General features: G+C 35.1%; 4 protein-coding genes and 2 long non-coding RNA genes across 14 annotated transcripts in view; 3 read left to right on the forward strand and 3 right to left on the reverse strand.

Moving 5' to 3' along the window:
* Window positions 1–18,772: 18,772 nt before the first annotated feature.
* Window positions 18,773–26,048, reverse strand: LOC110939180. Its single transcript, XR_002592042.2, has 3 exons — window positions 25,911–26,048; window positions 25,364–25,429; window positions 18,773–18,839 (listed from the first exon to the last, which is right to left on the reverse strand). It is a non-coding gene; the product is annotated as an uncharacterized LOC110939180 (long non-coding RNA).
* A 1,409-nt stretch (window positions 26,049–27,457) lies between these two features.
* Window positions 27,458–31,505, forward strand: LOC110941341 (putative receptor protein kinase ZmPK1). The gene is made up of 3 exons (XM_022182966.2): window positions 27,458–28,390; window positions 28,583–28,730; window positions 30,067–31,505. Exons 1-3 carry the CDS (start codon window positions 27,484–27,486, stop codon window positions 31,394–31,396), a joined length of 2,385 nt encoding a protein of 794 aa, XP_022038658.1. The 5' UTR covers window positions 27,458–27,483; the 3' UTR covers window positions 31,397–31,505.
* A 4,074-nt stretch (window positions 31,506–35,579) lies between these two features.
* LOC110941340 lies at window positions 35,580–43,060 on the reverse strand. Of its 8 annotated transcripts, none has more exons than XR_002594019.2 (15): window positions 42,831–43,060; window positions 42,631–42,752; window positions 42,093–42,267; window positions 41,466–41,526; window positions 41,253–41,345; window positions 41,081–41,149; window positions 40,692–40,783; window positions 40,512–40,578; window positions 38,168–39,563; window positions 37,996–38,091; window positions 37,685–37,778; window positions 37,203–37,291; window positions 36,229–36,886; window positions 36,052–36,128; window positions 35,580–35,815 (listed from the first exon to the last, which is right to left on the reverse strand). It is a non-coding gene; the product is annotated as an uncharacterized LOC110941340 (long non-coding RNA). The 8 variants fall into 8 exon arrangements; XR_002594023.2 differs by having other exon boundaries at window positions 37,977–38,091; XR_002594022.2 differs by lacking the exon at window positions 37,203–37,291 and having other exon boundaries at window positions 37,996–38,040; window positions 42,831–43,059.
* Window positions 43,061–66,366: 23,306 nt separating this feature from the next.
* LOC118492164 (putative receptor protein kinase ZmPK1) lies at window positions 66,367–68,632 on the forward strand. The gene is made up of 2 exons (XM_035989977.1): window positions 66,367–67,271; window positions 68,604–68,632. Exons 1-2 carry the CDS (start codon window positions 66,593–66,595, stop codon window positions 68,630–68,632), a joined length of 708 nt encoding a protein of 235 aa, XP_035845870.1. The 5' UTR covers window positions 66,367–66,592.
* A 64-nt stretch (window positions 68,633–68,696) lies between these two features.
* On the forward strand, window positions 68,697–70,304 carry LOC110941337 (putative receptor protein kinase ZmPK1). Its single transcript, XM_022182961.2, has one exon. It carries the CDS (start codon window positions 68,729–68,731, stop codon window positions 70,184–70,186), a length of 1,458 nt encoding a protein of 485 aa, XP_022038653.2. The 5' UTR covers window positions 68,697–68,728; the 3' UTR covers window positions 70,187–70,304.
* Window positions 70,305–70,366: 62 nt separating this feature from the next.
* LOC110941338 (subtilisin-like protease SBT3.17) overlaps window positions 70,367–72,089 on the reverse strand; it is a 3,011-nt gene continuing 1,288 nt past the window's right edge. The window contains exons 2-4 of one of the 2 annotated variants that reach the window (XM_022182964.2): window positions 71,886–71,983; window positions 70,596–70,707; window positions 70,367–70,505 (exon numbers count right to left, since the gene is read on the reverse strand). In XM_022182964.2, coding sequence (XP_022038656.1) covers window positions 70,628–70,707; window positions 71,886–71,983 — 178 coding nt within the window. In that variant the 3' untranslated portion in view covers window positions 70,367–70,505; window positions 70,596–70,627. Of the gene's footprint in view, window positions 70,708–71,885; window positions 71,984–72,089 lie in introns of both variants that reach the window. The other variant, XM_022182962.2, reaches the window with a different exon arrangement.

The raw sequence follows: 72,089 nt of genomic DNA on the forward strand, positions 1-72,089 counted from the left end.
TTCATCTATCATGTATCGTATTAGTTCGTTCATTGTTCATGTATAGTATTGGTTTCCATCGCGGGCCCTTTTGGCATGTATGCGAAGATTTGGGTTAATACTCCCAAATATCCTAGACTATGTATATTTGTATCGCTGGCCACCCTGGCATGTGTGCGAAGTTCTAATATGTATAGTTCGCAGCCTTCCCGAGGCATGTGTGCGAAGATCAGTCATAATTATCGCAGCCAACCCTTGGCGTGTGTGCGAAGATCAGTTCAAGTAGGTATACTAGTCTAGCCGTAATCTCATCATTTACCATCCTCACCCTGAGGACCATGTCATTAGGTTCCATTAACTAAGTATGCACAAAATAATCATCCAATCCCATTCCCACCCTGGGAACCCCATGCCTTGGCTGTGTGAACTCACCTGGGGTTGCTCGGCAGATACACAAAAGGTTCTTGAACTAAGGGTGGTCAACCACGTCCTAACAGGGTTACCACACAGGTCAGGTTCTGACTTCAAATAATGCACGTATAAATCATAGCAACACATATAGCACGTAAACAGTCAAAGCATATCATAATCACACTTGTGCGGTTCGGATGGTTGGGTCATTGAGCTTGTGCGAGCCCAACCATCTTGTGCGATGTAAATGTCTAAGCCCAAATACTACCCGGCCCAACATACAAGCAACAGTCATATAAATTCGGCCCAAATAACACGTTAACAAATATCTTGTGCGATACAGAATAACCCGGCCCAGCTATCATAATAGTTCAAAACATATTGGCCCAAACAAACAAAATAGAATTAACTAGTGCGGCCCAGTTAACCTTGTGCGGTCCGGCTTGTATTGTGCGATCGGTTCTATTACTCGGCACATGTCTACAGCCCACCAAATAACATACGGCCCAACAGTTAACACTATTGTGCGATCCAAAGGATCTTGTGCGAGTCAAATGGGCTTGGACGGTCCAACAACAATAATAATAACTATCTAACATAACCACGGCCCAATCCGAATAGACCAGGGTCAACTTGTGCGATCAGGTCAATCTTGTACGACCGAGAGCTTGTGCGCTTCCCTTGTGCGTATGGTCTTGTGCGATTGGACTTCTTGTTCAACCAAGAAGTCTTGTGCGATCGATTAACAAACTTTCCGTGAAACATGCCACCAGTTACAAATTTCCATTAATTCTTTTGGCTAAATCAATAGTTTCCATATCTATGATTATCAATCAATAATATTAACAGTTTTCTAGCATGCCAATACTCGATCAAACAAGGTAGTTATCATCCGATTCCTAAGAACCCTAATCAAGATCATAATACGAACAACAACTAAGAACATTCAAACTATTCGATTTACATGAGCATGTGGCCGGTCAACATAGCCTGATTTACTAGCACAACAACAAACTAACAAATCTGAATCATATATCGTAACAGCAATTTAACAAGCATCATCGAATCAGTTTATGGTTATTCTCATGCAAATCCGATTATAAGAGCATCAATATTAGTTTACATCATTAACACTCATGTATTTCCTAAGACATGTGAAGTCACATAACATAAACCAATCAAATAATCAAGCACTAACCGATTGAAAAGAGGATGGGTTTGATCCGAGCACAAAGATCTTCGGTGAAGGAGGGATTCTTGGCTGCCTTCGGTTTGCGAAAAAAGAGAGAGAATAGCTAGGGTTTCTTGTGTGTGTTGTGATTTTGTAAAAAGTGGGGAATGGTTACAACACCCCCATATGTAAATCGGCTAAGGTAGGATGGGCCGAACCCATCACTTGGGCTGCCATCTAACCGGATACAAGTGATACGGCCCAAAGGCTTGTGCGGTCGAGTGTGTAGGTGTTGTGCGGTTCGAATTTTATGTAACTTATATACATACACATATTACACAATGCACACAATAATATAATCACATAATCATTCTATTAATAACGTTCTCATAACCACGTATCGTTACACAAAGTAGGTCTAAAGTTCGAGTTGTCACAGCTGCACCGGCGTATGAAGGAATCGGGTTATCATAACCCATCGGTGGTGGTGCGACTGGCATAGAGTCCACCTCAGAAATGGAGTTTGAAGGCCCACCCATCTGTGGGTCTTCATAAAGTGGCGGATAGTGACTGCCACTGGAAGGTTGAGGGGTGCTGATACGAATTCCCCCTCACACGGACATCCGTGCGTTTGATCTTCTCCGCCTCGGTGGCTCCGGAGGCGGCTGCTGCTCTGGCGGCGGTGGCGGTGGAGTGACCGCTACAAAACGTGAATCCTTTGAGGGATCATGTTGTTGCTGCTGCTGAGGTGCTGAGTGGTAGGAGGGAGTAAACACCCAGTCGTATTGGGAAAATCTTGCCTCATAGCTGTCTGGACCACGATAAGTTGATCCATGAAAAGACGACCCATTCGAAATCTCGATGGGGTGAGTAGGTGTCCCTGATGGTGGTTCGGCGGGATCCGGGTCATCATCCATTTCCATGTCCTGAGTTTCAGGGAAACGGTCTTCTGGGCCCAATGGGTTATGACCCATTGGTTCTTTAATCAGGTTTGTCGGGTTAAACCGGCTCTGGAAAAATGGGGTCGGGTCTTGAAACGCGTGGTACGACCCCGACCGCTGCAGTGGTAGGTATGAATGGTGCGAATCATTGGGCTCGTTCTCCGATTGTGGCCCAAAAGAATGATGGTAAGAAGGTGATGAACTTAGCGAGACAGATCGCCTCGCGGGCTCCAAATAGGTCCTCCAATCCTCTTGAGGACTTGTGCTCATGGTAATAGACGGAGTTCGCCGGTGAGAAGGTCCGGCTTCATGATCGTGGCTGGTGAATGGCGCCTCCTCGTCCTCCTCTTCTGAACCTTGGTGGCATTTTGTTGAACCTGTCAAAATAAACAAAAGGACAACAAAGGAAAAACAATAAAGGACAAAATAAAAAGAATTAGGATTCGTCTTAAGTTCTTTGCCTAGACTCGGAAGTCGAGGAATGTGCAAACTGTGTCATTGAGATTAAACACAAAAGGCTAGTGTTTAATTCACTCAATGTTGGCTCTGATACCAACCTGTCACACCCCGATATTTCCACGTATTACCGGTGGGCCCGGTGGGGAGTATCGTGACGTAGTTGATATCATCATAGACAATTTATCACAGTTTAATACACAGCGGAAGTCGAAAGATAAAAATATTACAAACCGAATGAAAGTAATATCAGTTATTACAAAAAAACGGTTGTAAGGGATACACAGGCGGATCAAAGTTAAAAGGAACATTGTTCAACAGATTTGTAAACATCTAAGCTTGCAAGACTCTTTATTGATGCTAGGAGTAGCCAGCCTATTCCGTCTAGTACCTGCACTTAGCATTTTTGGAAAATACGTCAGTTTACACTAGTAAATACAATTAACCGACTCATTTTGAAAATGTTTAAGAAAATTGATTTGAATGCACAAGGCACAAAACATCTTTTATAACTTGGGACAATTATTTTAAAAATAATCTTGTATACAGATTTATATGTTTTCCGTCTGTCAGTGTAACACCCCATGTTTCGAAAGACAAAGTCAAAGTCAAAGTCAAGATTGAAGTCAAAGGGAGGAAAGGTTGCTAATTGCAAATCTGTCTCTCCTTGACCAAACACTGTTTTGACTTCTTTGACTGTAGTTAGTCTAATTTATGTATTACGTTAGTTGTATTATGTGGAGTAATCAGTTAAGTCGCAGTAATCGAAGTATATTTATCAATACGAACCGCATTACGACTTTGAATACTAGGAAGTAACAATGCGATAAAGTTAATTAAACGATAATCGAACTACTCTAATCATCATCGAACTCGAAACTCGAATATCGAAATGATTGGTTATTGTTATACGTGTGTGTGTGTGTGCCTTATGTGTTACTTGTGCATGTTTACTTTATGTTATGTGTGGTAATCAATCGAATCGCAAACGCAAATCGAATACGAAACAACGATGATTATATGTAGATATAGTATGATAATTAGCGGAGAAGAGACAGTGCAAGATATGAAATAGTTGGGATCAAAAGTAATTTGAATAGGAAACTCTATCGTATCCTTATCGGTCGCAATCGTAATTGAAATCTCAAAAATCATCGCACCAAACACTCAAATCAGGCAGCTGAATGATCAGGCTACCACCCGATCGAGCAGCCAGCTGATCGGACTGCTTTCCGATTGGACAGGCTGTCTGATCGAGCTGCCTGGCCGATCGGTCAGCCATTACCTCTTTTGGCATCCTATAAATACCCCCTGTCATTGTCAAACTTTCTACTTTTGGAAACCTCTGTCCGACCAGCACGCTCAGCTCACCTTTACTTCGATTTCTCTCAATCCCGGTAATATTTCGTCGTAAATCTTGTACTTTCTTGATCTACACGCACTCCTACACCTTTCTATCTTTCAAATCTTAACTTTTAACCGTGAAATCATCAAGATTCAAGTGTTCTAGGATGATGTCATCATGGTGTTCTTGAATAACTTCATGTTTTGGCTTCAATTCACCAAGAATAACTTGGATCTAACCGATTTCCACATAAACAAACAAAGATCTTTCATAGATCTAAACATATACACGGTAGAAAGGATTGAAAGATGGTTTTTCTAACTTTCTTTCAACTCTTCTACACATAACGCCTTCAAAACCGATAGAGACGAAGCTTGTGCCGACTTACTAACCATTTCGGTGGTTGTGTGACTCAAGATCCGGATTCTATCCATGAGGTTCACCGATTTCAGGTTAAACATTAAACAGTGTCTCGAACTCGAACCGTTCACTGACCGGATTTGGGTGATTCCTATACGATTAGGAGAATCAAGTAAAGACTAGGGTTCTATGGTTTGACTCGTTGTCAAAATACCTCTATAAAACGACAAAAATCAGAACAACCAAGTGTTAGACGAACAGGTTGATCAGGTCATGGTGCTGACCGATCGGACTGCTGTCCAAACGGACAGCCAGCCGATCAGATAGTCAGCCGATCGACTAGCACATGGTTCCACACTTAATCAATTTATTTGAAGATTGGGTATTGAACGAACTGCTATTCGATCGGACTGCCGTCCGATTGGATTACTCTTCGGATTATAAGATACTTGACTTCAACACTTAATCGATTTTCAACATGTTCGATGCATAGGAGTGCCACCCGATCGAACAGCCGTCCGATCGGATGACACCCTGCTGAGAACTTGTTTGAGGTACCTAGCCGATCGGGTTGCCGGCCGATCGAACGACCGTCCGATCGACCTGAAAGGAAAGGATACTTCCATGTTTTGAAATACTACAACAAAAACTTCAAAAGGTCAAACCATCGTACACAAGCACATCCTACTCAAAGGAAGAAACAATCCACTCGAACAGCCATCCGATCGGACTCCCGTCCGACCAGACAGCTGTCCGAACGGAATGTTAACCGAACGGTCAGCCGTCCGATCGACCAGCTGTCCGATCTTTCAACACATGTTTCCGTTTTATGCGTTGCTTATCTTTATGCTATCGAACTATTCAGGCTAACCCTACTCTCAAGCGCTCCCTTCAATCCATTCAATTGTTGTGAGTATACTCGAACCCTTTTTGCTTTCGCACTTTTGGGTGTTACATACGTTACTTATTCTAAATCACAAACGAACACACTACGCAATATATAAACGCTAACCGTTACCGCATGTATTACGTGACTAAATGAATGCTTGTTGTTATATTTACACGTGGAATGTTGTCTACCTGCCTTAACGACGATAGTACTATAGTTTGGACTCAGCACCCGTTCACATGGGGGTTGTTATGGACAATTACTTGCATGGATTACGGTGGTAATCATGTATTGCGAACTACCTCGGGCAGTCAACCCGCCGTCATTGGTATCGATAGATCCATGTCGATAATTAACATGCTTCGTTTTCCTCTGTGTACGTGCTGGTTATGCGTAAACTATTTCGACTCTATATGCTATTATTAAACTTGTATGCTCACCTTTACACTATGTGTATTGACTTTTATTTTAACGTATGTGACAGGCAATTAGGATGCTTAGCTGCTAGGAAGGCGAGGCTAGAATAAGCGTCTAGAGCATAGTTGTCTGTAGATCTTGCAGCAAGAGTCTCTAGAAGAAGATAAATAATATTCATATTTAAATCTGAGTTGTCGGAACGGAAATATTTGCCTGGATTTGTGTCTGTAATAATTTATTTACTGTTTGAGATACGGTATGGGACGTATTATTTAAATTGAATAGTAATGATAATTGTTATGGAAACTTCTGGACAATCTGTTTCGCTCAGTGCCATGCCCTGATGATTCCGCCATCAGTTGGGGTGTGACAGTCAGGGCCAGTTAGAAGAGCCGGACAAGATTAATTGACACACCACAGGTATAATACCCACAAGGAATTTTCCTTATTGTGGATTACCTTTATACATACGCAACTGTCAGGTGTATGCCTACACCCCGTGCTTAAGTCGTGGCCATTTCAATGAATGAGCCGAGGATATCCAGGACACGGTCATTAACCCCCCAAAAGCCATATACCAAACAAAACAGATTTAACGAGTTATGCAATTATATTAATCACAATCCGATTTAAACAATTACACACCCGACCAAGCGGTATTATTATAATACCGTATCCCAAGCCCGTATAACGGAAAATAAGTTAAAAGTATTTACCTGAGCAAATTATGCAAATTTATCCTAGTCGTACAAATCAGGGAATGCAAGTATCTTTTACTGGTCTCCTAAATCTGGAACGAAGGTTTTAATAACCTATTAGATTCCTAACGGGTCTTAATTAAGTCTAACTTAGACCGGTTAGTTTTAAAGGAAGATATACGGTTCAAAATGCACGTTTAAGGGAAGACCGAATTAGAATGTGGTTTAGACCCGAAAAGTTTGAAGACTTGTATAATATGGGTAAACTAAACACATTCTGGATTTTGAGATAAAAATGATAAGGTTTGACCCGTTTCGGTCAATTTATGCAAACTAGTCACATAAACCGTACCGAACGCGAAAATGCATAACGGGTAACCAAATGAGTCATGTATAGGTTTCCTAAGTTAATATGCCTTAAATATGTTGTGATATCAGTAGGATACCTTCCATTATGCCCAAAACGAATTTAAATTTAATTTAAGCCCCGTAGGGGTATTTTGGTCATTTTAAGGGTTATAAAAGAGGTTAAACATTAACCTGAGATTCTGGACTGAAAATATCAGTAAAAATATTTATTTTTGTAAGTCATAACAGTAGGGTATTGCATATATGTGAAATTTATCTTTTATAACCAAATTATGCACCGTAGGGGCATTTTGGTAATTTCACATAAGCTTTAAAGGTCAAAATTAGAAATCTGAGTTCAAAACTTTTGCTTACTGTTAAAGTATAAAAATTTACTTAAAACATCAGTAGGTATTAAGTTTTATATGCCAAAAATAGTTTTAACTCATACTATGCGCTTAAAACGCGTAAAAGTCGGTTTTAAGCAATTTTTGGGTTATAATAGGAAATCTGAGTTTTTGATCAGTTTATAAAGTTCAAAATATTTTATTTATTATATAAAATCAGTAGCAAAAGGTTTGGTATCAATATGTTATGTAAAACTTATTTTATTCAAGAAAAGGGTATAACCGACAATTACCTGATCAAAGCTAGAATCCTATGTTATGCTCAGTTTAAAAATAAATAAAAATCTTCAAAAATTCCAAAATATTATTTTACATCAGTGGGTAAAAAGTTTGGTGTCAAAATTTGGGTTTAGATAGATTTTATGCTAATTATGCCGTTTAATTAATAAAAAGTTTCTAAATTACGATATTGAGCATAACTCTTAATCTAGACCTCAAACTGAGGTCAAATTTTTAGGACATGTTTATAATTCAGTAATAAAGGTTTTTGTCCTCTCACGTTTCCAAAAATCTCGTTTTAAGGTCAAAAGGGCATAATGGTCAACATTTAGGCATATAACGGAAACATGCAAATGAATAGGATAAATTAGGAACCAGGTTGTATAATCTCAGAGGGTTATACTAACCTATAAACTGGTCCTAATGGAACTTCAAGGCATGTTTAAACTAAGCTAAATCGGGTCAGAACTGAAAGTCAAAGCAAAAGTCTACTTTTGCGATTTTCGGTTCCGAACCGAGCCTAAACTCAAAATTGTTGGGTTGAACATGCTTAGACATGTTCTTGCTATAATTACCAAGTTATACAATTGATAAAACAGGTTTCATGGCTTCTACATCGTTAATTATGTGTTTATTTGAAAAATAGCTTTCTGTTGACTTTTTATAATTACGTTTGACCCGACATTTGACCAAGTTAGGGTGGAAATCAGAGGGTGGCCTTTTAAGGGTTTATTACCCACATAATTACCAACTCATAGCCACTTTCAATTCGAAAAATGACTGGACCATTAGTGATTAATCACTAAGTCAAACCTTAATTACGATAAGTTTGACTTTTGGTTACTAAACTAATCAAAACTGAAATTAGGAGGTTAAGGACACTTATAATGGTCCTAAGCACGATTTTAGAACTTAAGGGAACTTGTGTGAAGATCAGAAAGCTCCAGAGAAGGTCTTGAAGTGAGTTGCAATGAGCAAGTGAAATGTTGGAACATGAAGCTCTTTATATAGGATTTTTAATCTTCGAAGATCATTCCACCTTAGTCTACAAGTGTTTCTTGATCAATTCCAGGTAGGGGTGTAAACAAGCCCAGAGGCTCGAGAGCTACTCGTGATCGGCTCGGTTAAAAGCTCTAACGAGCCGAGCCTTAACGAGCCCGAGCCTAAGCTCGAGCCTGAAATAGAGCTCGTTTTGTTATCGAGCCCGAGCTCGAGCCTGAAATACAAAGCTTGTTTAGGCTCGCAAGCCTAAACGAGCCCATACAAAATTTTAATTTTTTATATATAATATATTAATAATGATGATAACATTGATGAGTCGCGCTAGAGCCGAGCTTTGGCTCGTTTAAACGATGTTGAAGTGAGCTCGAGCCGAGCTTAGAAACATTTCAAGAAACACTTGTAGACTAAGGTGGAATGATCTTGGAAGATTAAAAATCCTATATAAAGAGCTTCATGTTGCAACATTTCACTTGCTCATTGCAACTCACTTCAAGACCTTCTCTGGAGCTTTCTGATCTTCACACAAGATCCCTTAAGTTCTAAAATCGTGCTTAGGACCATTTTTTTTAATTTTTTTATATTAATAATGATGATAACATTGATGAGCCACGCCAGAGCCGAGCTTTGGCTCGTTTAAACGATGTTGAAGTGAGCTCGAGCCGAGCTTTTAGCTCATTTAAGGTTGTTCTCAAAATAATTCGAGCCGAGTCGAGCTGAGCTCGAGCTTTGAGTTTTACTCGCGAGCCGAGCACGAGCTCAAAGAAGTAGGCTCGAACCGAGCCGAGCTCGAGCTCGAGCTTTATAAAAACCTAACGAGCTGAGCTTGAGCCTGGTCGAGCTCGGGCTTGGCCCGGCTCGTTTACACCACTAATTCCAGGTGTCCCTATGCATGAAAAACTGTTGGCTGTGCTCCTGATTTCGAAAACAAGTTTGCAAGATTCTCCAAAGATTGCAGGTTGCAGGCTGGGCAGCTGGCAGTTGCTGCTGAAAACCGTCCTCCGTCGCGCCACGCGCCAGGGGAAGAAGACCCCAGTGCGCCACGCGGGGCAACACTTTTCAGAATTGTTTTGTTGTGTTGCATGTTCAGTCCCTGCACTTTAATTACTCGATAATCTGACATTTTCAGCATGCATGGTCAGCGTAAACAGGTCAGGGGTGTCCTAGGGAGTGTGGCCATGCATTTACAAGTCTTGGATCTATAGAAAAAGTCTCCCGATACAAGAATATTGATATTTACACTTTAACCCCTATCCTTGAAAACTGCAATTTACATTAAGGTTTTGAATCGGAATTTCATGAAACCTTTATCAGATATTCTTGAGGGTGTAATAATGCATTACAAAACTTTTGGGAACGTAAAAAGGCCTCTCAGAGGTAAAATTAACATGTTGACACTTTTAACCCCTGTGTTTTGTAACTTTTGACATTTAAGCGCAAACGGCTTTTAGTGTCTGACAATTTATTCAGTAATGAATACGGACATCATACAGAGTCATTCAGAGGCACAAGTTTGGCATGTTGACGCTTTTGGTCCTTCTATTAATATCTTTGCATTGTTTGACAGTTTTAGTCCCTCAAGATATTCTTAATTGCAATAAGGGTTTATGACACGTGACATCATTGAATTGGACGCGATTTTACGAGGTGTTACATAACCACCACTACCCCCCCCCCCCTTATCACTTTTTTTTTTGGAAACTTGAGGCTCTGTAGATTTTGGGGCCTAAAACCCTAGCCTTATTTGGCTTGGACTTGGGCCGGCCCTGATCCTACATCGTAAACATGGATTTAGCATAGAAAATCAAAGAATTCTTATTATAAAAAGTTAAAAGTTTAGGGTTTAAAACCCGTGAGAGACGTTTATTTTGGTAGTTGACCATTCATGGTTGAAATGGTCGTGTGAACTCTGATTCCACAAACTCAACTTTTGACATACGGAGGAGCTTATGCGATCCCACCATGCACGAAAATTAAAGTCAAAGAAGCACTCCACTTGTCTCTTAAGTAGAGCTCACAATGCACTTGCAGCCACATAAATATATAACGGGTACCACTATGTTACGATCTTCACATATTATGGTTTTCTTTTGTTTCCAATATATCAAACTGTACACTTTATATTCGAGAGTTGCAAACAATTATATTCATCGTTGGTTTCATTAGTCAATTCTTGAATTCTCCTTGTGTCTCTTATTGGGAGCACGAATTTTAAATACATCAAATGGGCCTGAAAAATGGTTAATGTGTAATAATCAATGTCACAAAGAGGTTCAACTTCATTCACATGCAAATTATAATGAATGTCAACTATCAAATTCAAAATTCCCTGTCTTACTTGGAGTTGGTTTGGTAATTTATTGGAAAAGTAAGAAACAAAATGTGTCTTACTTGAAGTTGGTTTGGTAATTTATTGGAAAAGTAAGAAACAAAATGTGTAGAAAGGTCAAACGTAGCTGCCAAGTAACATGAAAACTTGTATGGCTCAACCAACTTTTCAAATATTATTTTTTTATAAGATTTCCTCACAGAAGCTCATATTTGTTCACCGCCTTGTATATTTCCTCTAACCCTTGTATGTTGGTTCACGCCCCTCTCTACACTTTCACAACACACACTTGTGAAAGTAAATATGCAGAAGAGAAGATAGATAAAAAATGACAGAAACCTTTCATTATTATAAAATGAGAAGTGGTAGGTTGAGATCCTGTACAAACAGTGCTAATTATAAGAACCGTAAGAACAGATCTGAACCATTGTTAATTTAAATCAAGGGTTGATATTGATTATAAATAAAACTCTTATAATTAAAAATTACTACTAACAAATTAGGGGTAATTTTGTAAAATTGCTAGTCATTTGACCATTTTCTATTAAATACAAATTCCACCAAGGTTTTTTAAACTAAAATAACTTTTATATACTTCATTATTTTTTTTAAAAATATATACCATAAAATCAAGTATTTTTTTATCTTTAATATGAGTACCATATTGCTATACCTTTTTGTATTTATAAAAGTGTTTTTTAAAAAAAGTTAACAAAAGGTGTTTTATATTTGTGCTAATAAGGTGCTGATTATGTGTTAATTACAAAATAATACAAACAAACACCAAAAGTAGATATAATCAGCACATCTGGTGTGCTGATAATGGAGAACGATTGAAGATGTTGTGCTAATGTCGTTTATGTTGATAATGGAGAACGATTCGAGGACGATGTGCTGATAATGAAGAACGATTAATGATGTTGTGCTAATTATATAGTGTTGTGCTCATTATATTTTTTGTAATTATTTTTAATTAGTTATAAATAAATATGGTCAAAAAGTCTAAATTACCCCTAAACTAATTTTTTATTGATGGACACTTGTCAATTATGTATTGGTTCTTATGGTTCTTACAAACTTAAGTGTTTGTATTTGATCTCATTCCCATAAGTCATAACGAAACAATTTACACTACTATTTATAATAAACAAATACATGCACATGCAAAATAACTTAGTCCACTTGTGCTTCCTGATTTAAAGCAACACTCCAACTTATTCTACACCACGTTGCCAGTGAAACTCGGTCAAGTCTGACCCTTTCGTTACTCATTATCTGGTTTGCTACATTGACTTCAAGACCCATCATATGTGACCGGATAACCTACTAACCCATTTAAATAAACCGGGTAACTGACTTGACCCGTACTCGATCTGAACTTCACCCGTAATCAAGATTAAACCCAACATTGTATTCCATATGAGAATAAAAGACACTGAAATTGATTATCACTTTGTAAGATAAAGCTTACTGATAAGGGAAAAAATCTAAACTATCTTTTATAATTATTATAGTTATGATGCAATTAGAAATAAGACTAGAATTAATGATGGTCAGATTAGAAAAACAGGTCAATAAGTTATTATATCATATTGTCAATATGAGATAGTCCATTTGGTAGAGATACTTACCTCTTAAAAAGAAGGTAAACCTAAGCAAGGGAGAAATAATATTATTGATGTAAAGTAGAAGAATAAAATTTTTTATTTAAATAAAAAATTATACCATCAACATTCATTTCTTAATTTACGGATAAGTAGGTTCAAGATTTCTACATATACACTCACATGTAGATATTCGATTACGTTGTTGATTATTTGATTCAATATAAATACTTTCTTTTGATTCCCACTTCCTGCATATTATCTTTATATATATATATATATATATATATATATATATATATATATATATATATATATATATATATATATATATATATATATATATGGGAAGATTCATTTGAGAAGAAAATTTAATTGAGAAGAAAAAGAACAAATGGTAATTTTGTCAAACATTAAATAGTTTTTCACTTATCTCATTTATTATCATTTTTTACTAATTACTTAGTCATAAAGACTATTATCCTTCACACTAACTTTTTTTGCCTACACACATCAAAAGTTATCCTACATATTTCGAATTCATCCTACACGTTGAAATTTATCCTGCACAACTCGGAATTTATCCTACACAACTCGTAATTTATCTTACACTTTAAATTATTTTATTTTATTTTTTTGAAAAAATATATATTTTGAAGATAAGTTATAAAAAAATTAAGAGTTAATTACATAGTTAGTCCCTGTGGTTTGCACAAAATAACATACTTAGGTACTAGTAGTTTAAAATCACCGTCTAGGGTATTAACTTTTCATTTTGTAACGTTTGGGGGTATTAACTTCTAGGGTACTAACATAGTTAGTCCCTGTGGTTTGCACAAAATAACATAGTTAGGTACTAATAAAATGTGATTTTAAACCTACAAATAACGTTAATACCTCCAAACGTTACAAAATGAAAAGTTAATACCCTAGAATATGATTTTAAACTATTAGTACCTAAGTACGTTAATTGGTGCAAACCACAGGGACTAACTATGTAATTAACGTATTAGTTATTAAAGAGGAAGACTACAAATTAATGAACCAATGTACATTTACCATTGTTCCCTTATAGTAACATTAAATACTTATATTAAATGAAGTAAAATAAAGCATTATTATTGGTTGAAATTTGTTCATTTTTATTCCTAAAAAAAAAAATTCTTCTCACTTGAACTCTCCAATATATATATATATAGGGTAGGGATATGGTAAAAAGTGTCTAAAATGTAAGAAGGGTAAGAAGTGTTTTAAACCATTGGATATTTGATCTAATGGTTGAGATCAATAGGGTATAAAAATGTAAATTGTGTTTTAATTAGAGGGACCTTATGTAAAATTGAAGGGCAATAGTGTCTTTTTCAATGTTTCAAATATGGTAACCGTATTCTACACAACCAAAAACACCTACATTCACTCATTTTCCTTAATTATAGGAATTAATTACCAAGATCTAAATCGGAAGCCTCTTTGTTTTATATAAGATTCAATGCGTGGTGTTTTACGTTAAGAAGAACTGTAATCAGATTCATGGCGTAGTGTTTTATCTGGAGACATTGTTCATGGTGTGGTGTTTTATCTGGAGACATTGTTCATGGCGTGGTGTTTTATCTGGAGACATTGTTCATGGCGTGGTGTTTTATCTGGAGACATTGTTCATGGTGTGGTGTTTTATCTGGAGACACTGTTCATGGCGTGGTGTTTTAAACATCTGGAGACATTGTTCATAGCGTGGTGTTTTATCTGGAGACATTGTTCATGGTGTGGTGTTTTATCTGGAGACATTATTCATGGCGTGGTGTTTTATCTGGAGACATTGTTCATGGCGTGGTGTTTTGTCTAGACAAAACACCACGCCATGAACAAGACAAAACACCACGCCATGAACAATGTCTCCAGATAAAACACCACGCCATGATTCAAGTCATGGTGTTTTATCTGGAATCCCAATCAACCTTCTATGAATATAACACCACACAACTTGATAGAACCCGTTTCATACCAAACATTATATAAAACAAACTTTATCAAATAACTCATGTTTTTTCATGAAAAAAAATATAGATGAAATCCATGAAAACACAGTAAGTTTTATTGTATATTTTTCCTCAACGCAATCTGTATATAAACGACACCATACAAACAATTGTTTTATGCAATAAAACACCACACATGAACCTGTATCGCTTTCTTCCATTTGTGATTTTCGTAATGAAAAAATTGCTCCAAAATTGCAGAGAAAACAAATACTTTTGAACCTGAATTAATGAACGAAGATGATATAATACTAGTTAATGATTGATTCTGATGATATAATCTCCTAAATTAACTCCAAAACAGTTACACACAATTAATTGATAAGAAAAGGTAAATTACTAATGTACCCTTTTGAATTAATTAAGAAGAGGGACACTTGTCATTCTAAGATTATTTCTCACACTTCTTACAAAAGTCTCACTTTTTACAGGATCCTCTACCTATATATATATATATATATATATATATATATATATATATATATATATATATATATATATATATATATATATATATAGTGTGAGGTTCATTGGGGAACACTAAAAAAGTGGGGAACCGGGGAACACTCTTAAAAATTTAACTTAACATGTTAAAAATTAATTTTTTAAACATCTTTTTCGGCGCTTCTCCTTATATATACTTGTAGAAGCATTTTTAATAAAAAAATCAAAAACTAAAAATATTAAAAAAAAAACAATTAAAAAAAGGCTAAAAAATGTTTTTTTTATAAAAAATATTTTTTTATTCGACTAGTTTCTCCACTTTTTTATAAAGAAAAGCGCTGAAAAATTAAAAAAAAAATTATTTTTAACATGATAAGTTAATTCTATAAGATATAACTGTTTTTTAAACATTTTTTTATATTTTTAGTTTTTGATTTTTTTATCAAAAATGTTTCTACTTGTATTTATAAGAAAAAGCGCCGAAAAAAATTTAGAAAAACATTTTTTTAACATGTTAAGTATAATTTTTAAGAGTGTTCCCCCGTTCCCCACTTTTTTAGTGTTACCCAATGAACCCTCCCGTATATATATATATATATATATATATATATATATATATATATATATACACACACAGGAATGTGTTAAAATGAAAACAATCTTATGTTCTGAGAACCGTGAGAACTATCTCATCCAAAAGGTTTTTCTGATTTTTTTTTCTCAAAAGACATAAAAATCACTTGTTTCACAAAAAAATTAAAAAAAATGTCGCATACCCATATTTACATGAGGCGTAAAAATATATTTATCTTCGTACAAAATTTACTCAAACGCATAAAAAAACTTGCATTCGTCAAAACTATCGACTGTGTTTATAATATTTTTATCTACAAAAAAATTTTGATTAAACTTGGGCGGAAAGAAAAAGTTCTCACGATTCTCACAACTCGTGGTGGTTCTTACTTGAACCGAGCCCTATATATATATATATAAAAGATATATATGCTCCATCTTGAGGTTGTCTGACGCCAACAACCACACCATGCCTTTAACGCCCAGACACTGCCCAAAGGCACCAAAGATGGGCGCTAAGACCGAGTGTAGTGGGGCGCTATGTGGGGCTTTTTTTTGGCCAGTCGCGCCCCATAGTGCCTAGCACACCACGACGGGCGGCGTTATGGGGCAAAAAAGGGAGCAGCTCTATCTACATAGCGGCGGTATGGGGGGTTGTTTTCAAAAATGGACCAGTAAAAAAAGTTAAGTGTTTTTTTAGTTAATTAATAAAAATGAAAATTAATAATTAGGTAATAATTGGTAGGGGTTTTATGACTACGGGCTCTAGTGATTACGTCCCGTAAAGCCCCTGTATGACGTGCCACGACAAGTGTTGCATAACGGCCACAAAAGGGCTTTATGAATACGGATCGCAAAGGGTGAGTTGGTGAAGCCCTTAATGGACGTTGAGGGAAAAAGAGGCTCGGGCAGTGTAGTCTTGCAGCAATCATTAATTTTTTTTTCTGTGATTTCTTTTATTCAATTACTAGGTTATAACCCCGTGTAATACACGGGGTTGAATAAATAAATTTTATATACTAAATAATAAAATAATATATCTTTATAACCTCATTTATTGTACGGGTTAAATAAATATAATTGTATATATATTAAATAATAAAAAATTATATATATAAGAACCTTATTGTACAGGTTGAATAAATGTAATTTTATATACAAAATAAAAAGTTATATCTTTAAAACCACGTGTATTACACGGGTTAAATAAATGTAATATTGTTTATCAAATAATAAAATAATACATCTTTAAAAACCCCCATTTATTACACGGGTTGAATAAATGTAATTTTATATACCAAACAATAAAAAAAATTACATCTTTAAAAATATGCGCATTACACGGTTTGAATAAATGTAATTTTCTGTACTAAATAATAAAAAAAATATATATATCCTTAAAAATCCCATGTATTGTACGAATTGAGTAAATCTAATTTTATATATCAAATAATAAAAAGTTATATCTTAAAAAACCTCATGTGTTACATGGATCGAGTAAATGTAATTTTATACAGTGAAAATAAAAATATTTATATATTAATACAAAGTTTGGTTTTCGTGATAAAAATAGATTATTCTGTTGTTGTAAAATTTGTTAACGAAGTCTCAATCAATTTAACCCTTTATTTAAAACTTCATAAATGTATAAATGATAAATAATATTAGTTAATTTTATTTTAAGTTTTGTAAAATTTATTTTATACCAAACTAAACAAAACGTTCAAATATAATTAATTCAAACAAATAATATTATAAATGAGAAGGAGATTAAACTAAATAATAATTATTCATAAGATATTAAACTAATAATATTTAGTAGGAGAGTTATCTATAATATAAGATATTAAATTAAATAATATTTTGTAGGAGGATTATCTATAATTAATTAGAAGAGATTAAATTAAAATAATAATTATCTATAAGAGATGACCTAATATGATGAAAAGTGTCCCTAAAGTGATTTCTTTTGAGTAAAAGAAAACATAAAGTACACTTAATGCCTTGTTTCCCACTTCCACATGTAAAGAGTAGGGTAAATGGTTACATGACCGTCCTTACTCATAGTTAAAACAAAAGATAGAGTTGTTTATGTATTATCATAGTTTCTACTTAGACCATGTGTAGTGGTGAACAAACATAATGCCCCCACCATGGGGCATTATCTGACATGTGGCATCCTAGTCAGCGTTGGGGCATTGTAGCAAAAGTGGCGTAGTGGGGCATTATGCCAATAACCCCCATTCAATCATTTCTCAATAATTTTTTGTAACACTCTACTTAAAATAAGTCATATTTTAAGCAACTAGATAAGAAAGACCATAGTCATTTAAAACGTTTAATACATAAGTATTTGAAAACTACCACTAAACTTTAAGGACACATAAGTAATTCTTTCATTACAAAAGTTTTCACAAAATGAACTCCTAAAACAAAAGTGAAGATCATCTTCTTAAAAGTGTTCGGTTCTTAAGCCTTGTGTTGATCACCATCCGCTTGATTTACTTACTTGGAATCTGGAAATTTAACAAAATACCAAGGTTAGAATCCCTCAATTTTCATATAATTAAAAGTGCGTTTAAATCGGGTTCAAATATGAACCTACACAAAACTTAACATTTCTAGCCGGTCTCCACCGTAAATTACGGTGGTCACCGTAATTTACGGTGAGAGCTGGATGTTTAAGGTTCTACCGTAAGGCAGTAGTAAACTGCCGTAATGAATTGGCCTCCACCGTAAATTACGGTGGTACCGTAATTTACGGTGGCTTCTGCATTTTCCTCCTACTTGCTGTTTTGACCCGTTTGTACCGATTTCTGCACTTTTCGGCCATCTAAGTGCAGCACGGAGTATTCCTTCGCAACAAGTACGACCCATTTCGGATCCCTTGCTTCAACACACACGCTCCCATTACCGGTTTGCGTGATTTTACAATTCTTCCCATTACCCCATACCCGGGTTTATGGACTACTGATGAGGTACTTCCGTTACCCGGTTTGTACCCATCAATTATTTACTCATTTGGGGCTGCCATTATGAAATCCATCATTTTAGGCAATCAAACCAACATGATTCTAAATTGTTTAAACTAGCGACCAATAATAAGAAATCTATATCATCATCATTATAGTAGCGTTAACTACGTACCTTAAAGCTTTCCCTTTAAGCGAGCGTCCGTACCGGCTTGACTCCCCGACGCCTCACTCGTATTGCCTAAAAACATACAAGCCAATTATCATTAGAACCATTCGGTTCATAACTAAGCTTGTTACTTTACCAACACCACATTAGTGTCGATTAGTGTCTTTTAGGCATTTTATCAAACATCTTGTGTGCATGTTTCCTTACAATTTATAACTAAGCTTAACATTCATCATTTAGCCATGATAAACATCAACATAGGCAATTTTGCTAAATCATTACACCAATAATCTCTGAATTTTGTTCATAAAGCTTGAATTACTCTAGGACACATCCAAATCCTAATGTTTCATACCTTTCTACAAAACCCACATATGACCTCTAATGGTGATCATGAATTTTGCAATAATTAAACAAAATTTCAGCAAGGAATCTACTAGAGTTCATCCTTATACACTATTTCAATTAAAACAAACATCATGCATGACCAGATTTGAATCCTATGATTTTATCCAAAATCTAAGGTAGAACCAAGTCATGAAATTTTACATACCTTACGATCCCTTAGTCAAGGTGATCACAAATCTATATTCAGATTTCAATTTGGACTCGATTTGCACCTTCAATTGATGAATTTTGGTGAATTTTAGGGTTTGAGGGAAATCCCCTCTTGTTTCCTGGTTCTGGTCGATCAAACACACACTTAGGTGTGTGTTTGGTGTGTTATTTCACTAGTAATAAATTAAGTTCCAGAATTGACACATTTGGTCCCTCAATTTAACATGGGTTATAAAACAAGGGTTTTTGGTCATGTTATGTTAAGAACTCTACTAACTAGGTTATCTTTCCTAGTCTTTTACCTTAACTTACTACTAGTATTTATATTTTTTTTTATTAAGGTATAACATTAATATTTTTCGGGGTGTTACAAGTCCACCCCCCCCTTAAAGAGGGTTTCGTCCCCGAAACCTGTTTATGTATATGACAGAAGTTCTTATACGTACCGAAAAGTGTAGGGTGTAGTCGTTTCATTTCCTCTTCAGACTCCCAAGTGGTGTCCGATCCTTTTCGGTGTTCCCATTTGACTTTTACTTGATAGATCATCTTGTTCCTTAGGCTTTTCACCTTACGGTCTAGAATCGCAATAGGTCTCACCGCATAGTTGAGACTATTATCTATCTCGATGTCGTCATAACGAATATACGCGGTTTCGTCAGCTAGACATTTCCGGAGATGTGATACATGGAACGTACTATGTATCCCACTCAATTCTGGGGGCAATTCGAGACGGTAAGCCACCCTACCGACTCGCTCGATGATTTTGAAGGGCCCAATAAACCTTGGGCTTAATTTCCCCCTTTTTCTAAACCGGATTATTCCTTTCCATGGTGATACCTTCAACATAACCTTATCACCAACTTGGAACTCAATCGGTCTTTTTCGTTTGTCCGCATACGCCTTTTGTCGATTTTGGGCCGCCCTTAGGTGGGCTCGGACTATATCGATCTTTTGGTTCGTAAGTCCGATTACATCTTTATGTTCAAGTTCACGCGGACCAACCTCACCCCAACATACCGGAGTTCGACACTTCCTTCCGTATAGCAATTCATACGGTGCCATGCCGATGCTTGCGTGGTAACTGTTATTATATGAGAATTCAACCAACGGTAGGTGAATATCCCAACTACCCCCGAAGTCAATTATGCACGCCCGTAACATATCTCCCAACGTTTGTATTGTTCTTTCACTTTGACCATCCGTCTGAGGATGGTACGCGGTGCTAAGAAACAATTTGGTTCCCATTTGTTTTTGGAAATCGCGCCAAAAATTTGAAGTGAACCGGGTATCCCTATCGGACACGATGGATATCGGCACTCCGTGGCGTGCTATTATCTCATTAGTGTACACTTCTGACATCTTCTCTGACGTATAAGTTTCTCGGATAGGGATGAAATGGGCACTTTTGGTTAGTCTATCCACCACTACCCAAATGGCATCGAAACCACGGCTAGTTCTGGGCAGCTTGGTTAGCAGGTCCATTGTAATTTGTTCCCACTTCCAAACCGGAATATCTAATGGTTGCAACTTGCCGTAAGGTTTTTGATGCTCCGCTTTGACTTGTAAGCAAGTCAAACATTTCTCCACGTATTTAGCCACATCCCTTTTCATCCCCGGCCACCAATAGTTTTGCTTCAAGTCCCTATACATCTTAGTTGCCCCGGGATGGATCGAATAGCGAGACTTATGTGCCTCGTCAAGCAAAAGACTCTTAACACCACATGTGTTTGGGACCCAAATCCGATCATTTCGGCATTTCATCCCATTACTTCCTTCCGTAAGGTCTTTTACCATCCCTTTTATGCGTTCTTTCTTCCAATTCTCTTCCCTTAACGCTTCGGTTTGGGCTTCTCGAATTCGGTCGAGCAAGCCTGAAGTTACTACTAACTGCATAGATCGTATTCGTATTGGAACGCATTCGTCCTTTCGGCTAAGGGCATCCGCCACCACATTAGCCTTTCCGGGGTGGTAGTGGATCTCGCAGTCGTAGTCCTTCACCACTTCTAACCAGCGTCTCTGCCTCATATTTAACTCTTTTTGATCGAAAAAGTACTTCAAACTTTTATGGTCAGTGAAAATAGTACTTTTCACACCATACAAGTAATGCCTCCAGATTTTCAAGGCAAAGACCACGGCTGCCAACTCGAGATCATGAGTTGGGTACTTTGTTTCATGCGGCTTAAGTTGCCTAGAGGCGTAGGCGATCACCCTTCCCCTTTGCATTAGTACGCACCCAAGGCCTAGGTGCGATGCATCCGAGTAAACTACCATATCCTCCGTACCATCCGGTAAAGTCAACACCGGCGCACAGGTTAATTTTTCCTTTAATGTCTGAAATGCCTTTTCTTGGTCGCTTCCCCAGACGAACTTCTCATTCTTGCGGGTCAATTTGGTCAACGGCGTTGCAATCTTGGAGAAATCCTGAATGAATCTCCGATAGTAACCTGCCAACCCCAAGAAACTCCTAATCTCGGATGGATTCTTTGGAGGGTTCCATTTTGACACCGCTTCCACCTTCGACGGATCCACAAATATTCCTTTGGCACTTATGACGTGCCCTAGGAATTGCACCTCTCGTAACCAGAAGGCGCATTTTGAGAATTTAGCATACAATCTTTCCCACCTTAATACTTCCAATACTTCTCGTAAATGGTCAGCGTGCTCCGCCTCGTTTCTTGAATAAACGAGGATGTCGTCTATGAAAACAATCACCGATCTATCGAGCATCGGCTTGCATACCCGGTTCATGAGATCCATGAAGGCCGCGGGCGCATTCGTTAATCCGAACGACATTACGAGAAACTCGAAGTGTCCGTATCGTGTCCGGAATGCCGTTTTCGGTACATCGCTCTCCTTCACCCTCAATTGGTGGTAACCCGATCTCAAATCGATTTTTGAAAACCAGCTAGCGCCTTGTAATTGATCGAATAAATCGTCAATTCTCGGGAGTGGGTATCGATTCTTTACCGTGAGTTTGTTTAACTCCCGGTAATCAATACACATTCGCATGCTCCCGTCTTTCTTCTTTACAAATAGCACGGGAGCCCCCCAAGGAGACACGCTAGGCCGGATGAATCCTTTCTCTAGTAAATCTTGCAACTGAGACATTAACTCTTGCAGTTCTGAAGGTGCCAACCTGTACGGAGCCTTAGCAACCGGTTTAGCACCCGGGGTTAGTTCAATCCCGAACTCTATTTCTCGCTCTGGTGGTATTCCCGGGAGATCCTCGGGGAAGACATCTTTAAAATCACGCACCACAGGCACGTCTTCAATTTTGGGCATTTCTTTTTCGACGTCCCGCACATAAGTTAGATATGCCTTACACCCGTGTAGTATACACTTGCGGGCTTCTACAATTGAGCATATCACGGGATTACAAGCCTTCTCCCCATAAATGATGACACGCCTTCCGCTCGGAGACGTTAGATGTATCTCCTTACGTAAGCATATCACCTTAGCATGGTAGCGGGATAGCCAATCCATTCCGACGACCACTTGAAATTCACCCATGGACATGGGTATTAAATCAATGGAGTATTCCTCGTCATCGATATTCAATTTGCATTCCCGACATACATCACAAACAAGAAAACATTTGTTATTACCTACTTCTACTTCCATTGGCATAGGTAATTTTGTTAATGTAAACATGGGGTTTTGAATAAATCTATGTGAAACAAAAGACTTATTCGCACCTGTATCAAATAAAACACGTGCGGGAATCGAATTTATAGTAAATATACCTGTAACCACGTCGGGTTCCATTTTTGCTTCCGCAGCAGTGATTTGGAACGACCTTGCCTTAGCCTTTGGGGTCTCATCCCTAGAGTCGGCACTCTCCTTCTTTCCCACCAATTCCGGACATTCTGACTTTTTATGACCCGGTTGGTAACATTTATAGCACACCGTTACTTTGTCGGGGCAATTTGCAACCCCATGCCCTATCTTGCCACATGCCACGCAAGGTTTGTTCTTGAAATAGCATTCACCTTTATGAGTGCGTCCACATGTTTTGCAACTCGGAGATCCTCCTTTTGCACTTCCTTTCTTCGAAGATTCAGCTACCTTCGGCTTCTTTGTGGGACTCGGGTTTTCATCCAAGGCCCTCCTTTCACCTCTTTCAACTTGCCTTTTCAGTTCAATCTCGCGTTCCCGCGCCGCATTGATTATATCGGTAAGGCTTTCATAATGTGAGGGAGTCATGAACTCCCTATATTCAGCCCTAAGTATGGTGTGATAATAATAAATTTTCTGTTCTTCAGTTTTGACCAAGTCATCACAAAACTTGAGCTTATCCATGAACATTCCCGTAATCTTATCAACGGTTTCACCCTTTTGCCTCAATTGCATGAATTCTTCCTTTATCTTATTTATCACCGCCTTGGGGCTGTGATGTTTGAGGAATGGTACTTTGAAAGCTTCCCAAGTCATCGCCCTTATTGTTTCAACACCCCTTTCGTTTCTGAGGTTGTCCCACCAATCCTTGGCTTGGCCTCTAAGTTGGCCAGTTCCATACGCCACAAAGTCACTTTCATCACAATGCGTTCGTTCGAAAACACCTTCAATATCGCTTATCCACCTTTGACAAGCAATTGGATCTACCTCTCCATTGAAAACCGGGGGCTTGCACGCCATAAACTTGTTGTAAGAACAACCCTTCTTTTCCTTAGCTTTGCCCCTATCACCTGTAAGATCTTCTCTTAGTTCACCAATTCTTTCTTCCATAGTCGAAAGTAAGGTGTTTTGCATTCTTTCCACAAATCTTGGTAGACTGACTTCGATGGCCCTACCAACTTCCTCGGCAATCTTCTCTTTCAACTCGTCGGTAGTGAGGGATAGAACATTGTTACTAGCACCTCCCGACATCTTCTTACTGAAATGTTAAAATGATCCATTAAATAATCTTGTTCAATCGCTCTCATGCTCTTACATGAGACTTCGTACTTATTTTCCGGCCAAGTATATAACTTTGCCTTATCATCCATACTAAGTGTACTTCCCGGGTTCGAGTATATCACTATACTCCTCCCATACACAATGAATCGTTACCCTTTTTAATCTTTTTAAATTTAATTTACTTTAAGTAAATTCTTACCGGATGTTGATCAAGCCTTGAACCGAACACAATTCTCTTTAACCTTAGCTCTGAATACCAACATGTAACACTCTACTTAAAATAAGTCATATTTTAAGCAACTAGATAAGAAAGACCATAGTCATTTAAAACGTTTAATACATAAGTATTTGAAAACTACCACTAAACTTTAAGGACACATAAGTAATTCTTTCATTACAAAAGTTTTCACAAAATGAACTCCTAAAACAAAAGTGAAGATCATCTTCTTAAAAGTGTTCGGTTCTTAAGCCTTGTGTTGATCACCATCCGCTTGATTTACTTACTTGGAATCTGGAAATTTAACAAAATACCAAGGTTAGAATCCCTCAATTTTCATATAATTAAAAGTGCGTTTAAATCGGGTTCAAATATGAACCTACACAAAACTTAACATTTCTAGCCGGTCTCCACCGTAAATTACGGTGGTCACCGTAATTTACGGTGAGAGCTGGATGTTTAAGGTTCTACCGTAAGGCAGTAGTAAACTGCCGTAATGAATTGGCCTCCACCGTAAATTACGGTGGTACCGTAATTTACGGTGGCTTCTGCATTTTCCTCCTACTTGCTGTTTTGACCCGTTTGTACCGATTTCTGCACTTTTCGGCCATCTAAGTGCAGCACGGAGTATTCCTTCGCAACAAGTACGACCCATTTCGGATCCCTTGCTTCAACACACACGCTCCCATTACCGGTTTGCGTGATTTTACAATTCTTCCCATTACCCCATACCCGGGTTTATGGACTACTGATGAGGTACTTCCGTTACCCGGTTTGTACCCATCAATTATTTACTCATTTGGGGCTGCCATTATGAAATCCATCATTTTAGGCAATCAAACCAACATGATTCTAAATTGTTTAAACTAGCGACCAATAATAAGAAATCTATATCATCATCATTATAGTAGCGTTAACTACGTACCTTAAAGCTTTCCCTTTAAGCGAGCGTCCGTACCGGCTTGACTCCCCGACGCCTCACTCGTATTGCCTAAAAACATACAAGCCAATTATCATTAGAACCATTCGGTTCATAACTAAGCTTGTTACTTTACCAACACCACATTAGTGTCGATTAGTGTCTTTTAGGCATTTTATCAAACATCTTGTGTGCATGTTTCCTTACAATTTATAACTAAGCTTAACATTCATCATTTAGCCATGATAAACATCAACATAGGCAATTTTGCTAAATCATTACACCAATAATCTCTGAATTTTGTTCATAAAGCTTGAATTACTCTAGGACACATCCAAATCCTAATGTTTCATACCTTTCTACAAAACCCACATATCACCTCTAATGGTGATCATGAATTTTGCAATAATTAAACAAAATTTCAGCAAGGAATCTACTAGAGTTCATCCTTATACACTATTTCAATTAAAACAAACATCATGCATGACCAGATTTGAATCCTATGATTTTATCCAAAATCTAAGGTAGAACCAAGTCATGAAATTTTACATACCTTACGATCCCTTAGTCAAGGTGATCACAAATCTATATTCAGATTTCAATTTGGACTCGATTTGCACCTTCAATTGATGAATTTTGGTGAATTTTAGGGTTTGAGGGAAATCCCCTCTTGTTTCCTGGTTCTGGTCGATCAAACACACACTTAGGTGTGTGTTTGGTGTGTTATTTCACTAGTAATAAATTAAGTTCCAGAATTGACACATTTGGTCCCTCAATTTAACATGGGTTATAAAACAAGGGTTTTTGGTCATGTTATGTTAAGAACTCTACTAACTAGGTTATCTTTCCTAGTCTTTTACCTTAACTTACTACTAGTATTTATATTTTTTTTTTATTAAGGTATAACATTAATATTTTTCGGGGTGTTACATTTTTTTTTTAATTTAAAACATAAAAACCTAAAATAAAAAACAGAAAATAAAAAAATTACACTATTTAAAACCCAGAAATTAAATCATTCTCTTTTTGAAACATAAATTAAAACATAAAAAAATTACATTATTTAAAACATAAAAAAATTACAAAGTCCCACTTTCTTTACCCCTTCTTCTTTTTGACCCCACTACCTTCTTCTTCTTCTTCTTCCTTTCTTCTTCCCCACCACTTGCAACTTTAAAAAAAACATAGAAATTAAATCATTCTCTTCTTCCTCTTCTTTTGTTTTTTTTTTTAAACTGATTATAAACACACACAAATATTATACACACATGGCAAGGTATCATTGGACAAAGAAATGAAGTTCCAGCGTTATTTAAACAACGCCAACCTGATTTTTTTCCGAAAAAAAACGCCCGGAAACGCCTACCATAATGGGGGTGCCGGCGTTTTCCGGCGGTATCAAGGGGGGAACACGCCCCAGTACAGTTGGTCTTAGAGTTAGTTGGGCAAAACGTCCATCTACACTTGTAATATTGTATAGATTCAATTAAAAACTATAAAAAATAATTTATGACACTTCGTATAGATTCGATTAAAAACTATAAATAAAATAAATTATAACACTTCACTTTCAACAATATCAAGGGAAAAAAGAAAAAAGAAAACATATGGATTTGATTCCCAAGCATAAACAACTTTTATTATATTTCAACTTTTTTTACGTATACGTATACGGTTACATTTCTTATCTTTACTTTATCTAAATTTTTATTAATAAAATGTTTTTGTTTAACAATTTCAAATCAAAATTAAATCCATAAATTATAGATTAGATTTAAAACACATTTTAGACTTTAGATTTACAATTTAAATAAAATTCTAATATAATATTTAAATCTTTTAATTTAAAATTTAAAATTTATTAATAAATTATTAATACCCTCGTTAAATGACATGTGTTTCAAATCAGATTTTATATAGTATAGATTAGTTAAATCGTAATGGGTAAAGTAACGCTTTATATATAGCCCATGTTACTTATGGTGGAACGCCCAGTCTAAGCCTGTGATCAGGGTCCTTTAGATCTCTTTAACATTCTGTTTTATATAAATAATAAAAATCTTTTACAAAGAGTATATCATCAATAAGCACTCTTGTTTTATTTGTCATTTCACATTATCTTTCTCATGGCTGCAACATTTCATGTTCTTCTTTATCACCATATTACCTTTTTCTTGTTCTTCTTCTACTTTCCCATCCATGGCCTAACTCCCGGTTCATCTCTATCAGTCGAAAACACCGATGACATTTTACTCTCCCCAAACCGCCTTTTCACTGCAGGTTTTCACAAAGTCGGAGACAACGCTTACTGTTTCGCCATCTGGTTTTCTGACCATCCGTCCACCGTGGTCTGGATGGCGAACCGAGACGAACCGGTAAACGGAAAACACTCAAAGTTCTCACTACAAAAAGATGGTAATCTTGTTCTAACAGATGCCGGTAGATACATCATATGGTCAACTCAAATAAAATTGAATTCATCTTCCATAAAATTACAACTTTATAACACCGGTAACCTTATTCTCCACGAACAAGAAAACCCTGTTTGGCAAAGCTTTGATTATCCAACAGATACCCTTCTTCCAAACCAACTGTTAACCAAGAACACACAACTTGTTTCTTCAAGAAGTTCTACAAACTATTCTTCTGGTTTCTATAGGCTGTTTTTCGATACTGATAGCGTTCTTCGCCTTTGTTATGATAGTCACAAAACGACTACCGTTTTCTGGCCTGATCCCGGTTTGCTTTCTTGGCAAGTTGGGAGGTACCAGTATTTATATAGCGAAAGAGCCAGTCTTGATTCGGAGGGTCGGTTTAACTCTACGGATGGGTTGGGGTTCTTGTCTGCGGATTTCGGATATGGGCCGCAACGAATGATGAAGATTGATATGGATGGTAATCTAAGAGTGTATAGTCTGGTTGAGAATGGAGCAACAAGGGAATGGGTGGTTCAATGGCAAGCTATTTCTCATTCTTGCAGGATTCATGGTGTTTGTGGACAAAATAGTCTGTGTACTTACTCTCAAGATTCAGGTATAGGACTAGAATTTGTTAGATTTATTAGATTATTATATATAATACGAGCTTTTTTTTTCCAGGGGTAAACATGTGACCTTAGTCACTAGAATTTGTTGGATGTTTATATATAAATTTGGGTGTTTTTTTTTATAAAAAATGAGTTGAATATCTAGTTATAACTAGTAGAGAAAAAAATTGTGACTGCAGGAAGGACATGCACCTGTTTACATGGTTACAAGATGGTGAATTCCAAAGATTGGAGTTACGGATGTGAACCCGATTTTCAAATTTGCAGACCTGAAGACGAAGATTTTGTCGAGCTTCGATATGTCGAATTCTACGGCTACGATATCCGGTACTGTTAATTTAGTTTATTAGCTATTATAGGTATTATTAGTTGCTTTTTTTTATTATATCTATTATTGAAGTTTGTCATTATAATCAAGGTCTTAAATACGTATGAACCGGCTGGTAATGCCGGATATTGAACATGGCCAGGTACGATAAATGGCGGTAAAATCAAAATACCGTATTCCTTATGTATCGGCGGTAAATTCGGTTTTACCGGTTCAAACTGTTGAGCCCGTTTGTATTATCTTATAATTTTATTTTTAAATTGTAATAGAATACGATATTAATTAAGGTCGTATTGACATTAAATATATCCAATAACTAACATAGTACCTTCCTTTCCAATATTCCATCACTATTGGAAGTGTCGTCCAATATTATATTGTTTATAAGTAATGAAAATGTTTAGGGTGGGCGGAGTGGGTTCGGTGAGTGGAGCGGTGAGGGGCGTTTGCCGCGTGGAGAACCATTGCCACCCCTTCGGTGAGTGATGAGGGCTAAAATCGGTGGGTATTCACCGAGGGTGAAGAGGAGAGATGTGGGTGAGGGAGAGTGATAATGGTGGGTCCCAACCTCTTTCAACCAATCGTAAATTTATCTTCTTTAAAAAAATTGTTTACCACTCTCCATATGTTTGATCATTGCTAATGATTGAGTGGAAAATGAGGAGTGGAGTGAGGTTTGACGTAGAATGACATTATTGGCTAGAAAATTGTTTAAACACTCACCAAGGGGTGACCACTCCCTCCACCCTTAATATTTAAAAGAAAATAGTTGTTTTTTTAAATAAAGTCATGACCGGTTATATAAATCCTAAATGAGATTGGATTATTTTTTTTAGATTAATTTGTATTTTATATAATTATACGGGTTAACTAGTAACCCGGTTGAACAATCCGATACAACCCAATTCAATCGGTTAACCATTTTAGATCCCAACCCCATATAATTTCAATGTGCAATCGGGTATCAAAACCATAAAGAGTCAAATTGTAGTTTTGATTATAAAACCATGTATAGTGGGTAATATGCTTAGGCGTGAAGTGGCAAAGATCACGCCCCATAATGCCTCGTACACCTCGTCCTTGGGCGTGATCTTCAGAAAAATGGTGTTGGCGTGATTGTGAAAACGCTAATGAAGAAATTAAGGGACGTGATCTTGAAGAGAGTGCCTTAATGCCACGTATCACATAACTCCCACAGAAGGGGCATTACCATAATACGCACTACATATGGTCTAATATTTATCTAATACGTGTATAAATACTATTTTATATTTGGTATAAAAAAATACTTGTATAAATACTATTCATTTTTCATTTCTTTTGAATTTTTTTCAGGTACCACGAAAACTACACCCTTGAGGCTTGCAAAATCGATTGCTTAAACGATTGTGCTTGCAAAGGTTTCCAATTTGGATACGTTGTTGATGATGTTCGAACCTATTATTGCTACATTAAGACTTTTCTGTATAACGGATACCAAATGGGATTCTACAATTCGATGTATATCAAACTACCAAAAACATTTGTTTCATCTTTTAAGCAAAAACCCATGAACAAATCCAACTTTCATTGCTCAGGAACAACAGTCACACCCATTATAAGATCCTACGAAAATAAACTGGATAACAAGATACTTCGACTCTTGCTCATAATCGGATGTGTCATCGCGTTTATCGAGATCATTTGCATCATCTTTTTCTGGATCAAGACACGTAAAAGCCCGGTTTCAGCAGATCAAAGTTATTCACCAGCTGTAACACCATTCAGAAAGTTCACATATCGCGAGCTGAAGAAGGCTTCGTGTAACTTTAGCGATGAGATCGGACGAGGGGGCGCTAGCGTTGTGTATAAAGGAATATTAGCCGATAACAGAGTTGCAGCAATTAAAAAGCTCAAGAGCATGGCTAACAAGCAAAATGAAATTGAATTTCAAGCGGAAATTAGCACAATTGGGCGACTGAACCACATGAATTTAATCGAAACCTGGGGTTATTGTGCTGAAGGACCACATAGACTTATCGTTTATGAGTACATGGAAAACGGGTCGTTGGCTGAAAAGTTACGCGATGGGAAGCTAGATTGGGACATCATTTTTGAAATCGTAAAAGGTACAGCAAAAGGATTGGCATATTTACACGAAGAGTGCTTGGAATGGGTCCTTCATTGTGATGTGAAGCCTCACAACATATTGTTGGATGGAAACTATAATCCTAAAGTTGGGGATTTCGGGCTTTCAAAACTATTGGATAGAGGTGACATCAAGAAATCAAGATTCTCAACAATTAGGGGGACTCGAGGCTACATGGCACCCGAATGGGTGTTCAAGCTTCCAATTACATCGAAAGTGGATGTGTATAGCTACGGAGTGGTGGTTTTGGAGATGATAACGGGTCGGGGCCCAGGAGGGAAGAAGCAACGGGCTGACCATGAAGATGGTGACCTTGAGCTCGGTGTGGTCGAGTGGGTGAGGGACAGAGTGAGAGATGGTGATGGAAGTGGGTGGGTTGAGGATGTCGTAGATGGTTTGATACGCGGCGAGTTTGATCAAGAGATGATGGAAAATCTGGTAAGAATTGCATTGCAATGCGCAGAGGATGATATGGAGGTTCGACCCACAATGAGTTGGGTGGTTAACAGGCTTCTACATCCGGAAAACGACGGATAGGATATATGACTCATGAAATGTCACATTGTGTGTAACTTTTTCTTATTTTGGTATACTTAATTTAAATTTAAAAAGAGAATCAAAACATCTACGCATTATTATTTCCATTTATAAATCCAACGAAATCTATTGGTAGTCCAAAACAGCTAGGGATGCGCACGAATCGGTATATGTAAGTTTCATCGTCAATGCGAACCGAACTGAGACATTGGTTTATCGGTGGATGGAACCGGTTTGTTTCGTTTTTTTTGGTTTTACGCATGGATACGATTTGATTATGGGTTGGTTTCAGTTTTACATTTTGGTAGTGTTCCTTTCATGGAATAAATGAAATTGGAATTGGAATTGGAATTGGAAATGAAATTGAAATTGGGTTTTAAAGAATTCCTTTGAAATCATATAATGTGTTTGGTTAGTATAACTATCAAACGGAATTGGAATTTAAATTATATAAATAACATAACTAACCTTTAAATTAGCAAATATAAATACCCACAAAAATTCATATATTTTAAAATAAAATCTTTAAAACTAGTTCTAAAGGTAAATCACCTAAAATATTTACTATATACGTTGAGAAGCGAACCTATCGTTATATAGTATAGCTAAGATAAGTTACTGAGTATCAATCCATATGCATGATGACTTTTAAAATTAAGTTTGTCTACCAATATCATATGTGAACGAGATGGATGGTTGAAACAGAATTAACAACTAATAAAGTAATTAGAGATTGTTTTAGAATAAAAAGGGATAGGAAATAATAACTATACAGGTTTGAATCATCAAAGAATGAAGAATGAAAACAAGAAAAATTGTCTTTGGAACTATCTCATTATCTAAGTTGACAATGGTGTACGAAGTGATATGATGGATAAATATAGACTAAGGTTAATCCTAACCAAAAAGGAATAATAGCGATAGACACACCTCAACACCGAGTTTTGTAAAGCGGGATTTACTATAGATTCTTATGACTTAGGGTTTCTGGGTTGGGTTCGAGGCTGATCAATGAGCATTGCGACTTACGAACTAATCAAGATCAACCAAATTGGAAAGCCCTAACTAGTTTCCAGATTCTTTTATCTGATCCTTCTTGTAGGTAGCTTACACATTATACAAATTATGTCTTTAATTTGTTTATTATTGGTTAACATCTCAAGCCCTAGATTCCTGGACATCAATAAAACCTATAAATTCAAGAAAACATATCAAGCACGCATAACTTCAAAGAAAGACCAACTCAACCACATAACTTAACATCACAATCAATACCCAACATGCATTCATACATATCATAAGATTCAATCCATAACAAGCTACTGGAATCATACTACATAAAAAAAATCAAACATCAAATCATTCTACGAATCATCGCATCCGGACATTTATAAAGATGTTTAGCAAACCAAACACTACAAACATCATGATTAACAAGTTTAGAGACAAGAAAACTATAAAGAAAGAACCCGGAATACTAGCAATCGCTATCTACGAGGTTAGATCTAGATCTTCATGCGTATGGGTCGTAATGCATAAGGGTCGTACCCTTGTTGATGGTGGCGAAATTAGAGTTTTTGAACTGCATACAACGCGTACCCTTTAATGTGTACGGGTTGTACCCTTGTTGATTGGGTCACTATTACGGTTTCTGACTTTATTATGTTGGCAACATGTACGCGTTGTACTTTCCAAGATGTGTACGGGTAATACCCTCAACGTTTTTCTTGTTCTTCTCCTATTCCAACTACTTCATGTTTTATTTTATCCAAATCTTCTCGTTTACCATGAAAACCTGCAAAGCACTAAACTTTCGATAATAGTTACCTGTTGATATCAGATTTGATGTAAAACATATACAAATACGTGGAATTTACACCCGAAAACTAGGTATTATTTACAATACATCACTAAACATACTAAAGTGAATCGAATTATCATACCATGATGAATACCTATTTAAATATACATCAATTATTTGTAAAAGCCTAAATGAATGACTTTGAAGTTTCGATAAAAGACACATTACGTACCACATTGTGGATATTATGGTCCATAATGTGGTAGTCAACATTCTGGTCAAAATAGCTGCATTATGAACCGTAATGTATACTTTACCTAATTTTAATAATCAGATAATTTATGTCAAGTGTTCGGATAAGGTTTTCGTTGGCATAAACGTGCCTTCATACACTAGGCTACTTAAGGCCCTCCACAAGTTCCGCTCCGCACCACATACTCTCTATAATGAAACTCTCGAGTTTCAGGAGTATTAATTCGAATGCACTTGCGTTACAAAGCATACCCACTATACCACACTTGAAAAGCATTTAGAACGCGAAAGACTCTCAGTAATGGGTTTTGCTCTCTATTTTCTCTCTCTTGAGATGAGAGAATGGGCAAAGAAAAGTGAGCACCCAAGCCTTCTAATTTATTGGATCTGCCGGAGACCATCAAGGACCTTAAGGGGAACCGTTACGCTTGGTGATCCCAAATCCATGGGTGAAACAACGGCTCGTATGCAAAAAGTGCAAGACAGCTTGCATAACAGATTGTAGGGGGTGGGGTTTACTGTAACATCCGATCTCTTGTACCACCAATATTGTTTGTTTTTCTCCCGATGGGTTGCCCGTCAAAGAACTCACTAATTAGTTTTTGGTTTCCCCGATGAAAACTTCCTAGGAGGTCACGCAACCTAGTAGTGCTTCCACTTGAGCATGCTTAATTGTAGAGTTTTCATTTACTCCACAACCAATTCGCCTAAAATGCATCATTGATTTAAGAGACAAACTATTCATTATGAACCGGGAATCTCTCCTTGTCACAACCAATGTGAGATTTTCTTAATTTGTTACGATGAACCATGTAAATTTTCTATGTTTTGTTACATTTACAACCAGTAATGACAAAGTTTTAATAAATGACATTTTGGTCCCTCGACTTAACTTTACACTAATGACAATTTTAGTCGTTCGACTTTCAAACGCCGCTTTTAGATGATTTATCATTTTTTACATTTATCAAACTAATCCATAATTACAACCTCAAACTATGTATAACTTCCCTTATTAAATTTGTGTGTTAAAAAATATGGGGTATTATAATTGTATTCAAAATAAAGTGTTTTTTTGGCATAGTAAGTCATATGAGTGCCGGTATCATACCAATATTGTGACGAACCAGTTCTGACCGAACAACATCGGTAGTAGTATTATCAGAACCGGTACCGGTATTAGATTTATGGTTTCCAATTGTATGTTAATAACATGTTCATATTCTTTTGGACATATCAAGACTTTTTTGGTTGCTATAACAAGTGTGGGCAACGTACCGAACGAGCTGATACTGATCGAATTCCTACCGCATAGCGTAAAGAAATCCCGCTATAGTTTATATTTATTTTGAATTTAGCCTATGAACATTTGATGTTTTTTTCAAAAGCTTTATAAATGAAATTGTTAACTAAAGAATATTATTAAATACGTTAGAGATGTTTAATTTTGCAGTTGACCATCCATTGTTGAGAAGCTCGTGTGAACTCTCATTCTTTAAACTCGATCAGTTTGTGGCATATGGAGGAGCTTATGCGATTCAACCACTACAAAGTCAACGAAGCACTCGACTTGTCTCTTGAGTTGAGCTCACAATACAGTTCAGCCACATAATAATTCTGGTGTCACAATCTTTTAATTATCAAATGTCAGAATTCTTTTAGCCTCCCACTATTCTCACACCTCTATACCTTATTCTTACACTATTTTTCTCTCTCTCTCTCTCTCTCTCTCTCTATATATATATATATATATATATAGGAGAATGATCCGTTAGAAACCACCCTTTATTGCGAGAACTACGAAAACCAATGTGAACACAACTAAAAATACCTAAAAATAGCTAAAAAAACACATAAAAAATATTTTTATTACGTTTTCTGGCGGGACGTTGAGCGGCGGGTTTCACGTAATTTATTTATAGAAATAATTTTCTAATACGACACCTATTAGACATGTTTCCTTCTACACAGGTCTTTTTTAGGTTACCCCATTTGAGCATTTAGAAATAAAACAACTCACAGTTGTAAACAGGTCAAAATTGTCATCAATAATATCAATATCAACCTTTATGTTTCTGTCCTTTTTCTGCGATGATTGCGAACAAGAAATGGTGATGTGAAAAAGGTACAAAATCAAACATGCTAACTTGGAATAGAGTTTGAATTATGACTCGGGCAACAGGAGGGGGCCATATAACAAGTAAACACCCAAGCCGGGTTGGGTAATGATCTTTAACAAGTACAACACATGATCTCAACGTTTTTACAAGGATTCCAAAAAAATGAGAGTCCACAGTGCCTGAAAACAGTGATCTGAGCATGTTCCGGATCATGCAAGTTTAGAACTTCATATTCCACCTGGGAAACTGAAACAAAAAAATATGATTTTATACATGTTATTAACCACCAAATCGTTGTTGGAAAAAAAAGGAAAAAAAAAACCAATGGAAAATACAAATTCTAGTGGATTGCATTCCACATATACGACAATATCATTATTAAAAGAACTTTTGTTCCATTTAATTCACTTCGACACTTAAAAAAAATTAACCTGGGTTTAGTATACACTCCATGAAAAGTACAAAGGCAACTAAAAATTAACCTGGGTTTAGTATACACTCGATTCCGGTTGATGTTTGCCCATTCTACCCATTTGTTATCCAACAAGTCACATACGTCCTGTTTTATAATATTCACATGAAAGTCATTTAGTTAGACTTTTGACAAAAAAATATTTACAGTTTTACATATGCCAAAAGAAAAGTTTACTTCAACACACCTCAATGAAAGAGACACGCAATTGGAACTCTAGTTGATGCTGTAAAGATTCAATCTTGTTGAACACGCAATTTCAAGCTCAAGCTCGACTCGGGCTCGACTCGTTTAGTATTTATTAATTAATTTATATTAATTATAATTATTATTATAAATATAATTTAGTTATTTTTTATATTTATATAAATGGTAATTATTTTTATATAATTATATATTTAATGTTTAATATATCAATAAAAAAATATATAAACAGAAACCTCGATTCGGCTTGCGAGCCGGCTTGAGCTCGATAAGCGAAGCTCGGGCTCGGGCTCGTGGGCTCGTTTACTAAACGAGCTTGTTTTTAGGCTCGTTCAAGCTCGACTCGATCGGACTTTTTTTCGAGCCGAGCTCGAGTACCTCGCGAGTAGCTCGGCTCGTTTGCACCGCTATACCTGGCCATAGGCTAGAACATTAGCATTGTATGCTTGGAACAGTCCATCAACAAGAGGGAAAAGACACTCTTCAAACATGGCTAATGGTGAAGTGAAGGAATGTTGTACCAGGTTGCACATGCAATACATTCAATGAGTACGGTACACCAATATAATTGCGCATTCAATACAGAATGAACTTTAAGCAGAGAGTGGAGAGAATCAGATGAGCACTTGTATATAGAAGTTCTGCATCACAAAGCAAACAGATTCAAAATCAACTTCTTTTGATCCAAAATTTCAACACAAAAACACACGTATATATTGGACTAACCAACCGTTTTTTGCTTCTTCCTCAATTTTGGAGTATATTTTTCGAGTCTAATGTTTTGTTTACCGTTTCAAGAATTTTTTAGCATTTACTTTAACAGCCACAAGTAATCAACGAAAGCAGTATATATATAGATATATATAATAAAAAAACAAAAACCAAAACCATATCCTACATCAGAACAACAAGTTACTTTATAAGTAAAAAATATTGGATAATAGTGCTACAGCCTACATGTCAACCCAATTTGACCCGTTTTGAGCCAATCCTAGCTAAGCCCGTTGCCTGAAGCCTCAACCCACCCGACTTGCTATTTTGCACATCTACATAAGATAAACGATTTCATCAAGCCAACGGAAAAAGTGTTTACAAATAACCCATCTTTTTCCAAAATAAAGCCAAAGGTTAGAAAACTGGTCAAATGAAAGGGGAGTCACCCAAAGTGTATTTTTTAATGCATAAAGCCCCCTTAAATCATTTCATTTACAAACTATATAATGAAAGAACTGTAAAAATAGTCAATAAAAAGAATTTTGGGTCAATTGAACACAACTCACTTCGACTTAAAACGTGTTTTGACTCATTACCCAACCGGCAAACCTTCCCATTTTGCCACCTCTATATTATATCCAGCTAACACATCATCGTAAATCTAAGTAACGAGAACGGTGGACATGCTTCAGAATCGGAACAGGAAGAAAAATTTTGATACTTACCTAATTCATTGGAACCTTTTCTGGACGTCGTTGTCCCACTAACCACTGCGAAATTCTATCCCTAATCATCTTTTGTTTGCAGCTTCAAAATTTGCTGTGGGAATGTAAGTTTATACAAAAAAAAAAAAAGTGGAATGTCATTTTAAAATCTTGATGTAATAAGGTATAATTTGTATAGTGCTTGAATTTATAAATCATAAAGATTTTCTTTCAAATAGATCAAGAACTAATAAAAATGGGCTTCAAAATTGTGCGATAATGCATTCTGATATTAAAAACTTTCTAATAAAACCTGAGAGGGATGAGCATACGCTTTGATGTTGTTTTCCAAATCAATCTCTTTTCTCGAAGCCGAACTGCTTTTCATCAAATCAAGTTTGTTCTTAGCAGCAAGATTGGGATCAGAACTATTAGTGTCATCGTTTAAATCAAAACAATCAGCTTCTAATTGTGGAATCGAAATCAAAAACTTAAAATACAAACCTCAACTGACACCAATCACCACCGCCGCCAAAACCATCAACGCCAACCAGGACCTGTTGGCACACCGTCATTTCATCCACCACAGAATCCCCAAAACATCCCTGAAGCGTCGCTGAAGTCCTAGCTCGCTAGACCGTTTTCCAGTTTTAGCATGAAATTATTGAGATGCAATAAAAAGGTTATAATTAAAAAAACAATGATAAGGACAGAGAAGCCTAGCCAGAATGAAGTTGCTTGTAAAATTCTTCAACCACTGCAACAAACTTTATACATCATCACCTATTCTTCACATAAGAATTTCATTAAACAAATGGTAGGCATGAATAGGAGACCTAATACATTCATTATTAGTAATTCATTGAAAACAAATAACCAGTCGAATTAAAAAAAAAAAACCAGTCGGGTGAAAAAAACAAAACTAACAGCATATTTAAAAGATTGAAATATCAAATTAAACAAAATTAAGAGGAGATAGCCGTAACATTAGTAGCGTAGAAGTCATCGATTTCGCCGTTGCCAGCCGGAGGGCCCTTGGCCTGCTCCCCTCTCTCTGTATTCTTCGTTACAAACAATAGATATATAGCAAACATGAACGAACTCCGGCGGAAAAACCCCACAACCACCAACTGATAGTTACCGGAGAAGAACAATCGAACCCGAAAACTTACCCCAGCCCTACCGATTCTGATGAAGAATACACCGCCGTCGCAACTGTTCAAATCCCAATGATCGGAGATTTCGGGCATGTTTGGCTAAGCTTTTAGAAAACAACTTATTGCTTTGTTATCATCGGTTGCCAGAGGTCTACGCTCAGTCCCTTCTCTTTGTTCTCGCTATTTCATGTCCTCCAAAGTCCAAACGATGATAACAAAGACATAGAGGGTCGTGAGGAGAAGAAACGATTCCAATTGACTGGAGTTAATTTTAGGGTTATTCCATGGATGAAATTCCTAAAACACCCTTAAGGTGTCTTAAAATTTTGGAAAAGATGTAATTTTAAAGGCTTTATTTTCTTGTACATATTGTTCTAAAGTTTGTACGTTATGTAAAATTACAACTTTGTACATCACTTCTCCTTTTTAATATACTAGTGGGGAACCCGCGCGTTGCGGCGGAGTTGATAATATGGGTATGAATATAATGCATGCAAAACTCAATTTCAATTATATATTGTGGATAAAAACAAATAATACACACCCCAAACAGATGAATAAAGATATGATTTTATAAACCTCTAGGATGAGAGAACGGATTGAAGAGCAAGTTGTTGAGGTTGTAACGATGACAAAGTTGATGCCATGGCAGATGGTGGTAATGTTTGCTGAAGCTGCCTCGGAAGATTGATCATTCGAGTAGCGGTCTCTTCAGAAGCTAAATCTTTACCAGCAGAAAGAACCTAATACGTGAAAGTCATGGTTATTAGTAGGGCTGTTCACGAGCCGAGCCGAACCGAGCGGACCTTTGCTCGTGCTTGGCTCGTTTTCAAACCGAACCGAGCGGAACGGCTCATTTAAAACCGAGCATCAAATCAAGCGAGCATTTTTCGAGCAGTAAAAATTTCGAGCGAGCGTCGAGCGAAATTCGAGCGATTTGGACAACCGTGTCGCCCAATTTAAATTTGCTGAAAAATAGTGACAATGTTGGGTCTCAAGTTTTTATGTCTTTAAAAACATGCACATTTCATGGCATAATATTTTTCTTATAAATAACAATGTTGTGGCTGACGAGGCGATGATCATATTGCACGAACAATTACGTTGAGAGCAGGAGACGATCGACTTAGGGTAACAACATGAAACATTGAGGCGATGAACAAACTGTCGTTTAGGTTCAGGGTTTAACTTTTAGTTTTGATTTTAAATTTTTATTAGCGTGATTGGGCTAGTACGTATAGATATAGTTGTAAATTTGTATATAGTTGACCAAAATCTAATAGATTGGTACATATAAAACTATAAATTTAATTTATATTTAAGTATATATGTATGTGTAAGTGTGTGTATATATAGGTGTATGTGTGTATATTTATGTATAATTTATATTTGTGTATATACATGTTTATAGATGTATGTGTATATGTATATATATACTAATTAAAATAATAATTCGAGCCGAACCGAGCCGATCGGACCTTTGCTCATGCTTGGCTCGTTTACAAACCGAACCGAGCAGAGCGGCTCACTTACAACCGAGCGTCAAATCGAACGAGCATTTTCCGAGCAATTTTCGAACGAGCGTCGAGCGAGCGACGAGCGGCGAGCGATTTGAACGACCCTAGTTATTAGAGAATTCTAGATGAAAAAATAAAATTAATAAAAAATTATTTGAGTGTGGATATATGTACATCTGCAAATACTCCAACTATCTTTGGAAGATACTGATGGTTAAGCCCTAACAATTCTCCATCAGACCTGAATACAATTCAATAAGAATGAAACAATTCATATTTAACGCGCTAATTAATTTTAAAGAATTTAATGGACAACTTATGTTCTCGAGTCTCGTTTGAAATTTCAGACTATACCTTTCCACCATTGAGCAAAGCTGATCATGCACAACTTTAGCCTCAATCAAGTCATCTTTTATTGGCAATCAGTTTAGCCATGCAGGAACAATCTGACCAAATAAAACAGGATTTATAACATTAGAATTATCACGTAGTTGTCCAACAAATCATACTTGCTAAAAAACATCATGTTTAAGACAGGGGCGGACCCACCCTTTGGCCAAGGTGGGCGGTCACATCCCTTGAAAAATAAAATTTAGTTACACATTTTAGACAAAAAACCCGACCGTACCCTTTGAAAATATGGTTGAACACCTCATACGCACCCCAAGCAAAAGATTTCTTGGTCCGCCACTGGTTTAAGAACATATTAATTTGATATATACGATAAAGAAAGACTAAATTACCTGAGCAACATTAATACTATCACGGTGAATTTGCAAAAAAGACTAATCCTCATCGGTCCTATCATTGCCCTAAAGTAACATCCCATATTAAAGGCATGCATCCAGACAGAATTTGCAAAACAACTATAATTGAGAAGTGAACACAAAAATATGATGAAAGTAAGAAACTCACCCACATAGGCATCAAGTACGGTAATAATTCATCAAATAAAGGCAAAAATGGAGCCTTAAAGGTCTTAAGTAGAGTACCCAAACAATCACCAACCTAGGTTTTAGAAAAAGAAAAAGAAAACATTATTTAACAGAACCTAGGTTTAAGAAAAAGAAAAATAAAAATTATTTAACAGAATAAAATGGCATAAAAGGTAAGTCAATAAAAACATACTTGATCAAAAAGTTCTTCCTCTTGCTATGATCCACTTGATCAACAAGTGCATTACACATCCCTGCAGCATGAATATTTCGTGATATAAAAGAACATTATGATAGTGTGAAACATAATGTTCATAAAAGAGAACTTCCTAGAATAAGTTCATAAAAGAGTTTTTAGGACTCTATATTACAGCACAAGTGCCTTTTGTAATATATAATCTAACTGCCTATGAAGTATAAACAACAGTAATATGCATCCAGTAAACACCATCACCCTCCTATCGCTAACAATGATTTTAAAAACATTGCGAAAACAGAGTTACGTTTAGACAAACAAAGGGTAGGCATCAGATGAGTTACACCCCCAACACAGAGTTATTGATAAATTATATATATAAACATCATTAGTAGCTCAATTTGTTGTCTCAGATTGAATGCCTTTTTCACTTTTACCATGCTTTGCTATCAACTTCACTGCAACAGTTTATGGTAAAGAGACAAAAAAATAATCAGAAGAAAACAAATACGACTACCAGCTATCATATAACTTTTGTTTCTTAAAATCGCCCAAACATGACAGGGTATACGATATGAAAAACATCAAAACAGTAAGTTTGAATCACTTAAAAGTAAGAGATACCTGGAACTACAACAGCTGAACGTCAGTCAGATGGCCGGAGGAAAGAAATCCGAACTCCTAGACGCCGCCTCCGCAACCTTCTTTTTTCATTGATTGGGAAGAAGATCCGATTGCCTTCAGAAACCACCGACCGCTTCCCTACTTCTCCCTCTCTGTCACTCCCGTTTCTCTCTCTCTTTATACCAACCACGTATAACCAGAGTAGGTTAACACTTTAATACCAATAAAAATAACCTGTACACGAACGTTCATTCATATCCGCCTCGAACATTAACTCGAGGTAAAGAAACAAACAACCGGCCACCCTTCACTCTAAACATGTTCCTTACTTCCTTTATTGTACCTGGACCGCCATTTATATGCCTATGACCCGACTACACTTGACTTTGACCCAAACGGACCTTGACCCGACTACATCTGACCTGACCAGCCTTATTACTGTTACATTTTTGTTTGCCACTTTAATTCAAACAAGCTTTTGTATGTTTATAAAATGGAGAGACGAAACATATGATAAACAACTAAAAGAAGGGTATACCGACGATGGAGAGCAAGAGGGTTTCTCCGGCGAAGCTCCGGCAATCTTCAAACATTGAGAGAGAGGGTCTTTCGAGTTGTGAAAATAAGCTCGGAATGTATCTTCCCTCGTGAATAAACACCCTGCATAAGCAAACAAATCAGGATTAAACATCAAGAAGTTGAAATTGAAGAAAGTAGATGAGAAACTGAGTTTGATACGTGAATGAAGACGGCATGAGGCAATTCTGAAACCAGTGGTGGTGAGAGAGTGTGGGTTTAGCATCTTCAATAGGGTATTGCCCCTTGAAATACTCCTTTAATCGCCATGGTAACATTTCACGAAAGTTTTAATTGAAGAAAGTTGAAAGGGTTTCAATTAATTTTAGTGTTCAGAATTGATTGGGGGTTATTTCGATTGAAGAAAGTTGAAAGGTTTTAATCTGAAATGAAATTGTATTGAATAAGTGAAGAATTTGTGTGCGACTGACAATGAATTGAGGGTAAAATTGGGAGAAAGGGACGAAAGATGAGGGAACAAGCAAGACTCTTGATGTGCCATCTTAAAATTAAGGGGTAAAATTACATATTAATCCTAAGGAGATGTATTATATAGTATTATAGATTATAGATATATAGGAGAATGATCCGTTAGAAACCACCCTTTATTGCGAGAACTACGAAAACCAATGTGAACACAACTAAAAATACCTAAAAATAGCTAAAAAAACACATAAAAAAATATTTTTAACATTTTTTTTTGAAAAAATCGCTACTTTTAGTAGCAAAAAAAAAGAATTTTTTTAAATTTTTAATTTTTTTGCTACTAAAAGTAGCGATTTTAATGTAAAAAATACTAAAAAAAAATTTGTGTGTTTTTTTGATTTTTTAGATTTTTTTAGGTTTTTTGTGGGTTTAGTTTTTTGCATTTTAGCTTGGGGGGTGGGGGGTTAGGTTTTTTTTTTTTGCTATTTAGGTTGTGTTTACATTGGTTCTCGCGGTTCTCGCAATAAAGGTGGTTCTCGCATGAACCTTACCCATATATATATATATGCAGTGGCGGAGCTTGACCCATAGTTTCGAGGGGGGGGGAATCCTATATAATTTTAAAATTTTCGGACGAAAAATCGAAAATTTTAGACTTCTAACCGAAACATTGGGGGGCAGTGCACCACTGTATCTATGTATAGAAAGAGATAAAGAGGATGAGTATTTGAATAATGTACGCGTTAAGATGAAGTATTAATGCTTTACATAACATCTTTCTATACTAATAAATGAAAACCTTTTTTGGACATGTGTCAGTTTCTAATGCTTTCTCACTTTATTTTCCTATTTATCTCTTATATTAAATAATAATAATAATAATAATAATAATAATAATAATAATTTTAAACAAAATATAAGATAAGAATAAATATTTTTTTCTACAAATAATTTTAAACAAAAATTAAGATAAGGATAAATATTCGTTTTTACTATAATAATAATAATAATAATAATAATTAATTTTAACAAAAAATAGATAAGAATACCTACGATTGTTTTTATTATGGTTATATTAAATAGTAATAATAATTTTAAATAAAAAATTAGATAAAATAATTATTTGTCAGGTTTCTGATGCCTTCTTACTTTATTTTCCTATTTATCTCTTAAATAATAATAATAATAATAATAATAATAATAATAATAATAATAATTTTAAACAAAATATAAATTAAGAATAAATATTTTTTTCTACAAATAATTTAAACAAAAATTAACATAAGGATAAATATTCGTTTTTATTATGATCATCATTATCATAATAATAATAATAATAATAATAATAATAATAATAATAATAATAATATAACTAATTTTAACAAAAAAAATAGATAAGAATACCTACGATTGTTTTTATTATGGTTATATTAAATAATAATAATAATTCTAAACAAAAAATTAGATAAAATAATTATTTGTTTTTCTATAATTAATTTTAAACAAAAATTTAGATATTATGAGTAGATATATATATACTTTGAAGTTCGGTGAATAGAATTATGGCAAATTAGGAATCAAATGTTTCCGTTTAATATACACTTCATAATTGTATTATTCTATTTTTTTACTAGAATTAAATAATTATTCTAGGTCGGGCATATGCTTCTATCTAATCGTAAGTGTTTTTAGACGCATCGTTATAACGACTTGGAGTGTTCATTTTTAAAAGATAAATTTTGATGACTGTTTGTGTTATCATATTATTATATAAAATTATATTTATGCAACCCGTGTAATACACGGGGTTTTAATCTAGTTATAAAACTATATTAATTTGAAACAGAACTGAAAAACAATGATTAAACGTTAACGGCACTTAGTTGCTTAGGAATCACTTTAATTTTTATTTTATTCAGGGACCGCTTCAAAAATCTAGAGGAGCCCATGTACCCTCCTAAAACCCAAATTCCAATTTCTCCATTAGTCATGGGAACTATTTCCATTTTATATTGGATCATATTTTCTCATGCCATCTTAATTTATTTGGGGAAACATAAAAACAGGTTATGTTTTATGCATGAAAACTTATAAAAAATGAAAGATATTATGTGCCTATTGAACTTCTTAGTATTACAATTAGATTTTCTTTCTTTGTAAAGTTTCATTCTACTTTTTATATATTTTGATCCTGCTTGTCTATTTTTGGAATTTAGGGTCTTTGTTTCGATTGCTATAACAAGTGACTCTATCATAATTAACAAAATCAATGCCAACTTAATTCCCCGTAGAAAGTGCGGGTTAATCCTACTAGTTCATATAAATTATTAAGTTTCGATTAAACTTATGTTATGCGTTAAGATGAAGAATTAATACATACATAATATGTTTAGAATAAACTTATGTTGAAGCACACAGTAAAGAATTAATACATACATAATATATTTAGAATAAACTTATGTTAACGTATATAGTAACTTTTAAGTTAGATATGTTATTTTTTTATGAATATTGACACAGTCTTAGGATCCTGTAAAAATGACATTTTTCGTGAGAAGTGTGAGAAGGCATAAAGATTCATATGTAGACATCTTGTTTTGGATTTAGGCATAATGTTTTGGGTTGTTTTGGCAAGAAAAACACCAAACATAACAATTTAAAACACAATGCAATGAAATCTAGGCTTAAAACTTAAAACACCATGCCAAGAACGTTAAGTCGTGTGTTTTAAGTGTTAAGTAGTGACTTTTAAATTTCACGCCCATAATACGTTGCATTTGCGTTTTAAATTGTTATATTTGGTGTTTTTCTTACTAAAACAACCCAAAACATCATGTCTAAGTTCAAAACATGATGCTTATATGTCAATTTCTATGTCTTCTCACACTTCTCACGAAAAAAGGTACTTTTTACAAGAACCTCACCCTATATAATATATATATTTTTTTACCTTGAACTTCTTATGATTGTTCATTTATCGTATTTTATTAATAGTTTGCCTAAACATTTTAAGATTCTTAATTTTATTTAATTCAAAATTCCATGAGTTCAATTTCTGATATCAGCATACGAAATCACTAAATTCTCAACATATACAATCTCAAGTTTATATGACGTCAGGGAATAGTTGTGTCAAATGGTTGGCCACTTTTGGGCGGCAGTTTGACTTTTGGTTTTTTTTTTTTTTCATATAATAGTTATTTATACGTGATGTCAAATTACAATTTTATCCTAAGTGTAAAATTACGATTTCGCACTTGATTCAAAATAAAATTTTGCTTTTCTCCCCAGCTTAAATTTACGATTTTGCCTTCAGTTAAAAAATACACTTTTGTCCTCAGTTCAAAATAAAAATATGGTTTTGCCCACAGCTAGAGTCCTGGCAAATTACGATTTGGTTCCCAGTTTAAAATTACGATTTTGCACCCAGCTAAAAATTACAATTTCGCCCGCAACTAAAATATTGCTAAATTACACGTTTGTCATCGTTTTAGTTAATTTTTTTTATCATAACTATGGTACTGTTTTTCTTTAACTGGTTAACTTGATGTATCTTTTATGATATCGTGCTATAGGTAGCATGTATAACTAACCGATATAAAGGCGTACATGTTATTAACCTAAGAAATACTCGGTTTAGCGCCCCGCAACGCGGGCGGCGCATAACTCTAGCTGTCTAACACTGGCTCATTAGTCCTGAAAAATTACAGTTTTGTCCTGAGCCCAAAATTACGGTCTTATCATTGTTTTTTTTTCCATAGCAAAATTATAGTAGTCTTTTTTTTAATTTATTGAGAATTATTCGGCCATCGCCCCGCAACTTAAGTGAAAAAAAGTTGGCGGGAATAGTGAAATAAGACTATTGGCTAAAGTGGCGGCTGACTTTAATAAGCTTTTTTTTTTTTTTTTTGCATAAAATAGTTATTTATAAGTCCTGTTAAATTACGATTTTATGCCCTGATAAAAATTATGATATTGCCTCCAGTTTGAAATTGAATTTATGCTTTGCCTCAGCTTAGATCTACGATTTTGCCACCTGTTAAAAAATATGATTTTGCCTTGGTTAAAAAAATATATATATTTTTGCCTATAATTTGGTTCCCATTTTAAAACTACAATTTCGCCCCAGTTCAAAATAAAAATTTTGTTTGCCCCTTTGCCCACATAAAAAAAAAAATTACGATTTTGCCCACAATTCAAAATAAAAACATGATTTTGCCTTCAGTTCAAAATATTATTTTACCTTCAGTTTAAAATTACGATTTTACCCCAGCTAAAAATTGCAATCTTCTCAGCGTTTTTTTTTTTTGGCAAAACTATTATAGTCTTTTATTTGACTTGGTTGACTTAATTTAGTTTTTATTTGTGCCAAACAGCTGCCTAGCACTCGCTAATTGGTCCTAACAAATTATCGTTTTGCCCCCAACTCTAAATTACACGCTTGTCATCGTTTTAGTTATTTTTTTATCATAACTATGATATTTTTTCCTTTACTTGGTTAACTTGATGTATCTTTTTTATATCGTGTTATAAGTAGCATGTATAACTAACCGAAATAAATGCGTACATGTTATTAAAGTGAGAAATATTCGGTTTAACGCCCCGCAACGCGGGCGGGACATACTCTAGTTCTGTTACATTTTAAAACTAAGAAAAGATCATATAATATTTTATAACTTTTGTTCGGTAACTAGTTGATGCCCCGCCCCAGTTGCGAGGTGATAGACCGAATATTTCTCAACCAATTAAAAAATGCTACTATAATTTTACTAGAAAATAAACCTAAGACGATGACAAGATCGTAATTTTGAATTCGGGGCAAGGGCAAAACTGTAATTTGTCAGGATAAATGAGCGAGTGTTAAGCAACTCCTTAACACGAAAAAAATATTAAATCGAGTCAACCAAGTAAAACAAAACACATCTATAGTTTTGATAAAAAAAACTAAAACGATAGTAATAATGTAATTTTGAACTGAGGGCAAAATTGTAAATTTTGCCTGCGGTAAATCATAATTTGCCAAAAGATAAAACGATGACAATACTGTAATTTTGAAACAGGGGCAAATTCGTAATTTTGAAATGAGGGTAAAATAGTAACATACCCGAGCCAATGTGGAGTGCCATTTAGCAACCTGGCACTATTCCCCCATGCATCTTTTAAAAAGAACTAAAATGATGGCAATACTATAATTTTTAACCGGGGACAAAATTGTAATTTTGAGCTGGGGTAAAATCGTAATTTGTCAAAAATTAAACCGATGATAATACTGTAATTTTTAACCAGGGGCAAAACCATAACTTTGATCATGAGGATTCGTAATTTTAAACTGATGATAAAATCGTAATATACCCAGACTAATGGGGGAGTGCGAATTAAATATGCATTCGGGAATACTTAAATACATAAATAATAATAATAATAAAAAAACCCCACCGCGGTTTTCCTCTAATGCTTCTAAAGCATTGTTCCCCTTCATGGGGTTTAGTCCTTATGGAGTGGAGCGGCAAACTTCTTCATTAAATTATAGGGATCGAATATAAGATAACACATAAAACTACCTATTATTAAGAAAAGCCTTTCGTGTGCAGCCTTTCTGGGTGTGGAATGAACTTTTTGTTTAAGCATGTTAGAGATAACCATGAGAAATCCAGGAGATGCATTTACGTAGTTGTAAGAACTTAGATTGTTGATTTACTTGTACTTTATTTGGTATAACATAGGCTCATTCTATACGCACCCCCCCTCTTTCCTGATTATACCCCCCCTTGTGAGAGGAAAACTGTCGGTCCCACGCAGGCCCCACCTGTAAGTATGTGAGAGGAGGGGGGTGAAAAAAGTAAATAGAGGGGGGTGTAGAAAGTAGCACCCATAACATATTCGTTCATCTATTTTAATCATGTTATAAAATAAAACATGTTTTTTTTTTTGTCATAATAAAAAGATTTTGTTGAAGCTGATGATGAATTTGAATACATATCTTACTTCCTTTTTGCTCGTGTCTGAGATTATTTGACACCCATCATCTATATATTGCTTATCATAAGGCTTGATAGAAATGCGAGTGTTTGGGTTATCTCACAAAACAATCCTTGTAATTGTGTCTATATTACGTCTTATCGCATCATGTTTCATATGGTTCCTATGTATATGATGAACATTATTTAATGAAACGATGATAACATGAACATTATTTAATGAAACACTGATAACATTATTTTATTATATTTGGTTTGGTGATTGAAAATGATAAACATAAATTATATATTTATTTGTTTAGTCCGTGTAATACACGAGTTTTAACCTAGTTATTAGTACATAATAATATATACTATATATGAACTAGGCCTGTCAATAAAAGCCCATTTGGGTTTTTGGGTTATTTTAGGTGATTTTAAAAATGAGGATAGGTCAGAATGGGTTAAGAAATAATTAAGGATGGGTCATGATAGGGTATATGATAACTATTTAAAATAATTCGTGGGTCAGGATGGGTATTACGCTGGGTAAATGGGTAACTCAAAAAAGAGAATCACAGGCAAAGCAAATTCTTCATCATATTCGAGTGTTCGTAGACGTTGGCTTCACAAATAATAAAAAAATTTAAAAATAATAAAAAAATTAAAAACAATAAGAAATTACTAAAAAACCAAAAAAAATCTAAAAAATAAAAAAAATAAAAATCCAAATAATTTAAAAAAAATCAAAAAGATCAAAAAAACAATTAAATATCCGTAAAATTCTAAAAAATAATAAAAATCCAAAAAATTCTAAAAAAATCAAAAAATCAAAAATCAAAAAAATTCTAAAAAATAAAAAATCCAAAAATTTCTGAAACATAATAAAAAATCACAAATATGATAAAAATAAAAAAAATAAAAAATTCCAAAAATTTCTAAAAAATCTTAAAAATTATAAAAATAAAAAAATTAATAAAAAATCCAAAAAACTCAAAAAATAATGAAAAATTAAAAAATATCTAAAAAATAGAAAAAAATAAAAAAATCTAAAAAATAAAAAAAATCAAAGAAATAATAAAAAATCCCAAAAAAATCAAAAAAATGCAAGAAAATCTAAAAAAACTTTTAGGATTTTTAGATTTTTTAATTTTTTTGAGGTTTTTTTTATTTTTATAATATTTTGGATTTTTTAGAATTTTTAATATTTTTTAGATTTTTTTTATTTTTTAGAATTTTTTATTTTAATTTTTTTAAGTTTTTTGAATTTTTTTGAATGTTTTTGATTTTTTATAATTTTTTCTAATTTTTTATATTTTGATTTGATTTTTTAGAATTTTTTGGATATTTTATTATTTTTTTGATTTTTAGAATTATTTTGATTTTTATTATTTTTTCGAATTTTCAGAATTTTGTGGAATTTTTAGAGTTTTTTAGAAATTTTAGGATTTTTTATTATTTTTTTGATTTTTTATAATTTCTTATATTTTTTGTATTTTTTAGATTTTTTTTGATTTTTTAGAGTTTTTGGATTTGTTATTATTTTTTGAGTAAATTACGTTTTTGGCCCCTGTGGTTGTATCACTTTTACTATATTAGCCCAAAATAAGAATTTTTAACATATCTGCCCCCATGGTCTCTATAACTAACCATTTTGGCCCTTAAGTCTAACCATTTTGGCCCCCATGGTCTCTATAACTAACCATTTGATTTTATAGAATTTTTTTGATTTTTTATTATTTTTTGGATTTTTTAATATTTTTTTGATTTTTGAGAATTTTTTTTGTTTTTTTAAATTTTTTTGATCTTTTTGATTTTTTTGATTTTTATTATTTTTAGAATATTTAGAAATTTTTTATTTTTTTTATAATTTTTTGGATTTTTTGGAATTTTATTTTTTTTGAATTTTTTTGATTTTTTATTATGCCCAAATCCATCTTGACAAAACCTATCTTGAATTAAACCCATGCTAACCCATTTTTTAATTAACTCAACCTAACCCAAACCCATCCTAACTTATTACACAAACCTACCTAACCGACCCATTTTGCCACCCCTAATATATGAACGCATGAAATGAACAATGAGATTGTATTTAAAATACCAAAATAGAAGCCAAGGAAAAACGGTACGAGGTCTTCAAACAAACAACAAATTCGTTCTTGATAAACCTCTTGGTCTAATCCAATTAAACATTTGTTTGTACTGACAAATAGCTTGATCTGATAGTGTATCGCGATTCCAAGAGAAATCCAAGTTTATTTTCTCATATCTCATCTCGTATTCGTCGGCAAATTGGGTAGAAATCAACAAGGATCAAACTATTTCAGTTGAATCGCCAATTTTTACTATAAAGCTGCCAAAAAAAGCCACAAAAGGGTTGTGTTCTTACTTGGTGACTTGCAATATTCAACGGAGATGACAACTAGATTAGTTTTGGTTTTAACTAGGAATGGCAAAATGGGTGGGTTGGGTAGGTTTGGGTAATGGGTTAGGATGGGTATGGGTTATGATAGGTTTGGGTTAGAATGGATTTATTAAGAAATGGGTTAGAATGGGTTTAGGTCAAGATGGGTTTTTGTCAAGATGTATTTGGGCATGATAAAAGATTCTAAAAAATCCAAAAAAGTATAAAAAATAAAAAATAATAAAAAATTCAAAAAATTCTAAAAAATCATAAAAATTCCAAAAAATTCTAAAAAAATCAAAAAAATCAAAAAAATAATAAAAAATCAAAAAAATAATAAAAAATCAAAAAATTCTAAAAAATCAAAAAACTCTAAAAAATCAAAAAAATTCTAAAAAATTAAAACATAATAAAAAAATTCTACAAATTCTAAAAAACCATAAAAAATTATAAAAAAGAGTTAATTACATTGTTAGTCTATGTGGTTTGCACAAAATAACATACTTATGTACTAATAGTTTAATGGGTTTATTAGGTTTGGGTAATGGGTTAGGATAGGTATGGGTTATGATAGGTTTGGGTTAGAATGAGTTAATTAAGAAATGGGTTAGAATGGGTTTAGGTCAAGATGGGTTTTTGTCAAGATGTATTTTGGCATGATAAAAGATTCTAAAAAATCCAAAAAATTATAAAAAATAAAAAAAATTCTAAAAAATAAAAAAATAATAAAAAAAATCAAAAAAAATCAAAAAAATCAAAAATCAAAAAAATTCTAAAAAATCAAAAATTCTAGAAAAATCAAAAAAATTCCAAAAAATTAAAAAATAATAAAAAAATTCTAAAAAACCATAAAAATTATAAAAAAGAGTTAATTACATAGTTAGTACTTGTGGTTTGCACAAAATAACATACTTATGTATTAATAGTTTAAAATCATCTTCTAGGGTATTAACTTTTCATTTTGCGACGTTTGGAGGTATTAACTTATTGGGTATTAACATAGTTAGTCCCTGTAGTTTGCACAAAATAACATACTTAGGTACTAATAGAATGTGATTTTAAACCTACAAATAACGTTAATACCTCCAAACGTTACAAAATGAAAAGTTAATACCCTAGAATGTGATTTTAAAGTATTAGTACCTAAGTATGTTACTTTGTGCAAACCACAGGGACTAACTATGTAATTAACACTATAAAAATGAAAAAAGTTCTAAAAAATCCAAAAAATTAAAAAACATCCAAAAAATTCAAAAATATAAAACTAGTAAAAAAAAACTCAAAAAATTAAAAAATTAATAAAAAATCCAAAAAAAATCTAAAAAATTAAAAAAAATCTAAAGATAAAAAAATTTAAAATATCAAAAAAATCTAAAAAATAATAAAAAAGCCAAAAAATTCTAAAAAAATCAAAACAATAAAAAATAATAAAAAATTCAACTAATTCTAAAAAATCAAAAAATTAAAAAAAAATCAAAAATGAAATAAAAAATAAAAAAATTCTAAAAAAATAAAAAATATCATAAAATATTCTAAAAAATAAAAAAAATCCTAAAAATCCTAGTCGATCAAAAAAATCGGTTTTGGTCAAAATCGGTCAAAGTCGGTAAAAGTCGGAAAAAATCGGTCAAAACCGGTCAAAATCGGACTAATCAGGCCCATGTTTTTTTACCATAAAACATGTTTATTGACCCAAAAAAACCTAATTTTTGAAACCTGGCCCATCGTTTAAAGCCCAAATTTTAGTTATAAACCTATTTTAACATTTAAGTTTAGGTATTTTAACATTTAACCTCCTCTATCTTTCACTAGTTTACATATGGTTCCTAAACTTTTAAATTTATTAATAAAAAGTATAAAGTTATCTATGTATATAAAAATTTGTAGAATTATACTTAAAAAGTTCAATCCGATTAATCCTGACTAATCCCTATTAATCCCGATTATTCTCTAGGCGGTACCTCATCGCCCGACTAGCGCCTTCTACAATATTGACTTTTTTTTTATTTTTTTAGATTTTTTTGTATTTTGTGATTTTTTAGAATTTTTTGATTTTTATTATTTTATTATTTTTTAGAACTTTTTTTTGTTTTTTACATTTTTTTTATTTTTAGAATTTTTTGGATTTTTATTAGTTTTTTTATTTTTATTATTTTTTTAATTTTTAGAATTTTTTGGATTTTTTAGAATTTTATTAATTTTTTGGAATTTTTTTATTTTTAAGTATTTTTTTTATTTTTTAAAATTTTTTTATTTTTAAGATTTTTTTATTTTTTAGAATTTTTTGGATTTTTATTATTTTTTTAAATTTTTTTTGATTTTTTAGTAATTTTTTGTTTTTTAGAATTGTTTTGATTTTTTAGAATTTTTTATTTTTTATTATTTTTTTAATTTTTTATTATTTTTTGAATTTTTTTGATTTTTTTGAATTTTTTGGATTTTTATGATTGTTTTTTATTTTTTAGAATTTTTTTTTATTTTTCTGATTTTTTAGAAAATTTTTATTATTTTTATTTTTTTTATTTTAAAATTTTTATTATTTGTGAAGCCAACATCTACGAACACTCGAATAAGTTGAAAAATCTGCTTGTGATGCTCTTTTTTGAGTTACCCAATTACCTTGCGAAATTCCCATCGTTACCCACGAATTATTTTAAATAGATATTATATAACCCATCCTAACCTATCCTTAGTTATTTATTAACCTAACCAGACCCATACTCATTTTCAGAATGACCCAAAATAACCCAGAAAACCCAATGGGTTTTATTTGCCAGGCCTAGTTTTAACAAATTTAAAATTTTTAAAGTTTAAGAATTCTTGTTAGTATTATTTACAACAGATTCTTGGTTTCTGAAGGGGTATGGTCCCAGATCTAGCACCAACATGGTCGCGAGTGACCATTACTCTTATCAAATACTCCCACCAACAAGAAATTATCTGCGTCCGCACGGGCACGCGCGAACGCAGCGGTCGAATCCAATCTGTTAAGTGATGAGAAGACTTACCTTGTATATGAAAATGGGTGTTGCACATAGCGATGCGGCTCTGCACCGCATCCTATGAACATTTTCGTCATGACAAGGGATAAGGTAACAGCAGTTACCGCATATGGCGATGCAGCCCTGCACCGCATCCCAGAAACATCTTCATCGGAACAAGGGACGCGGAAACAACCGCAGTTACCGCAGATAGTGATGCGGCCTGGCACCGCATCCTATCCATAGAGCAAGTAGGACTGACACCTTAACAGCAAGTGGCATCAATGACAGTTTCCTGTCAGCCCACACGTAAGCAACGCTGACACAGACTGACAGCCACAGTAGGACGTGGTGTCACCTCCATGACCGACAAGCCTGACACACCTGCAAAGGGCTGCGCGTTGTCAGTCCAGCCACTTGATTACCCACCTTCACTACTCGGCTATAAATACCCATCCCGGACCAAGTTTGAGGTATCGATTATCAAACTCTCTCACTCATACTACTATCACACACATTGCTCTCAAGCAATTTACTGATTCTCAAGCCGGAGAGTGGTAACAAGGAGCACCACCCACCCCATCATCCTTGTTACGAGTCATGGTGTGTTTTCCTTGTGCAGAAGACAGATCAGCAGACGATCCAGCCACCGATCCTCAGAAGAAAGGGATTAACCCTATTTGACGAGACCAGTGAATTAACCTCCCTTGGTTAACAATTGCTTCATCAGTTTCCTATTTGAGTTGTTGTGAAAAAAAATTGTGCATAAGACTGGAAGACGATTGCTGGGTTTTGCTTGAATAACATGGAACGAAATTGATGCATCATTTGATCAATATTTTATCTATTTAATATCTATTAATTCTTCTCTCCCCAGTATACTCACTTTCCATCATATTTATTGTTTATGTACGATACCATAGTTGAAAAGATAACAAATCTATTTTGTTTTTCTTGTCCGTTGCTATCACCAAGAAAATTAACTGGTATGATTGAACGACTGTTTGTATTGAAATGAAATTTATATTTCTGGTCGTGATGATCCCCGATGGAAATTGATTTTGATCAAAGCGAGACGTGGTTACTCTCGGCGTGACCGTTGTGTTGTATCAGTTCTGTTTAAATGTAATGGAAAACATGAATAATACCTGTTACAGCAGACAGGCCAGCAGAGAATCCAGTCAGAGATGCAGACACTGAGTTCGACATGATTGTCAGGATGATCTGGTTCCTCCTTAGGGTGTAAGTTATGATGGTGATGAAACCGAAAGTAGGGTGATTTCGGTTTTGGGGAGAGAGCCGATTTCTTGATGTTATGAGGGTTGTGATTGTGTAATGTGTGTAACCCTTTAACTCTCTAATAAGCCCCTTATTTATACACCCAAGAGGAAACCCAATTAGTTAATAAGGGTAATATGGTCCATCAACAATTACCAACTAATTATTAATAGGTTAATAAATATATTTTGATCTAATATAATATAAATGATTATATAGGCTACAAGATTAAATATTACATTTTATATATTTAATCTCACATTCTCCCACTTAGCCAAGTAATCATTTATCATGAGTATTAGGTAAGCCTGGCCAGGAGTTAACACTCATTTTAGCTTTAAACCAAGAACTATAGCAGAGAAATACAGCCGTTGAATCATCATTCGACTCAGGACCCCCATTAGTCATACTATAGCCTCAATTTAAAACCTAACAGTTACGATCAAAATATGTATAAGCCCTTTAGCGTCTGATTTGTATTTATATTTGTCTATATGTCATTACACCGGCAGAACATATGTTAGAGACATACAAAATCAAACTGAGGAAATTTTATTAATTAAAACATAAGCTAGTACAATATGCCATTAAACAAGGTCTTTAGTAAGTCCCATATTCGATACATGTTCTTCGAAAACTTTAGGTGGGAGACCTTTAGTCATCGGATCCGCTAGCATATCTTTAGTACTAATATACTCTATACAAAGATTATTTTCCTCAACACGTTCACGTACGAACAAGTACTTTGTATCGAGATATAAACCAGCTCCAGTCGAACTGTTACTGTTCGAGAAACTAACGGCAGCTGAGTTATCACAGTAAAGCTTCAATGGTCTAGAAATGGAATTAACAATTTTGAGTCCAGTGATCAGATTTCTAAGCAACATTCCATGACAGGTTGCGTTGTAAACAGCAATGTATTCTGCCATCATTGTGGAAGTTGTAGTTAACTGTTGTTTATGACTCTTCCATGAGATAGGTCCGCCTGCTAACATAAAGATGTAGCCCGAAGTGGATTTCTTGTCATCTTTGCATTTGGCAAAGTCAGAATCAGAATAACCTACCACTTCTAAGTGATCACTTCTTCTATAAGTCAGTTTATAGTCTTTCGTCCCTTGCAGATATCTGAGGACCTTCTTAGCTGCTTTCCAGTGATCTAGGCCAGGATTAGTCTGATAACGGCCTAGCATTCCAGCAATATAAGCGATATCTGGGCGAGTACAGACTTGAGCATACATCAGGCTCCCGACTACTGACGCGTAAGGTATCTGGCTCATTTGCTCCTTTTCAACCTCTGTTGTCGGACACTGGAATGAACCGAAAACATCTCCCTTAACTACTGGAGCGACGGAGGGTTTGCACTGTTGCATGTTGTAACGTGTAAGGACACGATCTATGTAAGTCTTTTGAGACAATCCTAAGATCCCTTTGTGTCTATCTCGGTAAATTTCGATGCCAATGACGTAAGAAGCATCTCCGAGATCCTTCATGTCGAAGTTATGCGAGAGTAACCGCTTCGACTCATGCAACATGTCTAAACTATTACTTGCCAATAGAATGTCATCTACGTAAAGGACAAGTATAGTAAAGTTACTCCCACTCATCTTGAGGTAGGTGCATTGATCCACTTGATTCTTCATAAAACCTTGCCTCTTCATGACTTCATCAAACTTGAGATACCATTGACGTGATGCTTGTTTTAACCCATAAATGGATTTCTTCAACTTACAGACTAGATGCTCCTGACCTTCAGGTTTAAAGCCTTCAGGTTGTTTCATGTAAACATCTTCGTCTAAGTCTCCGTTAAGGAAAGCAGTTTTGACGTCCATCTGATGCAGCTCTAAATCAAAATGAGCTACTAGGGCCATAACGATCCTTAATGAATCTTTACGAGAGACAGGTGAAAACGTCTCTTGATAATCAATTCCCTCTTTCTGAGTGTAGCCCTTTGCAACCAATCTCGCTTTATAGCGTTCAACGTTCCCATTCGGATCCAGTTTTGTTTTGAACACCCATTTACAACCTACAGGTTTGACACCGTTGGGTAATTCTACCAAATCCCAAACGTCATTTTTCTTCATGGATTCAAGCTCATCAATCATTGCTTTGTTCCATTCAGAAGACTGATCACTGCTAATGGCTTCATTATAAGAGATAGGATCATTGAGCTTTCCAGCATCCATTTCAGTCAGGTAGGTAATATAATCATCCCAATTAGTAGGCCGTTTTTGCCTAGATGACCTCCTGAGCTGATTTTCGGGTTGAGCGTTGTCTTGGTTTTGAGCGTTTGATGTGCCTTCGTTATGAGGTATAATGAGTTCTGGTTGTGGAGTTGGAGTTTGTGCAGTGGCTTCAGGTGCAGTTGCATGTGGTACAAGAGGAGTAAGCGGAGTAATGGTAAGCGACGAGTCTCTCCCCCCCGCGTCTTGTACTTCTTGCAATTCTTCGTAAGGGTTAGTACTGCTCCCACTGACCTTGAAATCCTCCAGGAACGCAGCACGCTTGGTTTCAACAATACGGGTGACATGGGAAGGACAATAGAAACGATAACCCTTTGAATGATCGGGATACCCGATAAAGAAACAGGTAACTGTTTTAGGGTCAAGTTTCCTTAGGAAAGGATTATATAATTTTGCTTCAGCAATGCAGCCCCATACTTTCATATATTTAAGACTCGGTTTCCTTCCTGTCCAAAGTTCATAAGGAGTTTTAGGGACAGACTTAGAAGGAACTCTATTGAGTATATGAACAGCTGCTTTTAACGCTTCAGTCCAGAGGAATAATGGTAAATTAGTGTTGGCTAACATACTGCGCACCATGTTCATAAGGGTACGATTTCTTCGTTCAGCGACACCATTCTGCTGAGGTGTACCAGGCATGGTGTATTGGTTCACAATCCCCTGGCCCTTACAAAACTCATAAAATGGACCAGGAGCTTGACCCACATCAGTATGTCTTCCATAATATTCACCGCCTCTGTCTGATCTCACAACTTTAATCTGACGATCTAATTGCTTTTCAACTTCAGCTTTATAATCTTTAAAAGTTGTAAGAGATTCAGACTTTTCCTTTATAAGATACAAGTACATGTAACGAGAATAATCATCAATGAAAGTGATAAATGAAGTATGTCCTGTGATGCCAGCGATTTGATAGGGACCACTAATGTCAGTGTGAATGAGTTCTAATAAATTAGAGCTCCTAGTGGCACCTTTCTTATTCGCTGATGTCATTTTGCCTTTAAGACATTTGACACATGTTCCAAAATCGGTGAAATCGAGAGGAGGTAAGACTTCATCCTTTACGAGACGATTTAATCGTTCTCTTGAGATGTGGCCTAAACGTTGATGCCACAACATAGATGAAGTCTCTAAGTCTCGAATTTGTTTCTTTTCCATCTTTGTGAGTGATTCATTAATATTATATGACAACAAAGATTTGGAAAAATTATCATCGAGTTCTAATCTATAGAGACCACCATCCAGAATGCCAGTACCATAAACAACGGAATCATAGAGAATAGAGAGTTTGCGATGACCATGAGAAACGACAAAACCGTCCATGTCTAACTTTGGTCCTGATACAAGGTTCCGAGTTACCTCAGGAACATATAAGGTATCATAAAGTTTAATACATAAACCAGTTTTCAAAAATAATTGTAATGTTCCTATGGCCTTCACTTCTAATTCCCGATCATCCCCAACTTTAAGTGTTCTTTGGTTTCTTCCCAGCTTCCGGATTGTAAGGAATCCCTGAAGTGAATTGGTTACATGAACCATAGAACCAGAATCAAACCACCAAGAATTAGCAGGAACATTTAAATTAAAGGACTCAAGTATCATGAAAAAATCGTTACCTTTCTTAGCCAGCCACTCCTTAAAGTCAGGGCATTCCTTTTGCTTATGTCCTGTTTTCTTACAGAACTTGCAATAGGGTTTGCCTAAGGAGTTCTTAGAGCTGGAAGGTGCACCTGTATTAGGATTTGGATTTGGCTTTTGAACCTTAGAAGCATCCTTTCTTTGATAAGAGTTCTTCCTCTTCTTTGAGCTGGAAGTGGTGAAGTTAGCAACATCAGTAGTGCGATCCATCTTCATACGCTCTTCCTCCTGCACGCACATAGCGATCAGCTCACTCATCGTCCATTTGTCCTTCTGAGTGTTGTAATTGATCTTGAAAGCTTCATAGGACGAAGGAAGCGAAGTGATGATGAAGTGAACGAGAAAACCATCACTGATTTCCATCTCTAGGCCCTTCAGCTTATTGGCCATATCATGCATCATCATGATGTGTTCGCGAATGCCGCTCCTCCCATCATATTTAGTTGTCACCAGCTTGAGGATAAGAGTGCTAGCGTGTGCTTTTGATGTTCCCTTGAATTGATCCTCCACAGAAGCCAGATAGGTTTTAGCATTTTCAGAATCAGGAATGGCTCCTCTGATTGAGTTATGAATAGACTGCTTCATGAACATGAGAGACATGCGGTTACACCTAGTCCATTTATCATGGACTATCTGCTCAGCAGCAGTACTGGTGGCGGTAAGGTCCGCTGGCTTATTCTCTCTTAGGGCATAATCAAAGTCCAGCAGCCCAAGCGTAAGCATGAGAGCATCCTTCCATTCAGCAAAGTTATCACCAGTCAAAGGTGGAATCCCGCAATTGGGTGCTGATAATGGAAATAAGATGAGCAAGTTATGATACAAAAGAAGAAGTCCTAATGTGATCTAATGGGCATGTTATACTAAGGCAGGCATAAATAATGACCATTTTAATTATGAAGCTGTGATAATGTCTATTACTAACATCAAAATAATAGACTTAGTAAAAATTCTACTTAAACGAAGACAAATCAGCTTTGGCCAGAAGTGTAATCATTTAAGTATGTGTGCAAAGCAATCGTGACAAATCAGCTTTGGCCAGAAATGAGACAATCACTTTAGTTATGCACTTGTCAAGCATGCTAAACATAAATGAATTAAATCAGCTTTGGCCAGAATTAAGACATTTCAGGTTTGTAATGCATGCTTAACATAGCCTTTTATAATACTTGAACAATAAATAGATGTATTAAATCAGCTTTGGCCAGAATTAATACATCAGAAGCTCATTCAAGTAAAGCTATTTTGGTTTTGTAAAATTATCTGATTCTGATTAATGAATTAAGTATTAACAAAACCAAGTATTTAATAGCAAACCACCTGTTAGCGCGGATCGAACTTAGTCTCGAGTCGCAACCTTAGTCTCGAGTCGCAACCTTAGTCTCGAGTCGCAACCTTAGTCTCGAGTCGCAACCTTAGTCTCGAGTTGTGCTGTTATGGTTGCGAGTCGCAACCTTAGTCTCGACTAATCACGTTATGGTTGCGAGTCGCAACCTTAGTTTCGACTAATCACGTTATGGTTGCGAGTCGCAATCTCATGGTTGCGAGTAGCAACCTCATGGTTGCGATAAATCACGTTATGGTTGCGAGTCGCAACCTTATGGTTGCGAGTAGCAACCTCATGGTTGCGATAAATCACGTTATGGTTGCGAGTCGCAACCTTATGGTTGCGAGTAGCAACCTCATGGTTGCGAGTAGCAACCTCATGGTTGCGAGTAGCAACCTCATGGTTGCGAGTAGCAACCTCATGGTTGCGAGTAGCAACCTCATGGTTGCGAGTAGCAACCTCATGGTTGCGAGTCCTCGTTAACAGCTGTTTTGTGATAATAACTGAAAACTCGAAATTTAAGGGATTGTGGGATAATGTTTCCTGTTTTAATGCTGATCTAAACTTATCAAAATATTTCGAAAATAATAACTGATATCTCTTTAACAGTTTTCGGAATTTTATTAGATAAAAATAAGATCAAAACAGTAAAAAACACCCACTAATCCAAATTATATTCCAAATCTTAGGGAATTTTCGAGTTTTCTTAGAACATTATGATGAACCCTAACAAAATAAGAACATAATCTGGAAATCCGAAACCTGATTTTAATGGTTTTGTAAAGGATTTCGTGATAATAAGTTTAATCTTTATAATTTCGAGTCGGTTTATCAATTAACAGTTTCCGAAAACAGGGATTTCGGTCATAAACAACCCGAAAACAGTTTTTGATTTTAAGGCTTAAAAAACTTCCGTTTTCCAGATTTTGATCCAAGAATAATGGATACGAAAACAGAACTGGTTTATCAACATATGCTCTGATACCACATGTTGTATCAGTTCTGTTTAAATGTAATGGAAAACATGAATAATACCTGTTACAGCAGACAGGCCAGCAGAGAATCCAGTCAGAGATGCAGACACTGAGTTCGACATGATTGTCAGGATGATCTGGTTCCTCCTTAGGGTGTAAGTTATGATGGTGATGAAACCGAAAGTAGGGTGATTTCGGTTTTGGGGAGAGAGCCGATTTCTTGATGTTATGAGGGTTGTGATTGTGTAATGTGTGTAACCCTTTAACTCTCTAATAAGCCCCTTATTTATACACCCAAGAGGAAACCCAATTAGTTAATAAGGGTAATATGGTCCATCAACAATTACCAACTAATTATTAATAGGTTAATAAATATATTTTGATCTAATATAATATAAATGATTATATAGGCTACAAGATTAAATATTACATTTTATATATTTAATCTCACACGTTGCTTCTGATGATGATGGTAAGACCCCTAATGGTTTCGACACAATGCTTTTTCTTTATTCTGTCGTCGCCGACATTGCCGCTGCCAATCATCGTGTTTGGACTTTATAAGGTGCTACTGCTCGTGGGTTGATTAGTTGAGTTCTCTTTGTAACTTGATTCTGCTGATGGCCCTTAGATTTCGATTACGATGCGGGTTTGTTGTGTCAGTATATACTGAACTACAGGATTGTTGTGTTGTTAGATTTTCTCTTCAACAAATCGAGAATATAAGTAGTAGGGCTATTCTTGTTTCGGTTGTGTTTAAACAAACAATCAAGGTTTGTTTTGTTTCGCTCTCAAGAAGAAATAAAAGAACATCATTAGTTCTTTGTGGTGAAGAACTCCGAGAGGGAAGAAATGATAAACTTAGGGGGCGTTTGGTTCGCGGAATGATTTGGAATTGGAATTTGTATAGAAATTAGAATTTGAAGGAATTGGATTTGGAATTTAAACATTCCAATTGGAATTGGAAATTGTTGGAATTTGAATATCAATTCCATTTTTGTTGTGTTTGGTTGTCAAAAGAATTGTAATCCATCACCCCAGCACCCACAACCACCGGGTTCGGGTCGAAACGATACTGGCTGAAACGGTACGGGTCGAATCGGTTCGCGTCGAAACGGTTCGCGTCGAAACGGTACGGGTCAAAACGGTTCGATTCGAAACGGTACGGGTCGAAATGGTACGCGTCGAGACAGTTCGATTCGAAACGGTATGGGTCGAACGGTTCGGTTCGAGACGGTTCGCGTCGGAACGGTTCGGTTCGAAACGGTACGGGTCGAAACCGTTCGCGTCGAAACAGTACGAGTCAAAACTGTTCGCGTCGAAACTGTACGGGTCGAAATGGTTCGGATCGAAACTAGTATGGGTCGAAATGGTACGGGTTGAAACGGTGCGGGTCGAAACGATCGAAGATTCCAATGAATTTACTTTAATTCCTTCACATATAGGAAGGATTTTGAATTCCTTTAGTTAAAGGAATTTGAAGGAATTCATGCCTAATTCCAATTCCAATTCCATTGTCAACCAAACACATGAAGATCATAATTGGGATTAAAATTCCATCAAATTCTGTGAACCAAACATTTTAAGAGATGGAATTCAAATTCCAATTCCCTTAAATTCCATTGAATTCATGCGAATCAAACGCCCCCTTAAATAAAATTAGGTGTTATTACCTAAAGATATTACATTGATAAAATTAAAAAAATGGAAGGGTATTTTAGTCATTATATTGATAAAATTAACTAATTTTGGTGTTAGAAAAACAAAGGTGTTATAAAATTGAAACCATGAAACCTAAACCTTTAAAAAAAAGTTAGTACCCAAAGGTGAAACTAGCTATAAACCATAGGGTCCATCTGTGTAATTAACTCTATTAATTTAGTAGTAAGGGTAGTTAGGTCATTTTACATCAATTTAACTGAGAAAACTAACCTACATCCGCTTCAGGGACTATCCGAGAACGAATGTACAAAAGTTAGGAACTATAGGTGTAATTTTAGAAGTGTAGGGACTATAGGTGAAAACGGAGCAAAACATAGAAAGTATCCGGACATTTTTCTCTGCAATTTTTAAAAATAAAAAATATAAGATTTAATTATATTTATTTAAAACCTTTACGGGTAGAACTAGTAAAAATAAAAGAAGAGGAAGTACATTAACAAAGTAGTATTTCTTTTTCAGGGTTAGGATATAATAGAAAGTTTTTTTTTGCTAGAAAGGCTAGAAAGTAATCTTGATCATCAATTGATTTAATCAAGGGCTAATATTAAATGAGTGAAATTGAAGAGAAAAAAAGAGGCGCATGGGTTTGTGTAAGGGCATTCTAGTCAATTTAGGACAATAGTTTCTCTTTCCTCCAATTTCCCCCAATTTTTTAAACGTTAATAACTTTTTCATACGACATTATTTTTTTATAAAAATTGCACAAAAAACGAGCGTTTTTTTATTTTTAAAACGAGTATACTATTGCTATATTTTTGAATTTTTTTTTTCGAAAACCCAGTTGTATAAAACGCAATGGACTGAAAACACATAAAAATGTGTTTTACCTAAAACGCAATGCACAAAAAACACAAAGAAATGTCTTATTTCTAAAACGCAATGGCCAGAAAACACAAAGAAATGTCTTATTTCTAAAACGCAATGGCCTAAAAACATAAAAGAAAGTGTACTTTCTAAAACGCAATGAACTGAAAACACATAAAAATGTGTTTTACCTAAAACGCAATGCACCAAAAACACAAAGGAATCTCTTATTTCTAAAACGCAATGGCCAGAAAATACTTAAAAATACTTTTTTTCTAAAACGCAATGACCTAAAACACAAAAGAAAGTGTACTTTCTAAAACGCAATGGACTGAAAACACATAAAAATGTGTTTTACCTAAAACGCAATGGTCTAAAAACACAAAAGAAAGTGTACTTTCTAAAACGCAATGGACGGAAAACACATAAAAATATGTTTTACCTAAAACGCAATGCACCAAAAACACAAAGGAATCTCTTATTTCTAAAACGCAATGGCTAGAAAATACTTTAAAATGCATTTTTTTCTAAAACGCAATGGCCTAAAAACACAAAAGAAAGTGTACTTTATAAAACGCAATAGACTGAAAACACATAAAAACGTCTTTAACCTAAAACGCAATGCACAAAAATAACAAAGAAATCTCTTATTTCTAAAACGAAATGGCCAGAAAACACATAAAAATGTCTTATTCCTAAAACGCAACGGCCTAAAAACACAAAAGAAAGTGTTCTTTCTAAAACGCAATGGACTGAAAACACATAAAAATGTGTTTTACCTAAAACGAAATGGACTAAAGACTATTCAAAAATGTGTTTTTCTAAAATGCAATGGCCAGAAACACTTAAAAATGTCTTTTTTTCTAAAACGCAATGGCCTAAAAACACAAAAAAAATGTTCTCTCTAAAACGCATTGAACCAGGGTATGTTTTGTCTGTGATTTGGCTGAACCAGGAAGTAGGAGATCAAAAACTGTCTACGAAATGAGGCAATTTCCAGAAAATTAAATTTTCTGATGCAGTTTTATTAAAGCAATTTAATCAAAAAATTTTTTTTCCAAGCTGACCCCAGCCAGGGGCTCTACCTCTTGGACCCTGCTCCCAAGGTTGTTGCCCCCCGGACCCCCGCCAAGATTACTTTGCAAAACGCAATGACTCAATTCAAAGACCCAGATCGTAAAAATGCAATTCAAAATTTTTTTTACATAGATCGAAGCCGATTTATTCACTGATTGACAAAGTTTGAATGTTAGAACACTTATCAGTGATCGAATCGAACAAATCGAGTGATTAGCTTCAAAATCACAGGAAAAAAATGAGATATTGTATGAAATTAAACTGGGTTTCTTCAAAAAAGTTGAAAGAACATGTTGATTGGATATTTGAATCATTGATTGGTGACGAAAATCGCCTTATAATGTAGTGATTATTGAGATAAAAAGTGAAAAAAAAGGTTGAAGATAGTTGGTTTGAAAATAGTGGGTTTTGAAGTTACAGAGAGAAGAAGAAGGGAGAAGATTGGTTAAATTGACTAAAATACCCTTTCTTTTTATTTTAAATTTTGCCACATGTCATAATTTTATTGCTTGCTATCATTCGTAGCCAAAATAAGCTTCCTATTTAATCCTCACCATTCTTTTTCATTCTATTTTATAAAATATAATAAAAATCTTTTATGGCGGATCTATCATCAAATAAGCACTCCTTTGACATTCTAATCTTTTACAAAGACTGTATGACATCCTAATCTTTTAAAAAGACTGTATCATCAAATAATTAACCACTCTTGTCTTACATTCTATTTTTAAACAATATTTCAGCGACTATATCATAAAATAAGCGCTCTTTCTTCTACATAAAATAAATCGTTTACCACGACTATATTATCAATAAGCACTTTTCTTTTGTTTTTGTCATTTCACATCACATATTCATGGCTGCAATATTTCATCTTCTTCTTCATCACCATAACACCACCACCTTCTTCTTCTTGTTGTTCTTCCTCTTCTTCCCCATCCATGGCCTAACTCCCGGTTCATCTCTATCAGTCGAAAACACCTACGACATTTTACTCTCCCCGAACCGCCTTTTCACCGCTGGTTTCCACAAAGTCGGATACAACGCTTACTGTTTTGCCATCTGGTTCTCTGACCACCCGTCCACCGTGGTATGGATGGCGAACCGAGACGAACCAGTAAATGGAAAACACTCAAAGCTCTCACTACACGAAGATGGTAATCTTGTTCTAACTGATGCCGGTAGATACATTATATGGTCAACTCAAACAAGATTAAATTCATCATCCATAAGATTACAACTTTATAACTCGGGTAACCTTATCCTCCACGAACAAGGAAACCCTGTTTGGCAAAGTTTTGATCATCCAACAGATACCCTTCTTCCAAACCAACCATTTACCAAGAAGACACAACTTATTTCTTCAAGAAGTTCTACAAACTATTCTTCTGGTTTCTATAAGCTGTATTTTGATACAGACAGCATCCTTCGGCTTCAATACAATAACCACGAAATGACTACTATTTACTGGCCTGATCCCGGTTTGCTTCCTTGGGAAGTTGGGAGGTACCAGTATCTATATAGCCAAAGAGCAAGTCTTGATTCGGAGGGTCGGTTTAACTCTACGGATGGGTTGGGGTTCTTGTCTGCAGATTTCGGATATGGGCCGCAACGAATGATGAAGATTGACATGGATGGTAATCTAAGAGTTTATAGTCTGGTTAAGCATGGAGCAACATGGGAATGGATGGTTAAATGGCAAGCTGTTTCTCATTCTTGCAAGATTCATGGTGCTTGTGGACCAAATAGTCTTTGTACTCACTCTCAACATTCAGGTAATCACACACTAATTCATTCGTACTCTTTTCTATGAAATAAAAATAAGAGTTAATTGCCAAAATCGTCCCTAAGGTTTGGGCAGGTTTTCCATTTTCGTCCAAAATGACACTTTTGTACCAAATTGCCCCTAACGTTTGTAACTTTGTCATTTTGATCCAAACTACTAACTTAGTTTATTTTTTCTGTTAAGTTGAGGATATTTGGATGAAACTGACAAATATAAAACCACAGGGACGATTTTGGCAATTTACTCAAACTCTTTTAAATTTCTTTTATTGAATTAATTTTGTTACATATATAATAAAAAGAATATACATGCAATTTTTATATGAAAAAATAATAGCTTTGTCACATAATTTTTATAAATTTTCATCCACCCACTAACTAAGTTAATTTTTCTATTAAGGCGAAGGATGTTTGTAAACAAAGACAGAAATTAATTTCTAATTTTTTATATAGATCAGTTTTATAAAAATAAATTCTACTTAAAGTTTCTTTACTCAAGCCACTCAGAATAAGTATTAGTTAGTTACCCACCAAATTGTAATTATCATGCTATGAACCAAAAGTTTCTTTACTCAAGCCACTCAGAATAAGTATTAGTTAGTTACTCTCATAATCTTTATTAAATAAATATTTTATTTCTACCAACATATTTCCTAGGTGCTCAACATATTTAAAAAATATGTAACGTTTTACAATTTTTTTCTATCTCTACAACTAATAAATACTAAAAGTTGTAATCGATTGTTATGTGTTGCACAGCAATAATGTTTTCTCTTTATAAAACTGATTTATATAAAGAAACTGTAAATTAATTTCTGTCTTAATTTATAAAATTTAAAACATCCTTCACCTTAACAAAAAAAAAAATTAAAATGAGTTAGTGATTTGGATGAAAATTTATAAAAATTATGTGACAAAACTATTAATTTTTTTTTTCTAAAAACTCCATGTATATTCTTTTTTATTATATATTTAACAAAAATAATTAAATAAAATAAATTAAAAAGGGTTTGAGTAAATTGCCAAAATCGTCCCTTTGGTTTTATATTTGCCAGTTTCATCCAAATATACTTAACTTAACAGAAAAAATAAACTAAGTTAGTGGTTTGGATGAAAATGACAAAAAGTTACAAACGTTGGGGGCAATTTGGTACAAAAGTGTCCTTTTGGACGAAAATGGCAAACGTGTCCAAACCTCAGGGATGATTTTGACGATTAACTCTAAAAAAAAATAATAACAAAGTGAAGAGGGTCTTTTGCGCCTAGGTTTATGAGTGGTTTTTTTTTTTTTTTTTTTTTTTTTTTTTTTTTTATAACAAAAGATATAGTTTTATCTATTGAAAATGAGTGAGACCCTCTAGTAGATAAGAACCTTGTTATGATACTTACTAAAAAGTTCTGGTTACGGCACTTAGGAAGGACATGCACCTGTGTACATGGTTACAAGATGGTGAATTCCAAAGACTGGAGTTACGGATGTGAACCTGATTTCAAGACTTGCAGACCCGAAGAGGAAGATTTCGTTGAGCTTCAATACGTCGAATTCTACGGCTTTGATATTCGGTTACAACGAAACTACACTCTCGATGCTTGCAAGAACGATTGCTTACACGATTGCGCTTGCAAAGGTTTCCAGTTTGGATATCATGAGGGTTTTGGAGTCTATTTTTGCTACATTAAGGCTTTTCTATATAATGGATACCAATTGGGCTACTCCAATCGGATGTACATCAAACTGCCAAAGACATTTGTTTCATCTTATAAACAAAAACCCGTAAACAAATCCAGCTTTCATTGTTTAGATCTAACGGTGACACCCATCATAAGATCGTACGAGAATAAACCGAATAACAACATACTACGATTCGTGCTCCTAATCGGATGTGTAATCGGGTTTATCGAGATCATCTGCATTCTGCTTTTCTGGATCAACACTAGTAAAAGCCCGGTTACAACTGAACAAAGTTATTCCCCGGCCGTAACACCATTCAGAAAGTTCACATACCGCGAGCTGAAGAAGGCGTCGCGTAACTTTAGGGACGAGATCGGACAAGGTGGTGCTAGCATTGTGTATAAAGGAAGATTAGCCGATAAACGAATTGCAGCAATTAAAAAGTTAAAGGGTATGGCTAGCCACCAAAATGAAAATGAATTTCAAGCGGAAATTAGCACAATTGGGAGACTAAACCACATGAATTTAATCGAAACATGGGGTTATTGCGCTGAAGGACCGCATAGACTAATCGTTTACGAGTACATGGAAAACGGGTCGTTGGCTGAAAAGTTAAGTGAGGGGAACCTTGATTGGGACACTGTTTTTAACATTGCGAAAGGTACTGCAAAAGGATTGGCATATTTACACGAAGAATGCTTGGAATGGGTCCTGCATTGTGATGTGAAACCACATAATATTTTGTTGGATGGAAACTATAATCCTAAAGTAGCTGATTTCGGGCTTTCAAAACTGTTAGATCGAGATGATATCAAGAAATCAGGATTCTCAACAATTAGAGGGACTCGAGGCTACATGGCGCCTGAATGGGTGTTCAAACTTCCGATCACATCGAAAGTCGATGTATTTAGCTACGGAGTGGTGGTTTTGGAGATGATTACGGGTTGGGGTCCAGGAGGAAAGAAGCAAGGGACTGGTGAAAATGGTGAGATAGAGCGTGGGGTGGTCGAGTGGGTGAGGGATAGGGTGAGAGATGGTGATGGAAGTGGTTCGGAATCTTGGATTGAGGATGTTGTAAATGGTTCGATACATGGCAAGTTTGATCGGAAGATGATGGAAAATCTGGTTAGAATTGCATTGCAATGTGCCGAGGATGATATGCAGGTCCGGCCCACAATGAATCAAGTGGTTAACATGCTTCTACATCCAGAGAACGATGGATCGTATATGTAATTTTACTTTCTAGTGTCTTTTCTATTATTTTTTGCGTACATCATAACTAGTTCAAATGCTGTATTAGTAGTGGTTGTGCATTATTATAAACCATATATTCTTCTATGAGAAACTCAAATCACTTACCGTACGAAAACACAAGAATATGTGAATTTACGTTACATGGACGTGTATTCTTCATTGTCAGAATACAATTTCTAATAGAACCTGGCATAACTATGTGATCAGAAAGTACACAGTTCAGTTTGAACATAGAGATGAAAGGTGCAGAAGATCCCTAACACAAACATTTTTTTAATCAAACTTGTAACACGTTATCCTACATTTTCAGACAATGTAACATCATTAAAACGTAAGAGACTTCAAGATAACAAAGATTTACATGTTTAAACAGGGATTAAACGCTCACACTCCTATAGCCATCAGCAGTTGTAGATATTTTTAGAAGGTGTGCAGCTTTGCAGGTGAATCATGGAGCCTCATGGTCCCGTCCTTCACGACCTGAAGAACACCTGGTTGTTCTGTCAAAACATAGGTGATTAGTAATATGTATTTCATTTGTGTATATTATGCCTCCAATTTTGGTAAATTATACTTTTTATTCGGGTGCTCATAAACTTGAAACCACCAAACCGCTCAAACCAAAGAAGGTCGGCTGTTCGGCAAGTTTGAAATTCATGTGGTTTTTGTTCACAGTTCAGTTTTTGCAATTTATGGTCCCGCTAACGGTTTGGACCTTGGAACTGGCTGTGTAAAAAGCGACTAGCTCCGGCTTGGACCGATTAGAGAGTAATTGACTGATTAGTGAAAATTTACTCAGTCGAGGTCCGATTTCCGATTAATCGGCGACTAGTCGGGATTTTTGCAACACTGTCTATAACACAATAAAACTCACGTATGTATATGAGAGTTGAGTTGCAGAAAGGAATGCTTCTGCATTCAATAATAAAAAAAGGGTACATCACAAATAAACCCATACTACTAGTTATAATAAAATAATAACCATCACATGCAAAAATACTCAGTCCACGTCTCCATGAAATCAGCAACAACTTGCAACGTTCAAATCCACTACCAGGTCAACCGGAGATCATGACTGGGTCGTATGACCCCTTAAAACTATTTTGTTCCATGACCAGGCCCGTACATGTTAACCCATCATGCGTGACCCACATATTGGACCCTGACCCGATAATATGCCGACCGGTGACCCGTACTCGACCAGAACCATCAAGATTAACCCAACATAATGAACCGGCTGCTTAGCCTTATTTTAACTTTTCATTTTTGGAATATGCAAATATGTATTATTTTTATGAACCATACCTATCGTTAATATTTTTTTTTTGCACAAACTAACCATCTGTAAAATATATGAAATAAGTTCAAGCTGTCAAATCAAACTGTCAAACCAATAACACCGGCTGGTCTGGCCGAACCACACACACAACCCGACTGGTTTGGCTTATCGCTTTCCGAAACCATAGTTAGTGGTTTGGCGCAACAATTTTTATCAAACTAGTAGGACTAGACGGTAAACCCCTACTGTTTATATATTTTTACTGTGTTTGTTTCGATATCATAATGCAGTTTAAGAGCCATGTATACTTTATACTCATTAAGTGTCGATAGCAACAAAAAAATAAATCCAATTACTTATCAAAAGAGCAAGAGATTTAAAAGGGAAAAAGAATCTTACTTGAAAGTTGTTCAACTTGTTTGGGAGTGAGTTTAGCAGAAAACCCACAAGCCGCATGCTTGTAAGTATACAGCAAAGCCCCTTTTGCTGCCTCCTCACTAAACCAGTAAACAAGATCAAATATTATCAGCAACTCACAGATCATACACATAAATACATGTTTTCATTAGTCACAAACATAAAACAATCTTTACTTTTGTTTAT

The sequence above is a fragment of the Helianthus annuus genome, chromosome 5 (assembly GCF_002127325.2).
Source record: "Helianthus annuus cultivar XRQ/B chromosome 5, HanXRQr2.0-SUNRISE, whole genome shotgun sequence".
In the NCBI taxonomy this organism is placed as follows: Eukaryota; Viridiplantae; Streptophyta; class Magnoliopsida; order Asterales; family Asteraceae; genus Helianthus; species Helianthus annuus.

Coding starts and splice junctions, on each gene's coding strand:
- LOC110941341 (XM_022182966.2), top strand. CDS start 27,484: ATGGCTGCAACATTTCATGTTCTTCTTTATCACCATATTACCTTTTTC. Junction 28,391..28,582: donor TACTTACTCTCAAGATTCAG/GTATAGGACTAG, acceptor TTGTGACTGCAG/GAAGGACATGCACCTGTTTA. Junction 28,731..30,066: donor TTCTACGGCTACGATATCCG/GTACTGTTAATT, acceptor AATTTTTTTCAG/GTACCACGAAAACTACACCC.
- LOC118492164 (XM_035989977.1), top strand. CDS start 66,593: ATGGCGAACCGAGACGAACCAGTAAATGGAAAACACTCAAAGCTCTCA. Junction 67,272..68,603: donor TACTCACTCTCAACATTCAG/GTAATCACACAC, acceptor TTATAACAAAAG/ATATAGTTTTATCTATTGAA.
- LOC110941337 (XM_022182961.2), top strand. CDS start 68,729: ATGGTGAATTCCAAAGACTGGAGTTACGGATGTGAACCTGATTTCAAG.